The 72,089-nt window shown below is 39.7% G+C and overlaps 3 protein-coding genes across 4 annotated transcripts; 2 read left to right on the forward strand and 1 right to left on the reverse strand.

Moving 5' to 3' along the window:
* Positions 1-12,019: 12,019 nt before the first annotated feature.
* LOC115265285 (cuticle protein 10.6) lies at positions 12,020-24,160 on the forward strand. The gene is made up of 3 exons (XM_029869771.2): positions 12,020-12,172; positions 12,277-12,531; positions 23,551-24,160. Exons 1-3 carry the CDS (start codon positions 12,161-12,163, stop codon positions 23,704-23,706), a joined length of 423 nt encoding a protein of 140 aa, XP_029725631.1. The 5' UTR covers positions 12,020-12,160; the 3' UTR covers positions 23,707-24,160.
* A 2,124-nt stretch (positions 24,161-26,284) lies between these two features.
* On the reverse strand, positions 26,285-38,710 carry LOC134288515 (ATP-dependent DNA helicase PIF1-like). Of its 2 annotated transcripts, none has more exons than XM_062853583.1 (2): positions 38,346-38,710; positions 26,285-29,395 (listed from the first exon to the last, which is right to left on the reverse strand). In XM_062853583.1, exon 2 carries the CDS (start codon positions 28,134-28,136, stop codon positions 27,063-27,065), a length of 1,074 nt encoding a protein of 357 aa, XP_062709567.1. In that variant the 5' UTR covers positions 28,137-29,395; positions 38,346-38,710; the 3' UTR covers positions 26,285-27,062. The 2 variants fall into 2 exon arrangements, with proteins under 2 accessions (XP_062709567.1, XP_062709568.1); XM_062853584.1 differs by having other exon boundaries at positions 38,346-38,703.
* A 2,915-nt stretch (positions 38,711-41,625) lies between these two features.
* LOC115258260 (tripeptidyl-peptidase 2) lies at positions 41,626-43,089 on the forward strand. The gene is made up of 2 exons (XM_062849086.1): positions 41,626-41,787; positions 42,309-43,089. Exon 2 carries the CDS (start codon positions 42,524-42,526, stop codon positions 43,070-43,072), a length of 549 nt encoding a protein of 182 aa, XP_062705070.1. The 5' UTR covers positions 41,626-41,787; positions 42,309-42,523; the 3' UTR covers positions 43,073-43,089.
* Positions 43,090-72,089: the final 29,000 nt, after the last annotated feature.

A 72,089-nucleotide genomic window follows, 5' to 3' on the forward strand; every position in this document is an offset into this window, starting at 1 on the left:
CTATGGTATAAAATTGAATTAATATAATAATTGATATAGAATCCATAGAAAGAGAATAACAAGGAACAAACTCACCGGATAATCGCCTGCCATCAATCGAACTAAAAATGCGAAAGAAAAAAAAATCGGAGTACCGAAGGCAACGCGCGTGCGAATCCTGTCTCCAGCTGCCGAGCCGTCACTACACACACTGACTGAAGCCGGGTCTTCTTCCTCTGCCATCAACTGAACCAAAAAGCGCAAAAAGCTAATGGAAAAAAATTAATCGAAACACCAGGCAAGGCAACGCGCACGCAATTCCGGTCTTCAGCTGCCGAGCCGTCACTACACACTCAGCACGCCGACGCCGACAACCACCACGAAAAACCGACCGCACTTTCCGAGCATCTCCAACGCACTAGCACACTCCCGATCCTACTGCCGTTTTCCCTGAACTGCCCCGTACGAAGATGAACATTGTGAAATAGACGACGACGCGCTCGCGGCCGAACCAAATGAAAAAGCGGCATTTCGATTTTGCCTCCAAAAACACACTGAACTGCCTCGTACGAAGATGAGCACTGTGAAATAGACGACGACGACGACGACGCGCTCGCGGCCGAACCAAGTGAAAAAGCGGCATTTCGATTTTGCCTCCAAAAACACACTGAACTGCCTCGTACGAAGATGAGCACTGTGAAATAGACGACGACGACGACGACGCGCTCGGGGCCGAACCAAATGAAAAAAGCGGCATTTCGATTTTGCCTCCAAAAACACACCCTCTATGCGAAAAGCTTGAATTAGACAAATGTCATTGTGTCATACGATAATAATTTGACGCTTTCTTATGTCAATTGAACTTGGATCCACCGCTCGTGCTGTGTGTAAGAGGTAACGGTAGCGCACGAATGTAACAAAGCAAGCTGACACCCGACTGCAGCAACGAAATTAAGGCTCAATTGAGAATGAAAAATATTCCAGATCTAAAAAAGCACTTTTTCTCAAAATGATCAACAAATCAAAGAAAATAAGAATGTCCGATTGTTTATTTCGTCAATTATGACAATCGGACACGCTGGTTTTGCTCGCTTTTTCGTCATTCTGGAGAAAAGTGCTTTTTCAGTTTTGGACAATTTGTGATTCTCATTTGAGCCTTAAGGTGGTGAAAAGTGTCGAATGTTTACAAGACTGGGCCAGACATACATAAAAACATTTGAAAGGAAATGAATCTATGAATCTTTAGGGTAACCCACACTTATGTGAAAAACAAAACTTTCGAGAAATGCCAAGTCTTACCTCCTAAATCAGTTGTTTTGGACTCCCAGAAGCTACCTTCAAAATTTGAGCAAAATCGGTTGAGCCTAAGGCGCTCAAAACGCTTGAACTTTGTATGGGAAAACGTGGCCAAATGTATGCAGAAATTTTAAGTTTTCGAATTTTGCCGCTAGGTGGCGCTGTAAGCGTTCAATACTCAAACCCTTTGACACTATTGTAGGTGACTATATGCCAAACAACATTGTCGAAGATCGCAAAGTGATCCAACGTCTGTGAAAAAAGTTATACCCTAGGTAAAGTGACGATAAACTTTATTGTTGTTTTTCCGATACATGTAAGGGAATAATATCAATATTGAAATCTCAATACTTTGCCTCACTTTGCCTAGGGTATAACTTTTTTCACAGCCGTCGAATCACTTCGCGGTCTTCGACAAAGTTCTTTGGCATATAGTCACCTACAATGATACCAAAGGGTTTGATTATTGAATGGTTACAGCGCCACCTAGCGGCAGAATCCGAAAACTTTAAATTTCTGCATAGATTTGGCGAAGTTTTCCCATACAAACTTCAAGCGTTTTGAGCGCCCCCTTAGGCTCAACCGATTTTGCTCAAATTTTGAACGTAGCTTCTGGGAGTCCAAAACAACTGACTTGATGATTTTGTGGCTATATCGGTCTCTTTCTACTCATAAGTATAAGGGAGTAGAGATCAAAGTGGATAATGAAATGATAGATATGATAGAATTCGCTAGGTAGCGAACAAGTGTGAAAATTTTATAAGATCGAAAAAGCTAATAGGAAGAACACGCCGCGATATAGACATACCTCTATGAACGGAGTGCGAATTCCGAAAAAGCTACCGATCGATAGAATTTGTGATGAAAACAGAACAATACATTAGGCAGTCGGGTGCCTGAAACTTTTTGCCAGTCTTGGTAAGGTGGTATGAACTACCAACCAAGCCGATCTGTTTAAAAGCACAGGTCGCACGGCAGAAGTTTCACGCATTCGATGTATTCGTTCAATACATGGCCTACTTGCCTAATTTCACCTTCTATAAAATTTTCACACTTGTTCGCTACCTAGCGAATTCTATCATATCTATCATTTCATTATCCACTTTGATCTCTACTCCCTTATACTTATGAGCAGGCTTCCCAAAAGTACCGCATCATGATAGCATTTTGATGGCTGTTGTGAGAATCTTTCTCTGTAATGATTATTCAACAACTGTATTCATTATTTGTATACACTTTATTACCGATACTTCAATATTACATACAATGATTCACACTCCAGACAACAATAACAATATCTCCGCATATGACAGATACTCAATGTAAACATACACGCTAAACGTAATAGAGTAATACAATAATTTATTATGTGCATACCACAAGGTACCACATCTCGTTTTTTCTCCAGATCCGCAGCAAGGTCACTCCACGTTGTTTCGCTTATAGTCTCCTCAGTTTATGAACGTCTCGCTTCAGTCTCACATCAGAATTAGAAGTACAGTCATCCATTTGGTCATCCATCTCTGCTCGACATTTTGGTAAATTACTTGGCCGTTACTTGTGGTTGTACCTAAAAAGAAATATTATTTTGACCCAAATATTTTCCCAAATCCCAAAACATTTTTAATACTGAGTGTCAAGCTAAATATTACCTTTGCTGATGAATTAATTGAATTGCTTTCCTCTTCTCAAATGTTTTCAATGACAGCTAGCATGCAAACATTGTATACTGCCCACTGATTTTTTTTTAACATGTCCTTTCATAGAAGAATCTCATACATAAGGTATGTATATTCAGATTATTATTCAGACATTTTTTTAACTAATATGTCGGAACACTGCACGAATGTTACAGTGGAAAGATTATCAATATCCATTAACTCGTTTTCGATCCAAAGTGTCCAAGTGTTATACAAACACTATTTCATTTCATGTTTTTTTTAGCGAACTTTGCTGGAACTCGTTTCTTGTTCAGAATATATTCAGAAGTTTGGCTTTACAGATTTTGTTTTCAAAATATCGAAGGGATTGATACTTTTTTTTAAATCAAATCACGATTTCGAAAAACGTCACTTGTCCAAAGCAATATTTGTAATACTAGTTTTAGCTGAATAGTAATTTGAAAACTTGAAAACATCCAGTTTTTGAATTATATTTAATATATATTGTTCACAAAACTCGCACCCGCACTAGCTGTTTGAAAGTATAGTAGAATATTAATATTCATTCTTCTTTTTCATGTTGTGATCCTATAATTATCTCAAATTCTTAATACATACATCATCGACGCAGTACCAAATCGAAGTCACGCAAAGCACATGCAAAGTTGCATGTAAATTTGAACCGGTTGCTGGTATTGCGCATCATTAAGCTACTTAAGAGCTGACATTAGCACTAATCTAAATCGAGTTGCTATGTTTATAAGAAGGTTAAACATCAATTTTCGCACCGCCAGTCACTTCGGTTTGGTCGTTGAATAGGTCAAGGAATAGGTTTACATTCTACGATGCATATTCCCCCGCATTAACTGGTGATTCGTGCTCAATCAAACCTATTTTAACATTACAAAACCAAAAATTTGTTCCTTTGATGTCGCTCTTTCGGGTTCTGAACTGCAGGACTTATTTTAATGGTGTACCTCCAAAATATTGCAAAAGCCCCTCAACATGTTATGTTCTCACTCTAGATACCTAATGAAGCTATTTCAACAAGCTTTTTCCAAATTATTCGCATTCAATGTACCGTCAAAGTTTAGAACTTTTTATCTTTAAGTAACTCTGATTTTCTACATATGCTCATCATATTGATAATGTTCGCGCCTAGCGCTTCCCAAAGAATTCATCGCAGTTACCAATGGAACAACGACAACCCGGATCAACAACGGCGTTAGCAACCGCTACGCGACAGATGGGCTCCTTGGCATATAAAAGGGGACAACCAAGCCAGAGATCGTCATTACCAACTTGGACATGAAGCGATCAAGACAGAAGCCACTAAACAGTACACCATTAGAATAAATAGTCAATAGTAGCAGTAGAAGTGTTTTGTTCCTTCCCTTTCCTGGAACTGGTCCCAGTACCAATTCTCCCAGTCCATCGTTCCGCTTATAAATCGTTGGGTTCACGGCCGAGCCCAAACAGATAATATTCTCAGTTCGTTGGATCGAACTAGAATATTCTGCATTATTGCAAAGCCCAATCATCTGTCTATCATATCACTTATTTCACATTTTTCCGATGAAATACATCCTCATTTTTTTTTGTTAACGACTACAAGTCTGACGTAGTGCACACTGACCATGATTGTCTGTGTCATGATGGCCCTTACGCTTGCCTCTACGATTCATTTCTTTGTACTGAAACAATTTAAAGCACGTTTTTATTCAAATTTTCAATGAACTTATTAACACAAATATCACTTATACATGTACACGCATTTTTATTGGTAAAAATCCATGAGTTTGATATATAAATTTTATTTGTACACACATACTCGTTTTCCACGCTGGATCACACATAAAATCGGAGGACCTTATATAAACTATGTGTATCTACACATGAAAAGGGTTATCTATGACAAATTGCAAAAATTTATGTGAGCGACACATGCATACAATATTTGCAGTTCATTAGCAAAAATGGCACTATATCCATAGTGTTAGACAATCATAAGTCAAAATGCCCCTCCTGACCACACCCGATACATTTTATATTCAAAGACTTCAGAAGTGATTACTCAAGAACTCACTGTATTTGAATCGCATAAACATTTAGTGGCATTCAATAGGTTATAAAGCGCCTTTTACTCGAATTCTTGAGACTTCCAGTTAAGCCGAAAGTTTCATTTTTTTATTGTTCGATTTTTTAAAATATCCAATTCAACTAGCCATTTGACTAGCATGATACTTAACAGGATCGTGGTTAGCAACTGCTCTGAATATGTCATCTAGCTTCAACGAATGCTTTAACTGTCATTTTGACTTCCTATCTTGCAAACTACCAAGACAGTTCAATTATTCTCACACATTGATGTTAATTTTCTTGAAGTCTTGTAAGAGAGGACAAAGCATTAGTTAAATCATGTCTTCATGTTAATTTGGTTTCAAGAGCCAACCCTTTTTACGTCTCCGTAGACTTATTATACTTTACTGAGCAATGATAACTTCAATATATATCACCTGAGGTGGGTCCACAACAACCTCAGTATCTGCTCAGTTATATTCGCATTTGAAACATATTCAAATACTATTCGTTACTGTTTTTCTAGTCACGCTCAGCTTAAAGTTTAGTTTTGTCTTTCGCCTTCTCAGCTGCCACTTAATTGGTGTGAAATTTCATTTTTAATGGTTCAATTTAACTAAAAAGCCCAGATTGGAGTTCAAGAGAAATCGCTCAAGAAACTTCTAGAACGATTCCTGGCTGAAACTTTCTATGGTGACATTTGAACTGTCATTTCTTTGCAACTGCGTACTGCGATCGAAGAAAAAACGGTTTCTTGAGTGATTCAGCCAAAGAATTTCCCATGCCTCAAGATAGGCCGAGAAATTCCCTCTGATCTGCAAACAGCCCATAAATCTGCGTTGGCTGGTAATCTGTTTCTTACGAAATTTACGACACTGTTGCGTTTTTAGTACTTTAATTTTTAATAACACAATTCGCCTTATACGGCTCTACAAAGAATCGACTATATCTGCCTTGCAGGTCTTACCGCCTTCAACGGCATTTCCACCTTCAACGGCTTTTTCCGCCTTCAACAGCTTTTCTATCTGTAATCCTTTCCGCCTTTTACGGCTATTTCAAGAATGTCGCTTTCATTAGCTTTTATCGCCTTCATTGGCTTTTATCGCCTTCACTGGCTTTTAACAGCAACGGCAAAATTTGATTTCAAAATATTGTTTCACCTCTACGCCTTCCACGGCCATCCGTTTAACAAATCAATACTTCATTCATCATTCAGCATTTAAGTCTAGATTTAGGACAACAACCCTATTCAACGAGTATCAATATCACAATCAACAAAACTTAGATTTTCTTCACAGTTCTTTATTTCTTTATCTGACAATAGTGATTGTCATCGGTTTGAACTAAACAATACCGATCACCATCAAAATCTCTCACAGGTTGATCATTGTCATTAGTCGAAGGTACAAATAGATTGTTTGATTCATATTGAACAGTTAGTACACAATATTTACCTTTTTGATTTCAATGTTGAAATTCATTCACAAGTCATCACCTGGAGGTCATCACCACTCTGCATGCACCACACACACACACACACACACCACTCATCTCATTCTTTTTCCAAAGACAACACTTCCCGAGCCGAAATTAAACTAATTTCACATGCACTGTTCACCGTTCTCGTCGCCAATGTGAGAATCTTTCTCTGTAATGATTATTCAACAACTGTATTCATTATTTGTATACACTTTATTACCGATACTTCAATATTACATACAATGATTCACACTCCAGACAACAATAACAATATCTCCGCATATGACAGATACTCAATGTAAACATACACGCTAAACGTAATAGAGTAATACAATAATTTATTATGTGCATACCACAAGGTACCACAGCTGTCACACTCTTATTCCTATGACAGCCTTGTGAATGCATGGTTCGTGACAGCCCACAGAATAAAACTCATGAGACGTACAACATCACTGTCGGGAACTGCTCACATCGTCTGCTTTCGCTGTGCACTCAGAAATAAAAGTATACACGGAATTACTATTATTTATGCATTTTGTATCCGCATCTCTCTCACTCTCTTTCTGTTTTCATGCTATCTGGTGCTTCGCCTGGGTTGACGAAACACTTCTCTTCAACCCAGGCTAAACGGCAGATAGCATGAAAACAGAAAGAGAGTGAGAGAGATGCGGATACAAAATGCATAAATAATAGTAATTCCGTGTATACTTTTATTTCTGAGTGTGCGTTCGTTCACCGATGACAACCTCGGCTCTCACCCAAACCGTCTCTCGTTGGCTGTACACGAAGTGACGAAAATCTCTCGCTCGGCCCGAGCATTTTACTTCTGTTGAACGTGTCGAGTATCGTGGTATATCCCACGCTCAAAATTTTCGACGCATTTAATGTATTATGTATTTTTTCAAATAGAGAATATGTACTTGTAAGTCTTGTTCTAGTAGAGTATTTTGCATAGCATTATTTTTTATTGGCATGTGAAATGCACTGCCATGTTTTCAATATAAAAGAGAGTTTAATCTCACATCAGTGGTATATTTTAGCCAGATTAAAATTTTGAAAAACGCATGCACAAACTTCTTTCCGCCCCTGGGGGCATCTTGTGAAAGGCATATCATGTTTGTAAAAAAAATATTTACTAAGCACATATTTTGTGAATAACTTTTAGCGTTAAGCCATGTGCTCCCGTGATAGCCTATGACATCCTTTATGCGACAGCCGGCTTGGTTAGCCGAAGATTGTCATCGCCATGCGGCCAACAATACTGACGACGTTTCCCACTCGGCTCGATACGACTCGAGTATGCAACTGTCAGGCAAGCAGCCGAAGCAGCGGCTGTTTCAATAAATCTTTCGCTCATGCGTGTGCGTGCTGTTGGCGATACATTTCTCACTGATGGTGTTGCACACGGTAATGAGAGATGGTCTGCACACATAAGAGAGTGTCGATTCAGCCTTGCGCGGGCTGTTGCGAGAAGGCTGTACATTTGGAAAGCCTGCTTATGAGTAGAAAGAGACCGATATAGCCACAAAATCATCAAGTTAATTATAGAATACGGTCGATAAATCAGTACATGATATGAAAAGTTTGGCTCAAAAAGAAAAAGTGTTCTATCCTATAAGATCGAAAAAGCTAATAGGAAGAACACGCCGCGATATAGACATACCTCTATGAACGGAGTGCGAATTCCGAAAAAGCTACCGATCGATAGAATTTGTGATGAAAACAGAACAATACATTAGGCAGTCGGGTGCCTGAAACTTTTTGCCAGTCTTGGTAAGGTGGTATGAACTACCAACCAAGCCGATCTGTTTAAAAGCACAGGTCGCACGGCAGAAGTTTCACGCATTCGATGTATTCGTTCAATACATGGCCTACTTGCCTAATTTCACCTTCTATAAAATTTTCACACTTGTTCGCTACCTAGCGAATTCTATCATATCTATCATTTCATTATCCACTTTGATCTCTACTCCCTTATACTTATGAGTAGAAAGAGACCGATATAGCCACAAAATCATCAAGTTAATTATAGAATACGGTCGATAAATCAGTACATGATAACAAAACAACTGATTTAGGAGGTCAGACTTGGCATTTTTCGAAATTTTTGTTTTTCATATGAGTGTGGGCCACCTTAATCTATCATCTATCTATCTATCTATCTATCTATCTATCTATCTATCTATCTATCTATCTATCTATCTATCTATCTATATATAAAAATGAGTTTGAAGTCCCTTTGAGGCAACTAAACTCAAGAACGGCTGAACCGATCATGATGACTCTTGCACGGTTCAGTTTGTATTCGTGGTGGCTGTGTTTATATGTACACAAAGTTACAAAAATCATCTAGAAAAGTAACAAAATTGAAAAATTTTGATTTTTCATGAGCTGGGAAGGGAATTAACACGATCGAAATGAAATCAATCTAGAGTGCGTTGCTGCGATGACCTCATCAACAGTTGTCAAACCACCACAGCTTGGCAAGACAAAGTTTGCCGGGACAGCTAGTCTATATATATAAAAATAAGTTTGAAGTTCCTTTGAGGCAACAAAACTCACGAATAGATAAACCGATCAGAATGACCTTTGCATAGTTCGATTCGTATTCGTGGCGGCTGTGTTTATAAGTAGTAAAAGTTGTGAAAATCATCTAAAAAATGTAAGAAAATTGATGAAAAACATATTTTTTTATGAACTGGGAAGAAAATCAACACGATCGCAATAAAACCGATCTAGAGTGCCGTGCTGCAATAAACCCAACAGTTGTCAAACTACCACAGCTTGGCAAGACAAAGTGCGCCGGGACAGCTAGTGTATTATATTAACAGACTTTTGCGGTGGTTGAACTGGTTTGTGTTCTTTACCAAAAATTCATCATTTATTCATCAGCAGCTACTTAGTGCTCTAACAAGGTACAAATTCAATAGGGGGGTTCACTTAACAGCGTAAACTGATTAAACGTCGCGATCACAAAGGCAATCTTTGATTAATTCATTCGCAAAATCAAGAAACATTTAAAATAAGCAGAAAATCATGGCTTACGCAGCAATTTAATCAGATTAGTGAGTACCCCTAATATTACCAAATTCTTTGAAAGCTAGTCTTTGCCCCTGATAGTATAGATGACTGCTCCATATATTTACTGTAAGCTTTTCTCAAAATTGGACCTCTGTGTGAATAAGTTTTAAATTCGAAAGTAAGCCTTGAACGAATGAAAATGAGATGCTTTGATGCTTCTGTAATCCGTTAGTTTGAGAATATTTATCCTATTTTCGGTTCTTGATGTTGAGTTGGAGTAATCAAAACGGCCATCGTTGTCTGATCGGTTCGGGTAAGGTTTAATAAGTGAATAAGTGATGGACTCGCCTACTCCGACCACTCATTTCGCGCAAAAGTGGAAGCAGTTGTTTATAGGGCACTGCACTGTTTTGATTTTGTATGGGATTTTGACGTTTCGTGGCCTTGTTGTTTACAACATTTCTGTAGGAGTGAAAGAGAAGAAGATAATTTCATGCACTGCCCTATAACATTCTGACCGCTTGACACGTGACCGTTACTGGAGTTCTAGGGTATTTATATTGTACGAGACGTCCCCATTCTATGACTTCAATGTTTAGGTCGGACTCGATTATCTGGAGTCAGGGTTTGAAGCTTCCCAAAAATATATCAGAGGAACGGCACGCTCTCCAGAGCTGAAATTTTGACTGATTACTTATCAAAGGACTGGCTTGATTAAATGTCCAAATTTCAGCTTAACACAACATTACGTTATCTAATATATGTTTGGAAAGCCTCAGAACCAGACTCCGGATAATCGAGTCCGACCTGTAGAACCTGTAGAATTTGATAATCACATCAACTTTCAATAACGCTACACAGTACGCATGGCTTCTTTAATGCTTGTATTACATATCTGATATACTGCAAGTATTAATATTAACAAGAAAAATGTTAGAGGCAACAAGTTCTATTATTTTGAATTTTCTTTTAATGAATGGCTGTTTATGGCATTATAGCACTGTATGCAAACATGGTCAAAAGATACGATAATGCACATAAGGGAACAAAACTGCATTTGTCAAGTCATCCTTCGATGAGTGTTTTATGAACACAATTATGCATGAAAGTTGAACCCATTACAAGCCCTTAAGGACGGACGGGACGGTCGGGTAAATATCCGCCATTGCTCTGTTGCTACTAAGATGGTAATCTCAGATTCTACTTCATATTTTGCAACAAAAACCTATCATTGTGTATGCTCACTTGCACTGCACATGCTGATTGTTTTTCATCATCTTCAGTGCAATAGAACTCGAGATTACCATCATCAAAATCGCGAGGCAAATTGTTAGAAAGAGAGGCAAGATAGGAAAAATAACACGGCGTCCCGTTTCACCTTAAACTAGCTCAACACTCAAAATGTAGCCAGTAGAGCTGATATTCGTATACTTTGTCAAGAATACTTATTTTCAACGTCTCGTCTCGTCTGGTCGAGTCTATTATGAAAATCATAAAGAAAAAAAAAACAGTACCGTCAAGGCGCCATTCACCGTGTGCCTTCGAATATTTTTTCAATATTTCCATATTATGATTGAATGATATGACAATTTCCCTTCAATTTCACCAATACAACATTGTATTGGTGAAATTGAAGGGAAATTGTCATATCATTCAATCATAATATGGAAATAATGAAAAAATATTCGAAGGCACACGGTGAATGGTGCCCCCATGGTGAATGGCGCCTTGACGGTACTTACTTTACTTATGACTCTGTTTACAGATTTAGTTATTATTACCTTTGAATTGACACAAATTAGTAGCTCATTTACCCCAGCAACACTGCCATCCGCGTGGAAGCCCCAAGCTGTTATTTTCCCATGTCGGACAGTCTCCTCCTTGCTGTTCTCTTCTTTCTGTTACTCCGCACGACCACCAACAACCCGCCTCGGCCAGCCAGCCAGCCGGTGGTAAATCGTCGTCACGCGGTAGCTTCGATCGCTTGCCGATTCAGAACAAAATACCCACCAACCAACCCTCCTGGTGGTACCGCACGCGACAGCAACGACGACGGTTAGCCGATGGAAAACGAAAATAATAATAATGCCCCATTCGAAAGATCTTCGGTGGGGAGGTGAAGGGACAAAGGCGGAGCCACTAGGAGATTGTACTAAGAGCGATCAGCTGAATTGATTCTGCGCCACGCCGCCGTCGATCGGTCGGCGCTTTGGGTCGACGCAGAGGTAAGGCTTACTATTCGTTCTTATTCGCGCTACCCTACGGCTATGCCCGCCGCCGCTCTCTCTGGTAGGGGGTGGTGGAGGTTCGTTCTCTCGTAGCTCCACACGCGGCGGCGGTGATATGCGGCGTGTTCTTAATCTGGTATTTGCACTAGTCGTGCGGCGTCCGCGTCTTTTGTTTGGGTGTGTGTGCGCGCGCGCGAGTGCACTAGCATGTGTCACCTTCCCTCGGCCAGAACTTCGCGGTGCAGAGTTCAGAAGGGTACCCCAACAACCGTCGAGATTTTCCAACTACCTATAAATAGTCAGGATCAAAGCTCCGAAAAGCATTCCAGTTCAGTGTCTCCAAGTGTAACAAAGCCTCAGCAGCTTTCGTGAATTTTTCTTCTCACAAAAACAGAAAACCAAAACCACATCAAAATGTACAAGTTCGTGAGTTGAAGTTCCAAGTGTCCTGAAGAGTGATCTCAGAACGCGTCACAGTGACGAGAATAGTGAAGTGATCTAAAATCGAAATTCCCGTTTTCCCGTTCCAGTTGGCTCTCCCTCTGTTCTTCGCCGCCGTCTCGGCTGGATACCTCGGAGCTCCTCTGGCCTACAGCGCCCCAGCCTACGCCCCAGCTGCCTATGCCCCAGCTGCCTACGCCCACGCTCCTCTGGCCGCTGCCTACCATGCCCCTCTGGCCTACCACGCTCCAGTCGTGAAGAGCATCGCCGCCCCAGTTGCCTACCATGCCCCAGTCGTTAAGGCCGTCGCTCCATTGGCCACCTCGTACGCCAACACCTACAAGGTAAGTGCCGTCGTCGCCACTGCTGTCGGCCGAAGGATCTACTAGGCACTAGTGTTTCTCCGGTGGGATGTTGTGGATTGTGTGCCATGAAGTTGACAGGGTAATTACCCTTTGTCGCATACTGGATCGAGGGAGCTTTGTGCTGTTGTAACCCACCCGATTGAAAAGGGCACTTCAGTACCGCAGATGCTGTGTAGTATTCTAATGGTTCTATTAAGCCTTGTGTTTGCTAGAGTCACGATTTAATTGTGCTAGCTGTGGGAACTACTGTGCTGGGGGCATAGGTTTTCCTAGAGATGTGGGAAAGGTCAAGTAGTGCACCTGGGCGAGGGAAAATCACTCATGTGAATATTCAACGTTGGATGCATTTACCCTATGAATGTATGAAAAATCATACAGAATAAATTGTTTTCGAATGTTATATTCACTTCTAGAGAAAGTGAGTATGGAAATATTTCAATTTTTGTCTTCAAGAAATAATGACTCGAAAACGGTTTGTTGGATTGACATGATGTTTGCTAGAAGTAATTCATTTTCAATTTTCCAAACATCTTTCTCATCGATTATTTTTATATAGATAAATGACTACCAGCCTTTAATTTTGTCAAGTAGCCCAGGATAGTTAAATGCTGCTTGCTTATTTTTTCAATGTTTTTACATCGATTTCTAAAACAGGCAAATAAAAACAATTTTTGAGATTTGTGATATCAAAGATGAACTCTTCATACAATTTACAATGAAAAACTATACATTTTTATTTCGTATACCCAGCCATATTTATGTTACAGCAAATTTGAAAAAAAAAAAAAAATAGAGTTTGACAAATGCTATTCCAGACGGTCTGAAAATCTACATATCTGAGAAATAATTGATCCTTTCTTATAAAAACAGTAGAAGAGTAAAAAAACACAATTACACAGTTCCATATATTTTTCACATTTTTTTTACTTTTTTGAATTCGCTGTTCTTTAAGTATAATTGGGTAAAGCAAAAAAAAAAATACATTCTTTTTTATTGGAACTTGTTTGAAGAACCCATTTTATACAAAAAAAAAACACTAAAATTGTTGTTTTCAGAATTTAAAATAATAATTCAAGGAAATAGCAAGAAGCATGTTATTATCCTGAACTACTTGGGTAATGTTGAGGGGTGAAGTCAGCTTTCTACAAAAAAAAATTAAAAAATCCAAGGATAAAGGTTTTTGAAGATTGTAATTATATGACATTTAACATTCCAGTCCATTCAATTCCATACCAATTGAATTGCTTGAAACATAGGGTTTGAGCCCAAAACATGACTACTTCGTAAGGACATTGGCTTTTACTTTAAACTGATTTCATACACTGTGTTTTTTTTTTCTGTGAACCGTAACACATCAGGAAAATAATAAATCCAAACGAAGTTTACTAGAACTTTTATAAATGACAGGGGGTGTATTGAAAAAGCATTTATTCATACTTATTTCTCAGACAAAAACGTACCACTTGAATCAAATTTCGATTTGATTGAACCGTCCCGTTCAATAATCGTCCAATGCTTATCACGTTGTGTTTTTCAAACCGCTATGTAGGAGGCATAAGCAGCAGATTGTGAACTACAGATCATTTGAACTAATCGTATAGAAGAAGAACTCTGAGATATGTGTGAAGCGTGAAGTCAATTTGCCTGTGCTTGTTCCACAGATTTCTCCACGAATGATTTCCACAATCGAAATCAAATTTTCAAAATTAAATCGCTCCTTGATTTTTTTTAAAGAAAGTTCTTATTTTTATTCTCAAATTTTCAGAAAAAAATGTTAAGAAATTATATAAAAATTAATAGGATAGTAAAAATTATTAAAGGTTATTGGTGGTGATAATCTCCACTGGGCATCCAATTATTTTTCTTTACCAATGTATCCTTTCATATGTAATTTATTGTTCAAATTACATAATAACTCAGCACATCTTCATCGTTCCGTAAGAGATTCTGTTTTGTTTGTTTCATGATGCCATTTGCAGAGCTGAGGCAGTTGAGTTTATTACCTGGAGTCTCAGGAATGAGGCTTTTAATAATAGAAATACACTAGAACTCCCATGGCGCTGTAGTCACTTTTCTCTATTAAATATTTTAATAATTTTAATTGCAATAATTTACTATTTTTAAGTGTCCTTCGTGTAGAGAACCTTTTGTTTTGGTAAACAAAATTAACTTGACACTTCTAGTACCGCTGCTGACACTGTGAGTGTGTGGCAAACTAGATATTAATCACACCAACAGTCGCGACATTTAACTTCTGTGGCTAGTTATTCTACTCTTTCAATATGGGGAAAAGAGTCCGGTAAAAAAAATAAAAAAAAAAGATAATTTCTTCTGAAGTTTCTGTGTTACCAATAAGGCCGGAACAAATCTAATTTTCTTCTTTTGTCACAGTGCTCGTTGACTCTTAAAGGGGGAGGATGATAAATAATAAATGTATTTGATGGAAAAATATCCAAACAATTAGACAAAATCGGTAAACTCATCGGATTTATTAGGAAATTTTCTGGTGAACTCTAATTACACCTTATTTTTTTTTAAATTTCTAGAACATTTTATTTGTGTCCCCCCTCAAAATGTTGGATTCCGACCAAAATTTTCCGAGGGGGCGGTGACATAAGAGAAAATCGAAATTTGTGTCAGCCTAAGGCTGACACAAATTTCATTTTGACTTTTTGTCTCCCCACCTACAAAAGTTTTTGGCTGGACTTTGAATTTTGAGGAGCAGATAAAAAAAATCAAAATATCTCATCATGCTAAAAACTTGCTAACAAAGCCGATCAATTTTTATTTTCAAATTTAATTTGTTTTTATTTTTATCAAAGTGAAAAAAGTGGAATAAATCTTTGTAACGGCCTCATTCACATTTGCTTTTGTACCAAATTTCAACATTTTGATGCATTATAAACTGAGCAAGAGATAAAAAAAAAACTCTTGGTATTGGTCTCTCATGAAGTCAGACTATATTTTCCAGAAATAACGGCAGTATTTTAAAAACTTTTCTTTAACTACTTCCATTTAAACTTCGTCCCAAACTCTTGAAAATGAAGTGCTAGAGAAGCATTATTAGAAAATTAGGATCATTTGAAAATTCATTGGAGTCCTCTGAATTTCAGAAGAAATTACTATTGAACAAAATTATGTTCTCATGCACTATACATGTATGTTTAGATGAAGTTAACCCTCTTTTAGATTTCGATCTAAACATCATTTTTCGTCATCTCAAATCTTTTTAAACAAGTTTTGGAAGGTGATTCTTATAATTTCTCGATTTTGTGAGATATTGTTGAAGTTTTTACTATTTTTGAACATTCTTACTTCTTTACATTTTTCCTGGAATCCTTCGAAAACATTTAGAATTTTTTTTTATTTATTTTTATAACATATTTATTTTATTGATTTTTTTTTTATTTTGTGGAAAATGTTTTATTCGACTCCACTAAACTGTGTTATTATGATAGAATGTTTAAGGCAAAATTTAAGATTACAAGCTACGGCTCTAGTGAATAGATCACTGAAAGCCGTGATGTCTAAAATAGCTTTAAAAATCCCTTTTCTTTTTTTTTGTTCCATCGGATTTACTATGATTTCCTCAAAAAATGAACTTGAGATCGATTTTAAATTTAAACTCAAAGCTTTCTCTGGTAATTTGAAAATGTTTAAGTTTAATTATGATACATTTTAAGCCCAAACCTGCAATGATTGAGACACGCAAACATGTCAGTAATTTGCACAGGAAACATTGAAATTTCAAGAACTTGGGAGTCATGGGAGTCTGGTTTATTTGTAGTACTGAAACAGTAAATCGTGTGCAAATTGATTTTGTACAACACCTATTCTGGCCTGTGTTTACACTATAAATTTTGAAATTGACAAATTAAATCGATGAAATTCTGAATTCAAATGTATGTTGGTAGCAACAAAAGTAAAAAAAATCGATAGGGTGAAAACACTTGCCTTCAACCCCTTCTCCCATAAATTTCTGCTCCAGTCTCCGTGGCGAAAAAAAATGGAATTGGTATGGAGGGGGCAAAGACTAAAGCAGTGGCGAAGTCAAGTGCTTTTACCCTACATCTTAACCAATTTTATATGTAGTCGATAACATCAGGTTGATCAAAATTTTAGCCCTTCATTTAAAAAAATGAACAAAAATCATGTGCACATTTTTCAAGCATAATTACGTGCTGAATCCGAAACGCGATTTATAAATTATTAAGTAAAACAGTTTTGGAGTTGATGCCGAAAAACGAATATATTGAATTTACTCAAATTTAAATATCTTGCGTTGTAGATAAGCAAGTTTAAATCTTTTGACATCAAAATAAAAAAAAATATACAATTCATTCTCAGTGTAAATTTGCAAAATAATGATACACAATATGTGTGATACACAGTTCAGATTTCAGCTTCATCAGAGTATGAAATACGGCCAATAAAACAAAAGTCGATTCTAAAGCGTGAAAGTGTCGAAAAAAATCACTTTGCTGTATTTTTTTCCTTTCCATTTTCAAACTCAGCATATAATACTAATACAAAAATGACCATTAGCCCACCGCATGCTGTAAACTATACTCTCAGCCAGCAATTTGGTTGCTATATTGAAATTGCAACTGAAATAGTCACACATATATAGCACCAAAGAAATCGTATTCAATGCACAAAACAGGCATATACATACTAAAGTGGAGGCTATATCGAAACATATATACAAGTACTGCGATTATATCCAACATGATTTACGATTTCTCGAAAAAAAAATACGATTTCGCCGATTTTCTCCGTATAAATATACAATTATGCATGATCTAATCACGATTCCCAAGTAACAATCCTAATTCTATTTGGTTTTATTTGTTTTTATGATAGTTTTATCGGAACATTGCATATTCTAGTTGATCTTATCGGAGTTTCAGCTGAGCATAACTATTCTTCATCAATATGTGGTTTTAAAAACACCTCCAAGAATACTTGAGGTTCAGTTCGTAAAACCATAATCACAACAAGAACTGTTGAACTTATTTTCAGTTTTATAAGGTTCTTGTAGTTATCTTCAATCATCCGTTCTTGATCAAGAGCAACTGTTCTCGCAAGAGAACAGTTTGGTACATGAAAAATACAAGAAAAAACTCAAGCATCAGATTTTGATTCTCACCGTTCCGTTATTGCTGCCAATCAAGAACACTTACCCGGAAACCCAACCGCGACGCGGTGCAGTGCCAAGTTCCTCCGGTTGCAGCATCCGAAATGAGGTTGATTTGGTCATCCAGGACGTCGATTCCCTTGTAATCGGGAGTCAAATAATCGACCTGCAAAATCACTTACCTGTTGGAAATGCTGACCGGAGGAATAAGGCGCTGCACCACATCAAGGGCGGTTCCCGAAAAAAGGTCTGCCTGGTTGGCAACGGTACCGGGGATGATTAAATTTATCGCACGAAGTTCACAAAATCCACCGCGGTGCGATAATTTATTGTTTGTTTACAATTTGGCGCACATGATTTATGACGTTCTCGGCGGAGTTTGCATAAACCTACATCAAGAACGTTATAAACCTGAGTACTCTTGAATAATACTTCTTACCCTTGCATAAGATGAAATAAATTTAAGACGTTCTTGATGAAGAACAACCAGGCTGCACTGAGAACATTATAAATCCTAGTATTCTTGTGTTATGCTTTTAGCTCTGGCATGAGTTGAAAGAAATTTAAGACGATCTTATGGTGATGATGATTCAAACCATCGATGATGGACTGACCACCGGCCTAGATTTCAATGGAAGCCATGTTGAGAAAACTCATGAGCAATGTTCGCATGACAAGGAATAATATTTTTAAATATTTTATTAGTGCGTTATAATGGAAGCGCGTTACAATTTTTGGAAGTATCTTGCAACATATATACGATGAATTTTGCTTGGCATTTGGCATCCTTGCTACATCCCGGAAATATTTCTAATTTGTGTGATAAATTAATCCCGATTACAATAATGTGTCATTTTCATTGTGTTTTAATTTCAATTTAATTCACCAAACTTTTCTGTCGACACAAAAGCTGCATCAACAACAACACTGACAAATTTATTATCGTTTTATCGTGCACTTGAAGAATTCTACAAGGAGAGAGCAATTCGCCTTGAGGACAACTTGGGAAGTACAACAAGTTTTAAGAGAAATTTAAAAACAACTCTCCAAGAGCATCTTAGGATGGGCCTCTTTGATCTTATGGCGGGTTTATGGTTGAGTTGATGTCGTGTTGTAGAGCAATTTGGTTTATGCATGGTTTTAAAGAACAGGTGTTGAAGAATACTTCAAAAGCATTATAAAATTAATTTTGTTACTTGGGTTGAGTGTACCGATATACATCTCAAGATTTTCAAATAAAAAAAATCAATAACACAGCGTAACAAAAATTAACTTTTTGTCTGTCTCAAGAGCAAACTTATGTGTCTCCGAAGGATTTTGGGCCGCTGAATCCGAATCCGGGCTCAGATTTGTTCTAACACGTCACAATTTTTAGCTATACCTCAATTTATAGGGCAAAATGTGCGATTTTTTGCTTTTTTGACTGCAAGCCATTAAGCAAGGAAATATTTTTTTTTAAGCAATCAAAAGGTTAATTGGTCAATTAACATCTAAATCAACGACTCATGCAAAATATTTCGTTTTACCAAATCGAATTTGATAGTTTTAAGTGATTTACGTTAGGTACGATAAATCCCATACAAGTCACCCTCCAAAAGTTGCATGCAAGCTTTCATACTAACATAAAATGCTTAAATCTATAAAATTTGATTAAGTAAAACGAAATATATTGCATGAGTCGTTAATTTAGATGTTGATTGACCAATTAACCTTTTGATTGCTTAAAAAAAATATTTCCAAGTTTAATGGCTTGCAGTCAAAAAAGCCCAAAATCGCATATTTTGCCCTATAAATTGAGGTATAGGTCAAAATTGTGACGTCTTGGAGCAAATCTGAGCCCGGATTCGGATTCAGCGGCCCAAAATCCTCCGGAGACACATAAGTTTGCTCTTGAGACAAAAAAATGTTGCGCTGTGTAAGTGTTAAGTGGGAACCGAACTCAGATCCTTTGATTAAGAACTCTGAGTTATCTCTATTTGCTATATTGGCAAGTTGGGAGTAGAAAGTTCAAAGTGAATGGGATGAAACGAATAAAAATTAGCATGCGAGACTTATGGTGAGAGTGTTGTTATTGTGCATTGAGTGGCATCAAAAGTGGTGCCGTGCAAGAGGCTCGGAATTCACATCGTTGTTGGAATCTATACACCACTTATTATGAGTTATTTGCTGTATTTATATAAATAGTATGAAAACCGACATATTTGGTTGAAATTATTACTACCATAGTTGGCATATGTCAACAAAACAAAACCAATTTGCGATAAATACATTTTTTTTTTTCATTTCTCCATCATACAAATATGTAAACAAAACCATTTACGATTTCAGAGATTCAGATTCAACAATTATATGTGCAGTATCAATCACATGGGACTGAAAAAATGAATACACGATTTCTACGGGTTCGTTCACTTCGCAAACGAAGCTAATATGACGCAATCGATCAATACACAATATAGTTATAGTTGTATACGATTGCATTGATTTTGATCATATTTCTAGGAAGGCAGCTCGATTTAGCAGATACATATACGATGTAAAGCGCTGACTTTCACGATTCAAAAAAATCACATATACGATGCTAGTGAACTTCAAGCTTGACACTCAGAACGTATGATTTTTCACGATTCTATCCGATTCTGTGCAATCCTACCGGTAATATGTAGCACCTTTTATGATCGGAGATGACTATATAAAACCAAATCGCAATTGAAATTTCATTTGGCATAAAATGCGATTTTACGCAACCATTGTCAACAAATATGCATATTATTACAGAATTCTGATTCAATATATAATATAATAGTTTCCACACAATTATTTACGTTGGCTTGGAACATCCTACTAGGGTTAATAAACAAAGAAATAGTTTAAGAAATTTATCTTCTGGGAATTTTCCCACAAGTCTCCTGTTTCTCCAATAATATATGTGGGGGTTTTTCTAGTAGCCTAACTGTTGAAGGAGTTTGTTCAGGCATTTCTCCAGCGATTCTCCTTCAGTATTTTTCTAGGTATCGTCCCTGGAGGATTCATATCGAAAGATTCTTTTGAGAATGTTCTTACTTAGATTTTCCTGGCATTTCTCAATAATTCCTTATGTTATCTTCTTAGAATTCCTCCACAGTATCTAACTCAAGAACTTGCTCATTATTGCAAGAATTGTCTAAAAAAATTGTATCACATGCTTCTTTCAAAAAATGATCAGAAATTTTCCCGGTTGCATTCAAGTTATTCTAATATTTTTTTTCAGAGATACCTCTATAGATTTTTCAGTTCTCTTTAAAATTTCGTCAGGGGATGCTGGGTCATTAGACTCAAGTTCATTAGGTCGAAGGTCATAAGGCCGAAATGGTCATCAGTACAAATTGCAATTCAGCAGTTATGGAGCTGGGAGCAGAAAGGTTTTAAAATCTGTTAGACATGCCAATAAGTAGCTGCTACTGAAACACGACAATTATTTAATGATTTTGCCGTTCTAAACAATTAGTAATACAGTAAGACTTGAAAGAATGACTCATGATTGAATGAAGGAAAAAAACATTATTTGAATATTAGAAGTTTAAGTGCCTAAAATTATTTCAACAATGAAACTAGAAAGAAAATCATTTGTTTAGAAAAGAAAAAAAATCATGAGGGTCTTAGTATGAAAAAACTTTACAAGCAGATTTGAAATACCAATTTATAAATATTGAGGAAAAGAACTCAAAACAAACCCCAAACAAAAACAAACGAATGTGCAAAGCAGACTGGGTGTAATTCTAAAATTTTTGGCATTTTTATTTGACATTTTTTAAGGAACGCAGACGATCGCTGGAGCGGACCTGGTGCGATGGTTAAATACCATGGCTATCACATTGAGGTCCGGCGATCGATTCCCACTCCGAATATGTTAAAATGTGAGTTCCTCCTTCGAAAGGGTAGTGAAGCCATGGGTCTCAAAAAGAACTTGCTTCGGAGTAAAAATCTCGTTGAAAAGACAAAAAAAACGACGATCGCTATCAATTTCATTATAATCGTCTTAAGGGAACACGACAAAGAGATGTAAAGATACCTAAGAAAACGATTGACCGAGCTAGAACAGATCATGAATCGCACTTAGGATTTTGCAAGCTCTGGATTGCATTTTTGGAATCAATTACTATGCCCTTTAGTGTAAAATGACAAAAAAAAACTATGCCCCTATTTGTTCGAATTGAGCAAAGGATTGCTAATCCACTTGCTGCTTTATTGTGTACACATTTCCATCCACAATTGGACACACTGGATCTGAGCCTTGCAGCATTCAAATATAAATGATATAAATTGAGCTTGCATTAATGCATTTGCAATGATCCAAAAATGTCAACCTGTTGTGACCTACTTTGCCAATTAAAATGCATCGGGCCAACTCAACCAAACATACAAAGCTCCCTGCAATGCACCGATCACGATTCACCGGATTATGTCACGAAATTAATAAGGTACCCCGGGGCAAGTGAGAATCCGGGGCAAGTGAGACCTACAGCTACATTTTTTTTTATTTTTTATTTTTAAGGCAAACATTCTTCATGGAAAACATAGGTATCACACCTACGGATACTTTGAATTCAAAAATTGTTATTGTTCTCACCATAAAGAGACCATATGTGTTATTGTTATTCATATGTAATTTTTAATTGACTATGTGAGATTAACACACCCTACTACATTCGTCGTTTTAAAATAGAATAAAAAATAAAGCAAAACTTTTTCGGTTCCAGGATAATATTTAGAGTGCTTGCAAATTATTTTGAGCGAAAAAATTGTAATTTATTTTCATTTATTACCTTGACTTAACTGCTCTCACTTCCCCTAGTGCATTTCAGCATCTGGGGTAAGTGAGACCTATGAGAGGAAACAAACACAATTTCATACTTTGATCTCGCTTTCTTTAGCCTAAATCGAAATTTATACAAATGTGAAGCAAAAATCGGCGTCTTAAGTAATAAATCGTTAATTACTTCTATTCTGATGATGAAGCTATTGTTTAAAATGGTTAAGTCTGGAGTAGAACATATTTTTTTTCGAAACCATCTATTTTTTATATTTTCGCTAAGCAAATTCTATTATTTTTTTCGTTTTTCGCTGCATAATGAGTTTTTCTGAATGTTAAGGAACCGGCCATAAAGTATGAAAAAAAATGTAGAACGACTTGTTCAAAGTTCACGATTTAAAAATATTTATTTAATGATCGTAAAATTATGTAAGGGTAAACATAATCTATAATCTATAAATCTTGAAAAATATTTTGGTGCGATTCATCAACTACCTTATATAAAAAGCAAGATTGGAAATCTTTTGGCATTTAACTTTATGGCGCTTTTTGTGTAAAAAAAAGACAATTGGTGTTGTACGGGCTGCTAGCGTTAAATCATTTTTTTCTCAGTGCTTCGTTATTATATGTGTTACGTAATTTATGCCTGATACCACAAAACTCTTCCAATATAAATCGCTAAACATAGTTATTTGTATAAGATATTTATAATTTATGCTAGCTTACATATATGCAGCAACTATATTAAGCCACTTGTATAAACATTCCGAATAGGTCCCACTTGCCCCGTGATACGGAGTAAATGAAGATCTGCTCCACTTTTCATTATATGCATAATATACAGAAGGTAAAAACTTTGAAACAGTTTTAATGCCCGTTAATAAGTAGAAATATACCAACAATGTCTTTTAGAACCATTGGAATTTTAAAATTATTTATGTTTAGATTTTTTTGGCTTGACAAAACCAAATTAGCATTTTTTTAGGTCCCACTTGCCCCGGGGTACCTTACCCATTCTAGCACCCTAAGCCAATTGACTTATTCAAACAATGCCCCCTTCTCGTTCCAGGTCTCCGTCAAGGCTCCAGTTGCTTATGCCGCTCCAGCTTACGCTGCCCCAGCCTACCATGCCCCAGCCGTCGTTGCCCATGCTCCAGTTGTGGCTGCCCCAGCTTACGCTCACGCCTACGCCGCCCCAGCCTACGCTCACGGATACCTGCACTAAGTTAGCTTAACGGCACACCGCCCACAACCTCCCCATCGAAAAAGCCTCAGACACACAACAAACCTGCCCCATATACTCGTTCCCTCTCTCAGTGCGAGGTGGGAATCTTCGCCAGCGCAAAGCTCCCCTTTTCATCACAACCAACTTTCATGTCAACCAAACGGCAGCAGCAATAGCAATTCCTGTACGGCCGGCACCACCTCCTCTGTTAAGTCATCATCCGAATAGCAGCCGCGTGTGTGTGCGCGTGCGTTCGTCCGTCCGGCCATGCGTGCGTGTGTGCGTATGTACGTGCGTGCGCAGAACAAAATGAGTCTAATTGTGTACATATGATGTATAGTTTTTTTCTGTATTTATTTGTGAAGAAAAGAAACAAAAACAATGCTGAAAATTATACGAAAATCGATTTGATTTTTAACGAGATTAAAAATCAAATTGATTTCGCAGTTAAAAACACCTTGCAATTTATTACCTACTTCAATATCCGAAACATCCTTTGTTGTTTCTCGCGTACAATATCATAGATTTCTTTTCGCTAACCTTTTCTTTGGAATAAGTACTATGGAAAAAAGTTGTTTTCAGATATTGTTCAATATTAAATTCAATGGAGAATGATGATAAATTATATCTGGAACACCAGAATCATACACTTTTTTAATTCTAAACTTCAGAAGTTAGAAAAAAATACCATAAAACACGATGGTCATAACTTGCTGAAAATTTTACATCTTGTTTAATTTGGTTAATTGCATTGAAATCTCACAGATCGTCGAATTTCAACCCAGTACAGCTGAACAAAACAACATCACTTTATTCTTGAACTTGGCGGTAAATTTTCCCACCGCAACTCGAAGGTTCTGTTGTATTGTGCAGTTTTACTGGCACATGTCCCATTAGGGCAGTTCAGACTTCAAACATGTTTAAAACTCAAAGCTCCCATATGCTCATTACAATCCTTGGTGCAAAACTAGAGTCCAGTCAAATTTTCAGCCATTTCGGTGGTGATTTAATGGTGGCCCAAGAGCAAAATAGGTTTGTATGGGAATTACTACACCGGTCTTCGGCAACATTCATCATTGAGATTTGAAGAATTCAATTTGGCTTTGACCCTATGACTTTATCAATGTGTGGATGCTCTACGACGTGGAGAACTTTTTTTGAAAATTCTCCATAGTAATTCCCATGTAAACCTATTTTGCTCTTGGGCCACCATTAAATCATCACCGAAATAGCTGAAAATTTGACAGGACTCTAGTTTTGCACCAAGGAATGTAATGAACATATGGGAGTTTTGAATTTCCAACATGTTTGAAATCTGAACTGCCCTAATGTCCCATTCAGCAACGCTGATCATATGCGAACGTAAGGGGACCTTTTATAGAGCCAGCAAGTAAATTATGCAATAGCTAACACATTTTCTCATAAAGCAAAAAAAAAAAACAAACAACACCAAACGTGGTTGTAGTACCCAGCTTCCACTTTAGCTGGTCGATTCTAAGAACCCCAGAGGAATTCAATTTAACGCCTTCCGATCATATCACAGATCGAAGTCGGTAGGGGAACTGCGGGCATAACGCCCCCCGGGGGAAAAACGCCTTCACGTGATTTCATCATATTGTGGAGGTTTTTGTTAGATACAAGCAAACTAGAACTAAAACAGAGTAGGTTAAGCCCAAGAACGGCTGCTATTTTCGAAAGAAAAGCGTGAAAACGACAATTTTCCACATTTGGAAAGATTCCCTAATTTTCAGCGCACAAAAATTAAGACATTGTGCGCTGATTATATGGAATCAATCCATTACACTACCACGCGCCTCCTACTGCTTCATTTGCTGCTGGGAAGAGTTCGATTGAACCTCTTGGTATTTCACAACAAGACAAAGCGGGAAATGAATGGGAAATTTTGTGGGTACGTGGGTCAAAAGATGAAGTCTATTAGGTAAAGGAGTAAACTACTCTTCAAGGTAGACCTGAAATAAGTGTCATTTGAGGTTTATGACCACATATGCTTAACCGGGGCGTTATGCCCCTCTTTCCCCTACTTGGTGCGGTGGAGTCAGCATATGTGCGGCTGCATCAAAAGCAGACTAGTTCTGAGCGCCGACACATACTACTGGGACAGGACTGAAAATATATGTAAAAACCCAGATTAATCCACCTAGTGGTGATAGTGCCTTTCTCGTCGAATATGTTATGTTGATATTTTTTAAAGCCAGCATATTGAAATGTTTAGCAAAACATGCTGGAAACCATGTATATATTTTAAGCGCTTAGAAATGGCTCTGGGTCCCCCCCATAAAAATATAGGTATTATCTGACCAAAGTCAGGGGTGTCATAGCTGCCAAAACTACTCATTGTTGCCCAGTTTTTTTAAGTCATTAGTATTTCTAGAACTATTACTGAAACGTGCATTCAGCTTCTTATCTCAGAACCATATTCAGCCTCTACTGTGTCTTATTCAGGAGATTGAGCTAATACGATAAATCGTATTCAGCCTCGCCTGGTGTTGCATCATATTCAGCCTCTTCTGAATCGTTTTAGCTGACACGGTAAACCGTATTCAGTTCCTCCCATCTCATTTTCAGAAGACTTTAGCTAATATGATTTTCAGCAGTTTCAGAAGATTTTAGCTAATATGGTTTATTTCTAATCGACGATTTGTTTCAGCAGGTTACACCAACGTCCTTTAACTCATCACTATATGATTCAAGTTATACACATCGTAGCATGTAAAGTCGTATGGTGTGTTTACATCAGATGGAAGGAGAACATTATAATGTGCGTCTGCTTGACCTGGTCTTGTCAAATGCAGTAATATTGGTAAATCAGTATTACTGTAACTTGGTGGTTCAACTTTAACAAACCGTTGTTCTCCGTTTTCGTGATGCAGCATGATAAATATAATTCGTTCAAGAGCCATACTGAGAGCAAACAGGGTGTCAAGGTTACCGAATAATCTTTCTGAACAACATATCTGAAGAAGGTTAAATAATGTGTCTGATTCCAAACCAATGGTGTTTTTGATTTTCTCGAAAAGATGTATGTTTTCTATTACGGCTTGGAATGCAATTGCTCTGAGATCAAAAGAAAAACTTTCATTTCCTACGAATGCATACGAAATCGCATTAAATTGGCAACCGCCATCTCCAGTTATAGGAACCTCCAAGAATCCATTCAATGTTTGAACTGACAATGGTCTATCTCTGCTACATTTAAAAATGTTAGTAGGTAATGTCCGTAAGTAGTTTGCAATGTGGTCAATATCACTTTTGTAACGCATTACATTGCCATCTGTAGAAGCTATCAGCAATTCTTCTGAATTAGTAAATGTATATGGATCGTTATAAAATACCTGTTAAACATTTTTGAGCAATTTTTCATTACCATTATCATATGCATCATTTGTTGTATCTACTGAGTTAATCCACTCTTTAATGCTGTTATCTAGATTTAAATGCTCAGAATCTGATTCAAAATCACTGTACTGAAAGGATAAACTAACAATATTCCTATTGCTCGATCGGATGCTACTACATTCGGATGATAAGTCCACACAAGATGCTATTGATATACTATCTACGGATACTAGGTCGGAAGACTTTCCAAACAGTTGAATATTATCATTGTCAATTTTTTTCACATCATCAAAACATGGTTGCTTACTATAAATAATACAATATATTGGTTTATGATCAGAAAAGTAGCATTCGTAAACTCCAGCAGTAATATATTCAAAATTGGCGTATACTACATCTAGTCGTGAACCCAAAATAGTTGTTGCTTCTGTTGGCGGTAGTTTCGAAACATATGAAAGGCCGATCATAAAGGAACTGAACTCATGGATTTGTGCATTTCTTGTATCATTAAGATTGAAATTGAAATCACCTATGACAATTGTTGGACAAGATTCCTCTAACTGAAATCGAAGCATTGTATCTTTGAAATCGCAAACACTTACTTTTGGTGATTTGTATCCACTTATTATCAGAATTCCATTGACGACTAATTTTACCAAATCTATGTGACTATGATAATGTCCCTTTTGATCCGCCTTGAATTCGGTACAATAGTCGACAACGTTTGCTTTTAAACTGCTTCTTACAAAACAAATAATTCCTTTGGCAATGTTCTTTTTAACATAATCCGGATAATTAAAAGTATCTGAACGATAGACCAAATTGAATCCAGGAAATGCAATCTTTTCATTAGCGTACAAGCAAGTTTCTGAGAAAATTAATATATCACAGCGGAAATACCATGGGTCCACGTCTACATGCTTTTTATTCGCTCGTAATGATCGAATATTCAAATAAACTACTTTGAGCCCTGATACGTTAACTAAATTATTGTAAACAAGTGACAATGGCCGTTCTTTTCTTAGTCTATCCATTTCGTTCAAACAAGCATCAATTGTATTATTACTTTTCATATTTCCAGGAAAATTACCTAGAATATAAAGTCCTGAAAGACTCGTCACGCGGCTGAGCTCTACATAAACTAACTGACGGGTAAGGTTACCAGACTTCCTAAAATCAATACAAACATGTCTGTATGTTTGACCTGACTTTTATGAATAGTTAGAGCTTCGCAGGGTACTATTGGAAACTGATCCCGAATCATCTGGTAATCCTTCTGAAAATGCGTTGTCAGGTTGTATACTTTCCTAGGGATGGGCGTCCAACTGAGGTTGATCCTGTTGTTTTCCATGAAGTTCCTGTATTGGTTTCGTATCTTTTTGCCTACATTAATAGAATCGAATTTAAGAAATACAATAGAGGGTTTTTCAGTACCAGGATTGCAGAAAACATATTTTAAAACTCCAGTAGCTCCATTAACTAATCCATCTGCCACGTCAAGATTAGCTGTCAGCATGTATTTGATTCCTTCTTTGAACCGGATCGTATATGGATATCCTCCACAATCCTTAGTTGGTCGTTCACGCCACATTTTAATTTTTGTAGCTCTTTGATTCGGTTTCAGTTTTCCTGTTATCGTGTCAACAGCATTGCACTCAATTTCAGATGCGAGTGATTCCGATATCTTCTTGTCATTATATTTATTAACATTTGCGTTCGTATAGTAAAGTCTGATGGCTTCATCAGGTACTTGATCTTCCTCTATTTCTCTGGATTTTATGATTTTGATGTCTTCGTCGGTCATTTCTCCACGAGCAAAACTATTAAGAGCTTTAACAAAGCTCAAATCGTCTTTCTGTCGCATAACCTCTGTCAGCTCATAAAGGTTAAATTCGCCCCATAATGGTGAGATGTTTGTTTTGATTAGACTGTGCCTTGGAGTCAAGAAGATGGCCGAGTCTTTTACAGGTGGTAATTGAAGAAAATCGCCAACTGTAATTACCGATAATCCACCAAAGCTTTCGTTTCGTCCAGTGATTTGCCGCAACCTTGTATCGATCCGACTGAAAATGGTGCTTCCAACCATCGATATCTCATCAACTATGACCAATTTGCAGTCCTTCAATTGTTGTCTTAAATTGTTGGCAACATCCATGGGTAAATCTGACATTTTCGCGTTTTCTTGTAGTGGTAGAGCAAATGCAGAGTGTAATGTGTTTCCTCCGATGAGAAAGGCGGCTTTTCCAGAAAATGCACACAGCAAAACTTTAATGGAATCAGTATTTTGGTCTCTCAGAACTGTTGTTGAATATTCCAAATGATGTGTGATGAGCTGGAAAATTGTTTAAATAACCATACTTTTACCCACTCCAGCAGATCCCGAAATGAAAATTCGAAGAGGTAACTTTCCAGTGCTGAATGACTTGTAGATGTGCATTATGATTTCCCTCTGTCGCTCGTTTAACTTACATAGCATATCAAAGAGATTGTTTTCGTGTACTTTCGGAGGGGCAGTGTAAATAAAAGGAACATTATTTTTTGGGCGATCTATACCCACTTGCACAAAGATGTCGATCTCTTGCTCCTTTGGAATTTGATTTTTCTCAAAATCTTCAATTTCCTCTGCATCGGCTATTTGTCTGTGCTGCTCAGCTGCTAGCATAGCGTCATCCAATCGATCGCTAGACAACTTGAACAGGTTATCGCGATTTCTTTCGATCAACTCTTTGTTTTCATAAAACTTGACGCTCCAGTTAATTGATTCAATTTCCTTCTCTTCGTTTCTCCATGGAAGGAATAACAGCAGTTGTTCGCGATAGAAGTTGTCCGGATCTTTTTCATACGTATATCGCACGTGTCGTACGATTCGGGCCTTCCTGCGGCGTTTATTCTCAGAGTCATCTTTCTCCGTGTCTGTTTCGTTACCTTCATTGTCCGAATCCAAATTCTTGTCTCGTTTTGTTTTCTTCGCTGTTTGGAAATAATATGCGGCATATTCAGCCAAGCAAACATCATCCAAAGCTTTCCGTTCAGAATAATGCGTGAGAATATCTTTTCCTACGATGTCAGTTGAATCAGGATCCATTGCTTGCAATTGCTTGGTTGATCTTAAGAACGCTACTCTATCATCACTGCGTCCAGTGTTTATGAATATAGCAGATCGACTGAACTCTGTTATAGGTGTCCCCAAGCAATGGTATACTGCTTCTGATGTTGATATCACGTGCCCGTTCAGGAATTTGTTCATGATGCACCGCAATCGATCCTGTAAATTTCGATCTCCTTTGTCTAGCTCTACTTGAAGGTCTTTCAATCCTTTTGATAGTCCCGCTTCTCCTTTCGCTACGTAATCCACGATGTAATGTGCTACAGCATATTCGTCGACTACAAGTTGTAAATCAACATTTGATTCCATCAAATTCAGAATCGTAGTATTGTAAGTATTTATATCAACTTCACAACTTCTGCGCTTATAAAAGATTGTCAGCTTATTAATGGAGCTTTTTAAAGCTGTTAAATATTCGTGTTCCAACATTTGTAGATCATCTAGAACTTCATCAAAAGTTTTTGTAATCCTTTCTTTACTCGAGAAGAATTGTTCCATCATTTGTTTTATTTTAGCCAGATCAGATTTCACTTTGGCAGTTCTTTCTATTTTGGGTAGCGGTTCAAGGATCATTGTTTTTGGAACTACGAACTTGGGAAAATTAAATCTACAAACATTCTTATATTTCTTTCCTTTGCTGCATGTGGGTGTATGTTTGTGGCGCAGGTACTTACAAAATGGGTTTTTCTCGTCGTATTCACATGTAACATGCTTGTCCGCAAACTGTATTACCGAGTCGAAGGTACTGCTGTCATCGGGATCTAGTTTGGGTGCATTATCAACCCATAACAAAATGTGATCATGTGGTGAACCCCGTTGTTGAAATTCTCGTCGGCGAAAAAAGTCAGTGACCACGTGTGTTTCGAAAACTCCTCCTTCTGGTTTGGTTATGATTTTCATCAAGTTCTTAATTTTGTTGTCATAATACATTGCTGTGAACACTGGATTCTCTTTCACTAGCTTGGCTCTTTCTTCGTACGTTAAATTTAATGCATCGTACAGACTAACTTTTGCACCTGTAGTATATTCAATCAAAGCTTGAATCAACTCCGGCCAGTTAGTTTCAACTGCAGATACCGTAAGAAAAAATACAGGGGTGCCAATTTGCCGTATTTGTGCACATAAAACCTTCTTCTTCTGTTGCATATACGCCGGTGCACATCTCATTTGATCCATGAACCTTAATCCGTTGTCGAACGAAAGTAAACCTCCAATGAAACTAGGCTGCAGGGCTTGCTGAGCTGTTACATTTTTTGCGTTTTTCTTCTTTCGAATGGCAACTTTAATAGAATTGTATGATTCGTTCAGCAACTTTTTCTTTGATAGGTGAAGAATGCGCCTTGGTTCAGTCCTGTTTTTGTAGTGCCGAATTTCCCATTTGATGATATCGTTGTCCGTTATGTTTTTATCAGTGAGTATCCGTGGTTTTCCTGCAAAAATTTTTGGAAAGCAGAGGTATTCTACGTCTGGGTTGCTGTATGGTGATACCGGCTTTTGGTTTTGCCCAGGAGCCATTACAACAACTGTATTGGTGGCAGCTATTTCATTCAAATCAATTAACAAGCAATCGTCATCTCCTTCATTCAGTAGATCATTAACTTCTTCACCCTCGTCAATATCCGTCTCTGGTTCAAGAATATCGTTTAGGTTGCAATCTGTCTCTTCATCACTCAAATCCAGAATATCGTCGACATTTTCGGAGAACTTGATTCCATACTTCTTGTATAGTTCTGTTTCCTGTAAATATTGTCCAGCTGCTTCAAGCTTCTCCTTACGAACTAACCCCTTCAGGTAACTGGATGCATGTCCCATATGTCTCTTGAACTCCACAGGAATGGCAATTATGTTAGTGTTGTTAATCTTCCTTGGGAGAGACTGCTCCATTTCGTTGACATCAGTAGGAACGTAGATCACACTGCCTTTTGCGCCAATTTGGGGATTTGAAGCACGATGATTAAGCATTAAAATTTTGATAAAAGGAACAAATGGTGAGACAATACGTTCCTCTATTGGGTTCAGTTCTTCCAAACATTCCGGAACTTGTGGCAATTTCAATCCATTACTGCTTGAAAGTTTAGGTACTTTTCCAGCGCAGACGTACTTATAGCATGTGTGGCATAGATAGTTTTGTCCATGCTGCTCGTAGTTATTCAAAACATGAGAATCTACCCAACAAGTAATACTTGAGTTTTCTGTGTCAATTTTTGCAGCCATTAGGGAAATCACTTTATCGCGAGTGATTGTTTTTAGTCCTTTTTCGAAAAACATTCGCTCACAACAAGAACAGAAAAACAATGGCACTTCTTTCCTGCAATTGATAAACATCAAAACTTCGGTTGCACTTGGCTCCATTTCACGTCGCTTCAAGCAATTGTATATAGCGTCACGGTGTCGGATAATTTCACTGCTCCTTTTTTCACGCCTGCTTTGTCGATCTCTTTCTCTTTCGATGATTCGCATAATTTCATCTTCTCTTGAAATTTTCATACGCTCAATGTTGCGTACATTTTCCGTTCGAGCATACTGAGAGTTTGACCGAATACTCTCTATGCGCTTTCTATTCTGTTCTTTTTCTTGCTGAGAGAACCCTTCAACTGTATTACGAAGATGTGTTATCCTCTGCAAATTTTTCTGTTTCTCCTGCTGCATGTATTCTTCGTCTTTCCTCATTTTCACCATCCTCTGAAAATTTTGCTCTTTTTCATGCTGTTTGTATTCCTCTGCTTTCCTTTTTTCCATCATCCTTAGTGCATTCTTTGTTTTCTCTACTTCCTTATACTCCTGATTCGCTCTAATAAGAATCATTCGATTCTTATTTTTTTCATTTTCCAGTGTACAGAAATCTTCATTAGTATTGCGAATATCCGTTATCCTCTGCAGATTTTTAACATTTTCTAGATTTTTGTAACCTTCATGTTTCCTTGTTTCTGCTATCCTCTGGACATTTTTCTGTTTTTCCTGTTGCTGGTACTTTTCATCTTCTCGCATTTCCAACATCCTTTGCGAATTTTTCAGTCTTTCCTGTTGCTTATACTCTTGATCTTTTCTAATTTCCAACATCCTCTGTGAATTTTTGACTTTTTCTTGTTGCTTATACTCTTCCCTCGACCTGAGTTTTTCCATCCTCTGCGAGTTTCCGATTCTCTCATACTGTTTGTACGTAGTATTCATTCTCATATCCTTAATTCTCTGCTTATTTTTATCCTTTTCCTGCTCGTAGTACACTGCATTTTTCGCTCTTTTATTCTTCATATTCTGTCGATTATTTTCCTTCCGCATGTTTTCGTTATCCTTTTCTATAATCCATATCTCCGTCTTTGTTTCTCCACCGTTTTCCTTTTGAATTTTTCCTTCACACTGAGAATTTTTCTCAAGCACTTTCCTATCTCTGTCGTAAACTTTCTTCACTTTCACTTTTTGAAGGTGCGACTTCTTCTTAATCTTTGGCATGTTGAAGTGTCGACTGGAAGGCACAGATAAACCAAAATGTACACTATTAAACTTATGTCACTTAAGATTTCCAACGTTTTTCAGAGTTTGTGTTAAAAATGAACGACGAAAAAAAAAGTTGTATTACGGCCTGTGAGCTCTCCAAATTTAATAATCACTCAATCAAGAACAGCATGAGTATGTAAAGGACACGCTTTTTAGAAACCAATGATGTCCGTCTTACAATTCGTTAAAAAAATCAAGAGTGCAAATGGGCACCAACATTTCAAACGGGCCTCCTTCAAGTTATATTTAATGCTTCCCACGGATTCTGCAACTAGTAAGGTGGGGTGGAGCAAGATGGGATGATCATAAGTTTGTAAGTACAAATCGGATTTGATTGTTTGGTCCTCTACTATTGAATACATTTGTTGACTAAGCTAAAAGTCGATAAAAAAGTTCACCAAACATGCTTTTGAACAAACAGCTTCTCTACGATGCGGAATTCGATATGAAAAAAGTGAAAAAAAGTGCACTTTGCCTTTGCCTGCGCTATGACACATTTTTGCTGAGTCACTCTTTTCATAGGGTTCTCATTCCTGCCACCAGATGCGGAGCGATCTTAAGCTTCCGTCAAATTCACCTATAGGTAAATCCAACGGAAGCTAACGATTCCTCCGCATCTGGTGGCAGGAATGAGAACCCTATGAAAAACGTGACTCCTCCAAAATTTCACATGGCGCAGCATAGGCAAAGTGCACTTTTTTCACTTTTTCATATCGAATTGCGTATCGCAGAGAAACAAACGAGCACTTTTTGAAAAGAAAATTTAATTCTCTTTCAGATGCGCTTAGATCCGGTTGGTACTTACGAACAATTTATGTGATTAATTTGAGGAGCTCTTGCTATGCCTACGGCGGGCAATCTTCCGGATTTTTTGTTAGCTGGCCAATCCTGTGTCTGTCGCCGTGGGCATCGAGATTGATGATATTAGAAGCCATTGCAAATGGAAAATAGCAACTTCTAGAGCAAAAAATTAGTAAAATTTGTCGACAAAAAATTGACTTCTTTATGTAAACAAACGATTTTCTCCTTATCTCACCAAGCGCCTCTACAATTGGATTAGCCTATAGACTAACTTCCCCGCATAACTTTATAAAACCGTGAAACTAGTATTCACAAATTTCGGAACTATCAAAGTATGGTTGCATTATAACAATAAAATGCAAGGGAAGGTTCATTTATTACATCCATCGTTCCCCTCTCTGTCCGCTATTTCCCTATACCTTGTACTGTCACACTTTTCTAGACCCCCCCTCCCTCCCCCAAATGTTGGACGTAATTTATGAACGTTCCCCAAGTCATTTTAAATGCTTATGGATCATTCTTCGACATCTGGCGGCAGGTATGAGAACTATGAGAAAAAAGTGAAAAGCTTGGAAAAAAATGTCCATAAATTATATCACACCAAATGTGAACATTTTCAAACCCCGTCTGACGTCTGAGACGGGCCGTCCCCTGTCATACTTTTTGAATGAGCCCTCTGAAATATTTGCAAGGCTCGTCACGCAACCCGCTCTTAAAGCGTGATCCACAATGAAGAAAATTAACTGTACAGAACCGAGTGAGCTATTATCAGATAGAGATGCGAGCCGAAAGGTAATAACCTTCTTTTGTTTGCTTCCGGTAGACAATCCTCGGGATTTTTTGTCAGCTATCCAATCCGGTGATTGTCAGTGTGGACATTAAGAACGGTGATGTAAAGCAATCTCCAATATAAGATAGAAACTTCAAGAGAAAAATAGGAATTATTTTAGAAGACAAGTAAATGATTCAATAGGCAATTTAACGCAAAGCTAAAAAGCCCAGGTGGCTCTTTTCTATAACAGCTATTACGCACCCAGGACTAATTACTTATTATACAAATGAAAAACAAGCACAAATATTGCAAAATCTGGTGACTATTATATAATAGACTCATCCACGGTCCTATTTTTTTCTTCTGCGAATGCGGGCAGTTTACATAAAATCTAGTTCATAAGCTGTTAGTACACAGGGTCAAATATTTGTCCAAAAAGAAACCAATGCTCAAACATCTTGTTTGACTCGATCAAATTTTCAAATATTAGTACAGGGATACCATCCGTCCTGATTTAGTAGGACATGTCCCGATTTTGGATTCATTTTGTCAAAAAATTATCAACAAATCCAATTACTCAATTTTGAGAAAATACATGAAATGTCCACCCTCAGCCAAGGGCTGAAAGTCTTCATAATAAAGACAAATCAATCAATGAAATATCCTGATTTTTTATGCTGGTGGCAGGCCTAAATCCCAGGCCATAGTCCTGTTCAATGAAGTAGATTGAACATGCTCTAAGTTGCTGCTTCCTGCTCTTACCCATTTGTTGACAAATGCAGCAACTTCGACCATGTTCAACCTACTTCATTAACCCTCGAGCAATCACGCTGTTGTATTTTGTACAACACGTTGAAAAAATCTCGCTTTTTGTATTCAGCATTAGCGTGATGCTGGCGGTGCTGGGCGGTGGCCAACCGCGCGAGCTACGGGAGGTTAAACAGGACTTTATTTTTGCTTCCAAAGTTGGAAATTTTTCGTAATCTAACCTCACTTCAATCGACCAATTTAACAAAACAAGGCGATTAGTATTATACGGGCGTATCTGCCATGATCGATTTCTTTTCTTCGATTTACTCTTTGGTCAATAACTTGGCCGGCAAGTCATTTCCAGTTATTTTTATTGTTCTAAGTGCTAGTTCTAGTCGTCCAGCACTGAAAAACATCAAGAGATCATCAGAACCCTGATTGTACTCTCAATTTAGTTGAAAATCGAAGTTTTCGACTAGCGAAGTTGGATTTTTTTTTCAAATCCATGCGTCGGCCCTAACTTCGGAAGTGGTGCGCTGTATAGTAAACCTGGTCCACTATACTGCCCATAATCGCATAGTTGACGTGACCACCATTCACAATGTCAGCACTCACAAGCTCATATTTATCAAATTTGCATACTTGTGACCAGTTTTATTCAATAGAGCACAAGATCTTATCACTAGCTAGGGGTAGGCGGGGCATAATGAGCAGCTCAAGCATTTTGCCACCAAATCCAGTAAATTAAGCGCAATCAATGTGTAATTTTTACGTATAATCCTCATTTGAACCTCAACTGACAAAAACTTATCGTTGAAATTTTGAATAAAGCTGTAAATGTTGCAAAATGTAATGTTTTTAAAAACGTATAAAATAGTGGAATGCGTTTTGGGGGTGGGGCATAATGAGCACCCTAGGGCAGGATGATCAATCCCTGTTCTGTACACAATCAATTGCTGATTGACTGTTCTTGTCAATGATAAAGCATACCGACAACAACCAATGAGAATTTGAGGGGATTATGGGGTTCAATTTGTAGGGAACTGCGGGGTTTAATGGAGTTTACTATTAAGGCATTTTTAAACGGTGAGAATATACAGATACTGATTTTTTTTTCAAGCTAATACATTGAAAATTAATTATAAAACCATACTATATGCATCGTAACGGAGGAAACCAAAAGTGAAATTCGTTTGTTTAAGATGTTAATCATTTTTATCGTTTTTTCATTAGTTGTTCATTTTGCCCCACCCTACTATCAACTTTTTAAAGTATATTTTTTAACAAAATAATCATACAAATATTTTGAAAGTGTAACAAATACATATCATTGACCCAGGAAATATCAAGAAATTTGACAGATACCCGTCACGTTCTTATTTCGATTCCAAAACCTTATTTGAGGTCAGCTGATTCTTATAATATTTCCCCAGTACATGACAACTTCACGCATTAAGACTATTTTTTCAAAACAAACGGCTTTTTTGACAAATGTTTCATCATGAATTCATTGCATTTGAGATAGTTAAGCCACCGACGAACCGACGTGACAGTGGCGATCCAAAACTGTCCCCCCCTAATTTAACGGTCGACCAGCGAAGCGAGCGATCGCTTCTGTCAAATCAGCGCAGACGCGAACCGTTTCCTATATAAACACACGGGGGTTTGGTGTCGAGCTATCAAATCATCGCGAGCCGTTATAGAGGTGGCGATAGTGTTCTACTATTTTTTATCATGGCGTCGCGGACAACAAATTTGAATTTATTTGTTCTAGCTGTCACGTCGGTTCGTCGGTGGTTAAGCTACAATCAAGCAATTTGTTTTGAAAATTTGGAAATATACAGTGAAAATACAAGGTGCTCATTATGCCCCACCTGCTCATTATGCCCCGCCTACCCCTAGATATCAACGTGAAAAAAATCATAAACTTTTCATCAATCATTGTTAAAATTTCAAAAGTGTGTTGAAAACTACAGTGGCGCTTACGTCAACTATGCGATTATGAGCAGTATACAGCTCACCACTTCCGAAGTTAGGTCCGACGCACGGGTTTTGAGAAAAAACCAACTTTGCTAGTCGAAAATGTCCGGTTTCAACTGCACGGAGAAAATTAAATACACACACAGATTTTCCCGGAAAAATCAAATGAGAAAACCGATCATTGTAGATACGCCTGTATGATACTGAAAAGATTTCGTGAACATCGGGGACATCAGCCATCAAGCCCCTCTACAGGCGAGATGGACCGTGAACGGTCTTAGCCGTCCAAAGAGACAACGCAAAGTAAAAATAAAGCGCAATGCAGTTGCTGCATTCGAATTTACTTAATTTACAGCAATGAATTAGGTTTTTACTTACCTTAAAGTCTCACCTACCACTTGCCAAAGTTTAATTTAAGTATGTAAATCAAAATAATTTACTTTGTAGTAATACTTTCAATTAATTTCAAAGAATATTCTTCGCACCAAAAAAACTTGTCAGCCGTCAGAAAACTTTTCCAACGGCTCTGAGTACACCCAACAAAATCCCCATTCTTTAATCGACTGATTTGTCCAACATGAATTGGGGACTACGAAGGTGATGATTTTGTTTGCGGTTTTCTGTGAGAAAGTAAAGGAGGGAAGATTTTTTGCTTTTTTTTCACTCATACTCCCATAAGAAACCCCGTAGGAAGAAAGAGTGTTTCCCGGCTCATCAACCTTCGTAGTCCCCAATTTAAATTCAGATTCTCATTTATACTGGCCTGCTTACTCTCACACGAAATTTGACGTTTGAGAGGTGTCGGCACCGCTCAAACGTCAAATTTTTTGTGAGAGTAATCAGGCCAGCATATATTCGTGCAGTGGACCATCGTGTTTGCAAATGATGATAACCATGATAACTAAATGGTGCACTGTGTATACCAGGGGTTCATTCACAAATGTCATAACGCTGAAATTGGTCGTTTTCAACACCCACCCACCCCTTCGTAATACTGTTTATATGGGGAAAATTTTATTTTGTTCGAGCTGTAACACCATGAAGGACACCCACCCACCCCCTCCAGCGTTATGACATTTGTGAACAAGCCCCAGGTCTGCTACAAAACGCACGATATGAATTTGGAGAAAAATCTATACATATATTTTTGCTACACGAAAACTTCGATTTTCAAATTGATTGATTATGGTTTTTTTATAAATAGTATTCTAGAAAACATATTTATCAAATTTTAGGCGGGGGTTTTCGGTCAGTGTAGTTTGGCATTAATTTGAGATCGTCATCGATGATGTAAACGGCACAGGGCTCAGATGTCAAAACTGCTTCTTATTTTTTCTTTATGCATCGATCAATGCTGTAAGCTCATGCTGTCAGTTTCACACTAATTTGAAATGACCAACACGCTCGTAAAAATATACTCGAAAGTATAATCCGACTCCGGAATTGTGTACACGGAAAAATATTTTGTGCAATTCAGTATCATAACTCTGGAGCAATATTTGAAAAGGGCCCAAGAGGCCTTGTGCCTATTTTTTGAAAACGCTTCGTAGGGCCTAACGGCAGCCCGCCCACGTAAATGAACACCGTTATCCGAAAGATGCGATGTTAGCAATTTCGGTACCAAGCATTGTAAAATTTCTTTGGCATATTGTATCTGACCGGCCTGGAATCATAAAACGTGTTGACTTTGAAACTGTGAATTCGGATCACGCTTCCCGTGGGGCCATGGTTGACTATAAACACTTTAAGCACAGACAAACAGACGTAACACCTTGAACTATTTCCATGGAAATCCATCGCCCAGTTCACACTACCATCACCTGGTGAAAAAGTTGCACGAATCACTGTGTTGTGCAATATCGTCAACAGAAGGCGCTAGTGTGAAACGTCAATCGCATAGAAAAACGATGCGCGCGCCTCTGGTTGTGAAAGCCATAACTATGAAAATTGAAAATGATCGTTAAAAGCGTGGTCGATGGAAATTTCGCAAGTGTTACGTCTGTTTGTCTGTGCTTTAAGGTATCCTGGACTTAACAATGTGGGTTTTAATATGGTATAAGGACATGCTCCCAAAAATATGGATTTTCCGAAAACCACGGTGATTAGATCGGTCTAACCGAATATTTTGCCGATAGAAATGAAAGCTAAAAATTTCCAAAATCGATGAAAAATTGACGGAGATATGATCATTTCAATTTCTTGGGTACCCGGCGAGGTACCCGGGTACCTTGCCGGCATTCCACGTAATAAAAAAATGCAGGAGCCCCTCTCCCTGTCCCTCCTCACTTTCAAATTCGGTCAACCCCATTAATGGATATATATTCACGAGTTCTAAGATCTAACAGAGTTTCAACATCCTAGTCTCAATAACCATTAAAATATTGTCGTCGTGGTTGAAACCCGATGATTCCTCACGCACGACAATTGATTTTTCTCCAAATCCATACGTGAAACCTAACGTCGGACATAGTGCGCTGGACAGCGGATCTGGCCCTCTATCCAGCGCACTATGCCCGACGAGGGGCGAATCACTAGTGCATTTTCGATTCAGCCTTTCGTATTGACATTTCGCATTGGTGCATTTTGTTGCGTATTGGTGTATTAGAGTTTAAAAATACGTGAGTGTTTTATGCATTTTTCAACGCATTGAATTTTTTGGTGCATTTTCCATGCATTTTTCAACGCATTAGGCCAAATATCAAATTTTCTAACACATTTCCAATTCAGTTGTTTTGGTAGTGATCCGCCCCTCGATGCCCGACGTACGTCCGACACACGGTTTACGAGAAAAATCGATTCCGATTTTCAACTGCACGGATAATATCGAGATTTGAAATTGAAAAAGGTACCCGGGTACCCTGCTGGCCACATAAGTGTTAAACCGGAATTTGAGTTATTCCACGGAACCCCGGGATTGCGTCAAAAGAACCTAAATTTGAGTAGATTTTTAGTTCCGTGTACACGGAAAAATACGTCTACCCAAAAAGTAAGGTTTAAAAACCCAACATTACCTAAACAGCTTATAGTTTTTACTCAAAGTTGAATAGTTTGCTCGCTCTAACCATCTCATTGTTGTCAAACACAAGGGAAGAAGCATCGACCCATCCAGTTCCTTCCGTGGAAGAAACCAAATTTGACTTATTTGAAGTTTACACAAATTTGAGTTATCTGAGGCCTCCGTTGGGTAAAAATAACTTATCGTTGGGTGAAATTTTTTTTGCCGCTACTAAAGGGGAACTACCCACTCGCCACTATAGCTGTTTTTCGTACTTTAAACCCGAATTTGAGTTATTCCACGGAACCCCGTGATTGCGTCAAAAGAACCTAAATTTGGGTAGATTTTTAGATCCGTGTACACGGAACCGCCAAACTACCCAAAATTGAGTTCTTTTGACGCAATCCCATAGTTCCGCCCAATAAGCCAAATTTGAGTAAATCGATTAAACTCACACTAGGTAAAATGCCTTCACCTCCAGCAAAAATATATACTTAAGAGTAGGTAAATTCAACCCAAGACCCGGGGGGGGGCCTCATTCAACCCAAATTTGAGTATACCTACATTTACTCAAAATTGGCTTATTGGGCTCAAAGAACCCCATTGGGTAGATGCATCTCTGTTTGTTTTTGACAACATCGGTGGGGAAAGAGGGAAAACAACCTAATTTTGGGTATCTAGTTTATTCGATATACTCAGCTTTGAGTAAAATCGACCCAAAAATTAGGTAGTTTGATTTCTCCGTGTAGGATTCCCAATGCTGTCAGTTTTGACGTCTAGTTCGTCATCTACAAACGTAAACAAAGGAAAGACTCCATCGAAAGAGTACACGGAAAAATATTATAACCCAAAGAATAAGTTTTAAAAACTCAAATTTGGCTAAACTGCTTAAAGTTTTAACTCAAAGTTGGGTTGTTTTCTCCCTCGCCCCACCGCAATGTTGTCGAAAACAAAGAGAGAAGCACCGACGCATCCGCTGCTCTTCCGTGGAAGAAGCCAAATTTGGGTTTTCTTGAATTAACCCAAATTTGCGTCATTTGAGGCCTCCGTTGGGTGAAAATAACTTACCACTGGGTTAATTTTTTTGCCGCTCTCAAACGAGAACTACTCACTCACCACTTTCGCTGTTTAACGCAAATTTGAGTTATTCCACGGAAGACAGGGATTGCGTCAAAACAACTTAAATTTGGGTTGATTTGTAGTTCAGTGTAAGCTTTTTTCGACGCTGTTAAATGGATTTTAGGCGAGATGGACCGTTATCGGTCTTAGCCGTGTCTGACAACAGACCCCACAAAGAAAATGGATTTTAGTGATATTAAATATTTATTTCGATATAATTTTCGCAGGTATGGAACTGCATGGATGGCAGAACTTCCAACGTTCGCTTCGTACTGCACTGCTGCTGGTTCGTCGGATCATTTTTGCTGATCCCGTAATAATCTGCAAACCTAAATATCGTTCCCTGGGTTATTGTGTGTTTTGTCCGCTCCGCGTCTAGCCAGTATTCCAAAGTAGTACCACGGTGGGACCAGCAGCCGAGACCATCACCAAGCTGAGAAAGATGGAATGCGCCGTCGTCGAGGTGAAGTTTCCAGCCAGTTCTCTGGTGCCGAAAAACGAAAACGGAGCGCTCAACTTTGTGCGAAAGTATCCCGAGTACAACGGGAAGGACGTGACGATTGCGATTCTGGATTCCGGAGTGGATCCACGGGCGAAAGGGCTTGAGATTGTTCCCGGAGGAGACGTCAAGGTAGGCGAGCGGTTCGATTGCTCCGGTTGTGGGGATGGAACGATTTTGGACCTGTCTGGTCGGGTACTGCGCCTATCCAACGCCATGAAGGCGAAATGCCCCTCGGGCCAGTATCGCGTTGGGTTGAAGAGTATGCACGATCTGTATTCGCCGCGCATCCGGGAGAAAATTGTGGCCGACACCAAGCTGAAACCGTGGGACGAAGCGCACAAGAAAGCCCTGGCTGAAGTCAGTCCGGACGTGGCGGATTTCGACGCAAAGAATCCCAATGCACATAATTTGTCGCTGAAGGAAAAACTGACCAAGGAGAATCTGCACGGGACGGTGGAGTTCTTGAATGCGTGCGAGAAGAAGTTCTGAAGAAGATCTGAAAACCAATTATGTTTTCAACGGATGATGGATGGATGGTAGTTGTGGTATTGTACTTTGATTAATAAGGGTGTGAACCATTTCGCTTATTCGTTTAACTTTTAGTTAAAATTTGACACTTCGATAGTTATATTGCATCCGTTTAAAAATAACCCTACTCCCGACCAGGGTTAGTTTTGACAGTTCGATAGTTATTTTTTGTTCGCAATGATTTGGCTGTGTACTGTATTTTGTTTCAAATAACTACTCGTCTGTCACATTTCAAATGGGCCACCCTCGTAGTTATTTTTTAACCATCCGATGAAAAATAACCACCAAAGTGTCAAATTTTAATTAAAAGTTAAACGAATATGCGAAATGGTTCACACTTTAAGTATGATCGGAATCACCACAGTAGTTATCGATACGATCGGGAATGGCGATTTGGAGGATGCGGTGCACGTGGACGAGTACAGCAATACACATGAGATGGTCAACTTGGACGAGTTTCTGTCTATTTCGGTGAATGTCCATGACCGAGGAGATGTTCTGGAATTCGTGGGAATGTGCTCAAGCCACGGTACCCACGTTGCATCGTTTGCTTGTGGCTTCCATCCGGACAACCCAGAGCTGGACGGTGTTGCCCCTGCTGTATTACTGTATCACTGACGATCGGCGATGGTCGGTTGGGATCAATGAAGACTGGCACTGCTCTTGTTAGGGCAATCATCAAAGTTATGGAACTGTGTGAATCAGGTCGCAAGATTGACGTGATCAACATGAGCTGCGGCGAACACGGCCACTAGTCGAATTCGTGATGAAGAATAAAGTTTCGTTTTAACTGGTCCGATTTACCGAAAAGTTATGGGGTTATTCTAGAGGTTCAAGAAGGGTTTATCTGTTGAGGTTCACCAAGTCCTCTCAAATTGCATGGTGATGAAGAATAAAGTTTTGTTTCTGGCCAAAGTCTACGGTTCATGCAAATTTCGACAATTTTATATGGGCGAATGTCTACTGTGGGGGAGGGGGGATTCTGAGATGATCAAAATTGAGTAGTTTATGGACAGCGCCTTTTGTCTGTCTTACTGAATTAATCTTTTATCAATTAGATCTTTTGTACTTTCGAGCTTCGACCTTATGACATTTAATCTTTGGACATTGACATTGACAAGGACATTCATATTTTTTTTTTATTTCGGTTCGCTATTTTGGATTTTCTTATAATTTATGAACTCTGGATTTCTTCCCCATACCAACTGTACTCGTATTGCATCTTTTTAGAGCCTAAAATATTATAAAACGGTAACCAACTTGGTTATGGTCCGCCATTTTAGATTTTCTGAACTGTTGTTAGGCTTTTGAAAAGGCTACGATTTGATGTGTCGCATGCATGAGTTTGGTTCACTTCTATATTTGGCCACTTCCGGCGGGACACCCGGAACCGGTTCCGGAATACTATCGGTTCAGATATGGTCTGATACTATTTTCCTGCTTATCATTTATCAGGTTATAGAAAAAGCGGCAATTTGATGTGTCGCATGCATGGGATTGGTTCACTTTTATATTTGACCACTTCCGGCGGGACACTTGGAACTGGTTCCGGAACACTACCAGTTAAGATATAGTCTGCGATTATTTTCCTGCTTACCGTTCATCAGATAATCGAAAATACGGTGGTTTGATGGGTCGCATGCATAGGTTTGTTGCATTTTCATATGTGGCCCCTTCCAGGGGTACCGGTCCGGAACACCTAAATGGCCATAACTCCGGAACGGCTGAACCGATCTGAACCATTTTCAATAGGAAACAATGGGACAATATACCCCGTCGAATGAACCATCGGTCGTTGAAATCGGTTCATATTTACTATCTAAAAATGAGGTGACCTTTTTGTACACATACACACACACACACATACATACACACACACACACATACATACACACAGACATCATCTCAACTCGTCGAGCTGAGTCGATTGGTATATAAGACTTAATATCTCCGGGGGCTCTATCAAATTCTTGTTTTTGGAGTGAACATATAGCCTTTCGGTACACCTTGGTGTACGAGAAAGGCAAAACCCTCTGGCTCGTTGAGTTAGATATTTGGTGTCCTAACAAAAAATATGTCTATAACAAGGTTGATCGTCTGAACGGAAGTAACATTGTCGCATAAAATACCTGAAAGTCATTTTGGCCAAATTGTGTTTTTTTTTGCGAGGTGGTGTCTTCGGAAAAGTTGTTCGGATATGAATTCTAAATTCTGAATAGGTTTGAAAAAGACGTCAAATTTTCTAAAATTTATGAGATTTTGGCCGACTTTTAAAATACATACAATACCGATCAAAAGTTTGGGGTGATTTGTAATTTTTTGAGCTCCATATCTCCACCAATTTGTATCCGATTTCAAAACCCTAGATCTCATTCAGAAGATAATAAGTCAAAGTAATTTTAAACATGACTTAGGTGAAACTTTTACAAAATTATTTGTTTGTAAACATAACCAAAAGTTGTCAAATTTTCTAAAAAAAAAATGAATATAAACTTACGGCAGTGTCGCTGGAAATTGGGTCGACCAAATTTTAAGATGTGAGCGGTAAAACAACCTATTTTCTTTTAGCTTTCATGGCAACATTTTTGAAAAAGTTTAAGGGTTACATCATTTTCAAAGTTTCTTTAACTTATTATCTTTTGAATGAGATCTGGGGTTTTGAAATCAGACGCAAATTGGCGGAGATATGGGCCTAAAAGAATGACATGTTTTTGAGGGGGTGACACCAAACTTTTGATCGGGAGTGTACCCAATATCGTAAATTTTCATAAATAAAAACCAGGTTTTTAACCTGTCGAGCAAAGCAATTGAGAAAAACGAGATATTTATCGATTTTTTGTGGACAATTTACGACAATCACGACAAATGTATATAAGACGGAAATCTCTTAAAGCTTTCATATTTTTTTTATTCGCAGATATGATTTTTGATGATTTTTAAATGAAGTTTAGACTGTACATTTTTCTGTAAATTAGTGAAAAGGATATATGACTACATTGTAAGATGGTTAAGTTAACCACAAAAGTATGGCTCTGTTTGAAATCTAGGCACACGTTTTGTAACTTCTAAGCCTTAATTAATTGATAAATGCAACAATGGTACGAAACGCCAACAAATAGAAGCCTACAAAAACGCCTTTCTACTAAAAATCTATGAATATTTTGCTTCTCTGCAGATTTCCTGCTGTGGATTTCTGATTTTAGAATGGAAATTTTAGAAATATGGAAAACTTCTAAATACAAAAAAAACGCCCTGATATATATAAATAAATAAAAAATGATCTTCCGAGTTTTCCATTTTTTAACGTGCACAAGAATCTATTGGAATCAATTTCAGTTATTGCTTCAGCAATCCCTTCATTTTGAAAAATATTCAGAAATTTGTGCTTGGAATCTTCAGAAACCCTGGACTGCAAAATGGTGAGTTGATAAGAAGAGTGTCCAACATACAGGGGATACTCAAAATAACTGGGACAGGTAAAATTTTCACTTTTCAAAAAATGTTCAACTCGCTGTAGCTTTTCGAAAACGGCATCAAATATTCTCAAATTTTTACTGTAAGTTCATCAACTAGTTGTGTATCAGTGGTTCAAATTCGGAAAAGATCAGGCCATTCTAGAAAAAGGTTTAATTATACGATAACCAACTTTGAGCTGTTATATCTCCGGATTCAATGAAACGAATGCAATGAAATTTTGATCATTTATGACTTATATAATGAAGTTTGAAAAACAGTTGACTTAATTTGAAATTATAAATAAGAAAAAAAGTTATAGCGATTTCATTTATTCTATGATTTTTTAGTAAATTCATCTATTTTTCATATGCATCCCATTACTTTTTCAATTTAATGCCGGCTATTTGGTAGTTTTCCTTTGAAACATAAATCTATTCAAGTCAATTAAAGGGAATTTAAATGAACTATAATTACTATCTCGAATTTTGAAACTATGATGAAGTTTTGGATACATTGGTGTTATATTAGAAAAATAATCTAATCGTTTTAATTTTCTATCGTGTAAAGAATTTTAAGTTAAGTCAAAAGTTTTTAATAGCTTATTATATAAGTCATAAATGATCAAAATTTCATTGCATTCGTTTCATTGAATCCGAAGATATAACAGCTCAAAGTTGGTTATCGTATAATTATACCTTTTTCTAGAACCTTTATAACTTCGTGTAGAATAGCCCGATCTTTTCCAAGTTTTGACCACTGATACACAACTAGCTGATGAACTTACAGTAAAAACTTGAGAATATTTGATGCCCTTTTCGAAAAGTTACAGCGAGTTGAACATTTTTTGAAAAGTGAAAATTTTACCTGTCCCAGTTATTTTGAGTAACCCCTGTAGCTCTGGTCCTCACATGTTCCTACCTCATGCTTCCACGGGTCAAACGATGACAAAGACCGCCAGCTAAGAGTTGTGCTCTTAGCTGCTAGTGCAGCCTGAGCACTGTTGTCCTTCTGACTTTAGCTAGATAGGGGAGGTACGACCCGAGCGTCTGTTCACCAAGGAGGTGCGGCTCAAACAGCGGCTGTTCTGGCATCCAGTGGCTGACTAAGAAACGCTGCACCACGCCCAGCTAGTACCATCAGTGTAGTCGTCAGGTCACTAGGTTTCGCAGGATGTGACAGGGTAATCTACGACGAACTACATCCCCGCAACTTCGACATCGTGGCGTTGCAGGAACTTTGTTGGACTGGACAGAAAGTGTGGAAAAGCGGGCATCGAGCGGCTACCTTCTACCAAAGCTGTGGCACCACCAATGAACTTGGAACAGGATTTATAGCGTTGGGCAAGATGCTACAACGTGTGATCGGGTAACAGCTGATCAACGCAAGGATGTGCATGTTGAGAGTTAAGGGCCGTTTCTTCAACTACAGCATCATCAACGTCCACTGCCCACACGAAGGGAGACCGGATGACGAGAAAAAAGCGTTCTTCGCGCAGTTAGAGCAAACATACGATGGTTGCTCGCCGCGTGACGTGAAAATCGTTGTCGGCGACATGAACGCGCAGGTAGGAAGGGAGGAAATGTACAAACCGGTTATCGGGCGAAACAGCCTGCACGCCATATCGAATGATAACGGCCAGCGATGCGTAAACTTTGCAGCCTCCCGTGGTATGGTAGTCCGAAGCACATTCTTCCCCTGCAAAGATAGCATAGCATAGTATGAATACTTGCATGCACATTCTTCCCCCGCAAAGATATCCACAAAGCCACCTGGAGATCACCCGACCATCAAACAGAAAACCAAATCGACCACGTTCTAACCGACGCTAAGTTCTTCTCGGATATAACCAATGTCCGCACATACCGCAGTGCGAATATAGATTCGGATCACTACTTAGTCGCTGTATGCATGCGCTCAAAACTTTCGACAGTTATCACCACGCGTCGAAGTCGAACGCCGCGGCTCAACATTGAGCAGCTGCGTAACGTAGAAGTGGCTCGAGACTACGCGCAGCAGTTGGCAGTGGCCCTACCAACGGAAGAGCAGCTTGGCGCAGCTACACTTGAAGATGGCTGGAGGGACATCCGATCTGCCATAGGTAGTACCTCGGCTACAGCACTAGGCTTCGCGGCTCCGAATCACAGAAACGACTGGTTCGACGGCGAGTGTGAACAGCTGAAAAACGAGAAGAATGAAGCATGGGCGAGAATGCTACAACACCGTACGAGAGCGAATGAGGCACGTTAAAGACAGGCGCGGAACAGGCAGAACCCAGTTCTCCGGATGAAGAAGCGCCAGCAGGAAGAACGAGATCGCGAAGCGATGGAAGAACTGTACCGCGCTAAGGACACACGAAAGTTCTACGAGAAGCTGAACCGCTCGCGCAGAGGCTTTGTGCCACAAGCCGACATATGCCGAGATAATCACGCGAAAATTCTCACGAGCGAGCGTGAGGTGGTCGAGAGGTGGCGGCAGCATTACGATGAGCACCTCAATAACGACGTTGCAAGCACCGAAGGTGGCGCGGTGACAGATCTAAGCGTACGTGCGCAGGACGAAAGATTTCCAGGCCCTAACCTCCAAGAGATTGAGGAGGAGGTTGGCCGGATGAAAAACAACAAAGCCACTGGAGCAGATCAACTACCAAAGACAGGAATGCCACATAAGTGGTAATGTGTCTTTAATAAATATTAATAATAATAATAAGATCAACTACCTAGCGAGTTACTAAAACACGGTGGAGAAGCACTGGTTAGAGCACTACACTGGGTCAATACCAAGATTTGGGAGGAGTAAGTATTATCAAAGGAGTGTTGCAGAAATGCCGCGAATACAACGTGCCCACACATCACATGTTCATCGATTTCAAATCGGCGTATGATACAATTGATCGAGAACAGCTATGGCAGATTATGTACGAATACGGATTCCCGGATAAACTGAAACGATTGATCAAGGCGACGATGGATCGATTTATGTGCGTAGTTCGAGTATCAGGGACACTCTCGAGTCCCTTCGAATCTCGCAGAGGGTTACGGCAAGGTGATGGCCTTTCGTGCATTGCATTAGAGGGTGTAATTAGGAGAGCGGGTATAAACACGAGTGGAACGATTTTCAGTCCGTTCAGCTGCTTGGTTTCGCTGATGATATTGATATTATAGCTCGTAAATTAGAGACGATGGTGGAAACGTACATCCGACTAAAGAGTGAAGCCAGGTGAATCGGATTAGTCATTAATGTGTCCATGGCAAAATACATGATGGCAAAGGGCTCCAGGAAGGAATCACCGCGCCCGCCATCCCCAATTTATATCGACGGTGATGAAATCGAGGCGGTTGAAGAATTCGTGTACTTGGGCTCACTGGTGACCGCCGACAGCGACACCAGCAGAGAAATTCAGAGGCGCATTGTGGCAGGAAATCGTTCTTACTTTGGACTCCGCAGAACTCTACGATCGAATAAAGTTCGCCGTAACACGAAGTTAACCATCTACAAAACGCTGATTAGACCGGTCGTCCTCTATGGGCGCGAAACATGGACCCTACGTGCAGAGGACCAACGCGCCCTTGGAGTTTTCGAACGGAAAGTGTTGCGTACCATCTACGGCGGAGTGCAGATGGAAGACGGGACTTGGAGAAGGCGAATGAACCACGAGCTGCATCAGCTGCTGAGAGAACCAACCATCGTCCGTACCGCGAAAATCGGGAGGCTACGGTGGGCGGGTCACGTCATCACCCAGTCAACCACTGATCGTATAAGATGTTGAATAAGATGTTAAAGTGGAGGCGATATGCGTACATTTTACATGCGCTTAAATGCAGGCATGCACGCATATGGCCTCCACTTTAGCATCCTATGCAACATCTTATACGATTACTGGTTGTCTGGGCAGGATGTCGGATAGCAACCCGACTAATATGGTTCCCGAGAGTCATCCGACTGGTACAAGAAGACGTGGAGCGCAGCGAGCTAGGTGGGTCGACCAAGTGGAGGACGATCTGCGGACCCTACGCAGAGTGCGGAACTGGAGACAAACAGTCATGGACCGAGTGGAATGGAGACGGCTACTATGTACAGCAGAGACCACCCCGGCCTGAGCCTGATCGGTAAGGTAAGTTCTAACCCCCTTAAATACAAAAGTAAAAATAGTAACTTGGTAGGTTTTCGGCTTTCAGTCACAGAAAAAGCGTTGATTATTCTAAATCATTGCCTACGTTTCGATCCTATGGTTGGGATCTTCATCTGTTACCCGCTAGCTCACCGAGGCTAGGAAAAGGTGACAATTACAGGGTCGTTTACCTTAGATCTCAACACTACACGCTCGCAGAGGTACTCACCTGTAGTAGGAGCTACACATGCACGTGTGTTGCGCGACACGTGCCCACCAATGAGACAAGGTGGAATGAATTGCCAAACAGTGCCGTACCTAGGGGGGGCTCAAAAGCTGGCGGAAGAAAAGATGTTTTACCGAAACACAGTAGGCGAGGCCTGATGACTCCCTTTTGAGTCCGATTTGGCGAAACAAAGGGAAAAAGTGGTGGAGAAATCTAATGGACAGTTGAATCTTGAACGGAATGTGCTACCTACAAATCAATTTAGTTTACATGCTATTTATTGGCCAATTATGGCATTTTGAGTGACGTCACAACGTATGAATGGGGTACTTGCCGGTTCTGGAATGGCGGTGAATGGCGGAGGTAGCGGTGGTGGTGGGTTTCTGATGGTCGCTGGCGTGTCCACCGACAGCGGGGCGTAGATGGAAGCTCTTGGTGGCCGCCGTTGGTGCGGGATGAAAGTCGAGGCTGCAGATCACTTCTGGAAACCGCCGCTTGGGGGGCGAGCTCTCGGTGGCCGCCGTCGGGGCAGTTAACACTAGAGGCACTTCTGGAAACCGCCGTCGGGCGGATGACGGTGACTGACAGTTGGCTGGTGTTTCTTTGGAGGCTGAATCCGCGAGTTCCAGCGTGAATCCAATGGTCCCAATCGGATCACAGGATATTCGTAGGAGAACTGCTTGGTTGGTGTGGTTTCTCGATCGACCGGACAATGGTCGATGATAATGGCGGGGCGTAGTTGGCGGGGAGCGAGGCAACTTGGCAGGATATGCGAATGGTCGACAAGATGGTGGTGATTCGGCTCTCCACAGTGGCCGAACAATGGAATACACGGCCGGCGAGCCACGTGTCGGGCGCTTTCCCCAATTCTGTCCTAAAACTGGCGTGTCGGGTCACTTTTCGGTGCGCTCTTTCGGGAAAATGGCCGAGGGGATCCTGTCGAAGAAAACGGCGCTCTGGCTCCGCCAAGAAGTAATAGAAAAGAAAAAGGCCCACCAGAAGGACCTACCCCATCATTAATCTCTAGTGACGTCACTTTCACGTTTTTACCAAAAGGCTCAATGTAACCGCTTAATTACCTTTTTCTTCACAATTTTCTTCACACGAAATCTGCTTCTCACAAATTAACAAAAAGTTTAACAATACCTATTCAAGTACAATAGAAACAATAACCCTTTTAATAATTCTTCTTCACACCTAATTTCCATTTTCTTCTTCTCACTAACCTTATACGATAATTTTTTCACCACTAACTTCTTCTAACCTTGCATGCCGTATTTTTTTATACTTAACTATGCATGCGGTTCTGAAAAGATTAAACTAAAATTAGAAATCTTCACCACTAACAATTTTTCACAACTTACAAAAAATTTAACTATTACTTTTCCGACGCGCACTGCTATTCCGACTAGTGTTTCGGACAGAATAATCTCTTCGCGCCGATAGCTGAGGTTTTTTAATAATCTAAATGGTCCGACCGAGCACGAAAAAAACCGAACATAGTAATGCTCTTCCAGTTTGGCAACACTTCCACCATGATTCATCCATGGGCACATGATGAACGTCTGGCGAGCTTTTATTTTTTTGCTCGCGCTCACACTACTGCAAATAAAGTGCGACTCTGTAGCGTATTGGTGTTGAGACCCAATCGGTACTCACTCTTTATGCCGACAAGAGGAAAACACCCGCCCGCATAGGTGAGTGGTAGACACGGTGGGCTTGCGGGAGGAGAAAAATACCTTGCGGTGGAGCTGCAAGTAGCAATTGGAACCGCCGGTTACACATCAGGGCTCGATATGAATCAACTTGTGAAGATCGTGTTGATCACACGGTGGAATGTCGTTTGCATTGGGTTCGGGCACCGCACTTGTAACATTCGACCAACCAGCACCCTGGTTGAGATGGTGGGTGGGTGGTACGTTTAACCCCAATCTGGCGAACAAGAACAGAAGTGTTCCCAAAGTGCCAAGTGTTGCGACTCGAACGGTTAAACGTACCACCCACCCACCATCTCAACCAGGGTGCTGGTTGGTCGAATGTTACAAGTGCGGTGCCCGAACCCAATGCAAACGACATTCCACCGTGTGATCAACACGATCTTCACAAGTTGATTCATATCGAGCCCTGATGAAGATCCCAACCATAGGATCGAAACGTAGGCAATGATTTAGAATAATCAACGCTTTTTCTGTGACTGAATGCCGAAAACCTACCAAGTTTCCATAGATCCAGTCAGTCCCCGTAAAAATAGTAGTTCTGTAGAAATTCCCAACATCCATTGAAAATAGCACCGACTCCCCGACATCTTGGCTTAGCTTAGCTTTGGCTGACTGCACATATCTATGGTTGTTACTACGTGACAGTTGCACAATGAATTGAATTTCTATGAATGTCAATGAATAATTGACTGGGAGTGTTCAACATTCTCACTGCGAACGGTACAATAATGGCGTCGGCCACGTCCTTTCAGTCAGATTGGGAGAATGAAAGAATGTTAGTAGTAACCTTTGTTGTGAAAGACCGCGTTTACCGCTGCGACTCCACCAAAGGCTGCAGGATGGAATGCTTGTTAGTCGAGCAGATATCGTTGGATTCACTTTGATAAGTAATATGACCTTTTGAAGTTAAATCATGCCATACAGACTGCTGCGCTATTGTTCGCTTCAAGTGGAGAGCAAGCTATAGTCCACCCGCGATAGGTAGTCGCTCAGTATTTACTACAAACTACGGCCATCCAGCAACTGACGAAAACTTCAACGAGCCGCTATCAGCATGATTGACTCTGCGAGAGAGTTCAACCACCACGCAAACCACTCTCCATCTCCTCCTTGACATCTAAAATCCCTAAAACTCAGAGTAAATAATTTCCACCAGTATCTTTTAAAATTTCCAAAGTTTCTTTAGAAATTCTCATTATTCCTTGGAACAAACCTCAAATATCTCCGAGAAGCCTCTGAAGCCCCCTTTGACCCCTGTAACGCACCTGAGACCTTTCTAAGAACCCGACAACCAGACATGGGCAAAACACCAAACCGTGCCGCACCGGTGGCGTGTTTGTCCGTAAACACACCACCGTGTGTGTTCATATCACCACCTTCGTTCAGCTTCTACTGATGAACACGAAGTGCGACTGGCGAAACACTCGTGTCGGTGTTATAACTCGAGCCTCAGTTTCGGCTCCGTGTTTCAGTTTTGGTTGGGCACGGAGGCCGAGTGTTTCCGATTGTATGAAACACCAAAGCAGTGAGCTCGGCCACAGTGCGTGGTAGCTTGACTGCATCAGAGCCACTGAGTCAGAAGGGAGAGAAAGACACAAAAGGAGCCGCCAAGTACTTCACTCTCGTCGTCGACCAACAGCATTTGCAACTGGTGCTGGACAATGAACGGCACTGAGCGCTTAAATTCGCACGAGTGTTTTGCATAATCGGAAACAGTCGGGCTGCGTGTTACCCGAGGCGTCAAACACCGTGCCCAGTGCCTGAGCACCGCCACCGACACCGGTGTTGAGCCAGACACGGTGCGTGTTCGTTCTGAAACACGGAGAGCTAGGTGGTGGCTTGGCACCCACGGTGGTGTGTTGGAGCATCGACTCCTCGTGCAGTGCAGTGTTTAGACATGTCTGCCGACAACGCCATGGTAACTCTTTCGGGATCGACTGAAAATCATCTGAACTTTCTGAAGTGCCACCGAAAACTTCATGATGTAACGAGCCTCCAAAATATCCGAAAACGCCTCTTTAAGCCCCCTCTTTCACCTCTGACCACTCTCCCCTGTTTGAAGCTCCACTATAAGACCTCTGAAATCCCGCATAAATCCTCTAGCCACTAGATATCTCTACAGGTATCTAAAGACACTGTATACTAAAGACACGAAATCTGATGATTGTTGCTGTTGATGATGATTGTCGCGGCATGACGATGATGCTGTCGAACAATGCTTTTAAAGCGCGTTTGACAGATCTCCAGCTCGATTGGAATGACATTGACAGCAAATTTGGAATTCCAATAGGAACATTTCGTGTCTTTGCATATAGTGTCTTCAACTGTATATTACATTTAGATATAAATTATATATAGGCTTTTCCGACTAATCACTTAATCGAAGTTTCCAGTGTACATGTACAAATCTGGGTGTACACCATGCACGCACAATATTTACATTTTCCGCATTCTACTATGGACAATGCAAATGTTGCTTCTATTGAAGTGCGCACACAGGAAAACTGTCGGCTCACAAGTCTAGCTCCGACCCACACGATTGCCGATCAGGGCAATTTAATTGATCTAGTACCTTTCCGTCGGAATATCCGACAAGGGGCTGTCCATAAACCACGTGGTCATGAGGGGGGGGGGGGGGGGTTTCGGCCAATGACTATTTTGTATGGACTAATAAAAAAATTTGTATGGACTAATGACCACGCGGGGGGGGGGGGGGGTTGAAAAGTCCCAAAAAAATGACCACGTGGTTTATGGATAGCTCCTAAGAGACCCCCAGTAGTGGCACCTGGTGCGACCCAACGCGGCAGTGGTGGTGATTGCTTCATCGAAATGTATTGATCTCCGCGAGGATCACCGTGCTTGTGCGCTGGTTGCCGCTCTCATTGACAACTTGTTCATTCTGCACCACGGCGGGCTCGAGTAATTACCATCTGTGTCGCGATGAATCTGTTCTGTTAAAGGTACTCCATCATCGGTTCGATTAGAATTCCAAGAAGACGGCGATATGATGGTTTTTCCAACCGCAGCATGTATGATGCTTGTAGGGAGACTTGTTGTTTTTGATGTCGCGTCGCTGTTGTTGTTCACTTCTAAACATGATCGCGAACGCCATAAGCGACGAACCCACTACCCTAGTGGCACTAATCGTGAGAAAAAATCGTCTGCACTGGGCTGCACATTCGCAGGCTATCGCGTGTCCACTAATCATGATGCAGCGATATCTCAACATAGCAGCATGTTTTTATTTTATCGCTGCCTGGTTGGTAGTGATTCATTGCTTCGTGAATGGTCATCTGAATGCTACATTGGGCAACCACTTCTTTCGATGCGAGGAGTATACTGATCTTGAGATGGTTCGGATTCTTGGTCACGAGTTGTTATGGCTTTCTGGTCGGTATCTACTCGACTGACCAGTATAGGGAACGGTCCAGTTCAGGTCAGTAATGCTGGCTTCCTTGACTTGCGTTAGATTGACTGTAATTGGATGAGAGCAATTAGAGCTTGTGATTGGGGTGTTGATTGAACGGTGTACAAAAAGGTGATAGATTATTTTTTTTATGAATCGTGCCATAAATCCTCATCGAAGTATATATTACCTAGTTAAAATTTAGAACAATAAATATTGTGTGAAAATTTTACAAAAATCAAAGTCAGAACTAAGGCAAAGACTGTCGCGCTCTTGTCACTTTTGATTTATTAACCACTCATGTTGATGGACTTCGATAAAGTCTGCAACTGACATAACCAGACAAAACGACACCCAACAGACATTGTAGATCAAAGTTGTAACTATTATCGCAGTCCAAGCAGTGGTTAATGTTATCGGTAATGGGATCGGTAATCACCTCACATGCCGAGCTTAAAACATTTCTCGGTGCGAAATGCACAATGTCACGATCCGGATTGCCATAAATCACGGCTGCAATCCCCGAACGCAATCAGAGAGCACCTTCGCAGGCAATTAATCGCAGACCGTGTTGTTGGAACGGATCTAGAACCATGCAGCAACCACAACCCTTCACCAAGATCGAGACCGATTATATGATTAGCTAGAATGTCGAAAATATAAAACCGCACGCATTGGACGTATTCTAGGCTCAATAAGCGATTGTCATCGCCCTTTAATCACTTCGGTATGGTTGGTCAGCATACAAGTTGATGGTGGGACGAATGGCAAACGGTAATTATTTTGTGATCAATAATAATCGACAAATCTGTTCGATAATTGCTTAAGTTATACATTGGAGCTTTAACCACTACGTCAATAAGGTGTGTAGATTGATATAGTTATTCTGACAACCGACTGGAAAAAAATACAAGTGACAGCGTCAACTTCTTTGTGGGTCCATCTATCTACTGGAGTTGGCCAATTATTCAAGCATTGTAGCTCAACTGTAACGATGAGACCTTGATATACTTACCAGCTCCACGTGACATCACTTCTCTAGGTTTGCCGATGCGTTTCTTTCAGTGAAAATCCAGGTGATACATTTTAGTCTTCCAACAAATTGTCATGACTTCGCAAGAGTCACGCATCAATGGTTTCCTACGTGAGTGGACTGACAACAGTCTGGGAGTGCAGTTTGCAACACGATGAAATAAATAAAGTATACTCACCTTAGTCTTCCTCCTTTCGGTGTTGCCAGGTGAAATAGATGCAACAACCGTTCAGTGATGAAATAGGTACTATCGATGGCTTTCGATTTCATTATGACTGCGGGCAGTCCCTTTCTAGTCTTGATTACATCAGATTAGGTTGTCACAAATGTATTGACCTAGTTTAATTCATAGCATTGATCAGCCGTCATCTGATTGTAAAATTTACTGGACATCTTAACAAGGCAGTGCTTCATTAGCATATCAAAAGCAATGTTGTATTTCACATTGTGTTTATTCTACCGAAGGAACCGTGCGTTATCTGACGGTGAACGGGGCTTGGTAAATTTGAGGATTAATAGGCGGCACCGTACTAAATTGTGAAGTTTTTATTGTGATGTCGCCTATGCTTTTTCCTACCCAAGAAACTGATGAAAGATTGTTGGGTTAGATTCGCCTACACAAACAAAGAAATTAGAAAAAATGTGCAATAAATAACCTGTCCAAACAATATTTCTTAAATTCGAAAAATTAGCTTCACCTATTTTGAGTATCTTATCTATCTTCTCCTGTAGGGTAAATAGGTATAATGCGCCCTAACGGGACAAAACGTCCCCTTCAATATCCATGCAACTTGATATGGTTGACGTGTAACAACGCTTAATGAGGCTTTTAATACACTCTGACTTTAATTTATGTCTTTTATGGGGGGGGGGTGGTAGTTTAATCAAATTAGACCTATGATATTCAGAGCACCAATTTCCATTGCAATACTGTTACAAGTTTGATTTTTGTGTTACGTGTTCTTTTTTAACCTGTTAAACTTTCGCCAAGTAAAATGCACATTTATAGTTCACTGGAGTAATAGAGCATCTTGAGATATCATCTGCCTCTTATTGATGGCCTACATTTAGGTCATTTCGGGCACTGTTATTAGCTAGAAGACTTCCCTAACAGAGACATCAAAGTGTAGAAGTCTCAAATTAAAATTTGATTCAGGATGCCCCCTTAGGAATAGAAAATCCTGACCTAAACTCAAGCTATGAAAGTAACTAATGCTGCGAACCAAAGGCAACCCGCCAGAGAAAATACGATTACAGGATTGACTGATGGACCAACAACCTGAATGAAACCTCGTCATCCTGTCATCTCAAATTGTCATCGATTAGGGTAACAGGGCAAAAAGTATGTTATGTGTTGTATATGTCGGTATGTGATGTCCTAATTTATTACCCATTTGTAGTGTTGCACTACAATATTCCTTCATCACCTGGAAGTACTCGTTGTCCTGAACAACATTGCCAAAGATCGTACCTTCCAACCTGGCTCCAGTCTCGTGATATATCTCACCAAAGTCGCACCGGAAGTCACTATTTCTACTAGAGCCATGTGGTGATGAAATTCGGAACTGTGCTCATCATCACATGGAAGCACTCATAGTCCTGAACATACATACATGATTGTTTACAAAATACTTACCTTACCGATCCAGCTAAGGCCGGGGTGGCATCTGCTGTACATAGCAGCCGTCTCCATTTCATTCGGTCCATAGCTGTTTGTCTCCAGTTCCGCACTCTGCGTAGGGTCCACAGATCGTCCTCCACTTGGTCGACCCACCGAGCTCGCTGCGCACCACGTCTTCTTGTACGGGTCGGATGACTCTCGAGAACCATTTTAGTCGGGTTGCTATCCGACATCCTGATGACGTGACCCGTCAACCGTAGCCTCCAGATTTTCGCGGTACGGACGATGGTTGGTTCTCTCAGCAGCTGATGCAGCTCGTGGCTCATTCGCCATCTCCAAGTCCCGTCTTCCATCTGCACTCCGCCGTAGATGGTACGCAACACCTTCCGTTCGAAAACTCCAAGGGCGCGTTGGTCCTCTGCACGTATGTAGGGTTCATGTTTTGTGCCCATAGAGAACTACCGGTCTAATCAGCTTTTTGTAGATAGTAACTACGTGTTACGGCGAACTTTATTCGCTCGTAGAGTTCTGCGGAGTCCAAAGTAAGCACGATTTCCTGCCACAATGCGCCTCTGAATTTCTCTGCTGGTGTCGTTGTCGGTGATCCCAAGTACACGAATTCTTCAACCGCCTCGATTTCATCACCATCGATATAAATTCGGGGTGGCGGGCGCGGTGATTCCTCCCTGGAGCCCTTTGCCATCATGTACTTTGTCTTCGACACAATAATGACTAATCCGATTCGCCTGGCTTCACTCTTTAGTCGGATGTACGTTTCCGCCATCGTCTCAAATTTACGTGCAATAATATCAATATCATCAGCGAAACCAATCAGCTGAACGGACTTCGTGAAAATCATTCCACTCGTGTTTATCCCCGCTCTCCTTATTACACTTTCTAACTCAATGTTGAACAGCAAGCACGAAAGAACATCACCTTGCCGTAACCCTCTACGAGATTCGAAGGGACTCGAGATTGTCCCAGATACTCGAACTACGCACATCACTCGATTCATCGTCGCCTTGATCAATCGTATCAGTTTATCCGGGAATTCGTATTCGTGCATAATCTGCCATAGCGGGTCACGATCGATTGTATCATACGCCGACTTGAAATCGATGAACAAGTGATGTGTGGGCACGTTGTATTCACGGCATTTCTGCAACACCTGGCGGATGGCGAACATCTGGTCCGTTGTAGCGCTTTCACTCATGAATCCAGCCTGATATTGCCCCACGAACTCTCTTGCAATCGGTGATAGACGGTGGCATACAATTTGAAAAAGTCCCTTGTAGGCAGCGCTCAGTAGTGTGATCGCGCGATAGTTCCCGCAATCCAACTTGTCGCCCTTTTTGTAGATGGGATACACGATATCTCCTATCCATTCCTCCGGTAATACTTCCTCCTTCCCAATCTTGGTAATGACCCAGTGTAGTGCTCTCACCAGTGCTTCTCCACCGTATTTTAGTAACTCGCTTGGTAGTTGATCTGCTCCAGCGGCTTTGTTGTTTTTCAACCGGCCAACCTCCTCCTCAATCTCTTGGAGGTCAGGGGCCGGAAGTCTTTCGTCCTGTGCACATATTCCTAAATCTGTTACCACGCCACCTTCGGTACTTGCAACGTCGCCATTGAGGTGCTCATCGTAATGCTGCCACCACCTCACGCTCGCTCGTGACTAACTCGGCACATGTCGGCTTGTGACACAAAGTCTCTGCGCGAGCGGTTCAGCTTCTCGTGGAACTTTCGTGTATCCATAGCGTAGCGCTTCGCGATCTCGTTCTTCCTGCTGGCGCTTCATTATCCGGAAGACTGAGTTCTGCCTGTTCCGCGCCTGTCTGTAACGTGCCTCATTCGCTCTTGTACGGTGTTGTAGCATTCTCGCCCATGCTGCATTTTTCTGGTTTTTCAACTGTTCACATTCGCCGTCGTACCAGTCGTTTCTGTGATTCGGAGTCGCGAAGCCTAGTGCTGTAGCCGAGGTACTACCTATGGCGAATCGGATGTCCCTCCAGCCATCTTTAAGTGTAGCTGCGCCAAGCTGCTCTTCCGTTGGTAGGGCCACTGCTAACTGCTAAATGCTGCGCGTAGTCTTGTCTTGAGTCACTTCTACGTTACGCAGCTGCTCGATGTTGAGTCGCGGCGTTGGACTTCGACGCGTGGTGATAACTGTCGAAAGTTTTGAGCGCATGCATACAGCGACTAAGTAGTGATCCAAATCTATATTCGCACTGCGGTATGTGCGGACATTGGTTATATCCGAGAAGAATTCACTTTCGAAAAGAACGTGTTCGATTTGGTTTTCTGTTTGATGGTCGGGTGATCTCCAGGTGGCTTTGTGGATATCTTTGCGGGGGAAGAAGGTGCTTCGGACTACCATACCACAGGAGGCTGCAAAGTTTACGCATCGCTGGCCGTTATCATTCGATACGGCGTGCAGGCTGTTTCGCCCGATTACCGGTATGCACATTTCCTCCCTTCCTACCTGCGCGTTCATGTCGCCGACAACGATTTTCACGTCACGCGGCGAGCAACCATCGTATGTTTGCTCTAACTGCGCGTAGAACGCTTCTTTCTCGTCATCGGGTATCCCTTCGTGTGGGCAGTGAACGTTGATGATGCTGTAGTTGAAGAAACGGCCCTTAACTCTCAACATGCACATCCTTGCGTTGATCGGCTGCCACCCAATCACACGTGGTCGCATCCTGCCCAACACTATAAATCCTGTTCCCAGTTCATTGGTGGTGCCACAGCTTTGGTAGAAGGTAGCCGCTCGATGCCCGCTTTTCCACACTTTCTGTCCAGTCCAACAAAGTTCCTGCAACGCCACGATGTCGAAGTTGCGGGGATGTAGTTCGTCGTAAATTATCCTGTCACATCCTGCGAAACCTAGTGACTTGCAATTCCATGTTCCGAGTTTCCAATCGTAGTCCTTATTTCGTCGCGTGGGTCTTTGCCGATTGTATCGAGTCGTATTTTCTCCTATGTTATTCGCAATGGGGATTTTTACGGGTTTATTGGGCCTACGCCAACACTCCTGTCTCGCCGGAGGGCCATCGTGTCAGTTCTGTTTAACGTCCCAACCAACACTGGACCCAGCTGGGACGACCACGCTGATGGGGCTACCACCTTGGATCTAGCTGGGCGTGGTGCAGCGTTTCTTACTCAGCCGCTGGATGCCAGAACAGACGCTGTTTGAGCCGCACCTCCTTGGTGAACAGACGCTCGAATCGTACCTCCTCAATCTAGCTGAAGTCAGAAGGACAACAGTGCCCAGGCTTCACTACCAGCTAAGCACACAACTCTTAGCTGGCGGTATTTGTCATCGCTTGACCCGTGGAAGCAGGAGGTAGGAATGTTGGACGCTCTCCTTATCGACTCACAGTTTTGTAGCCCTGATAAGGTGTGCAATAGATTGGTGATTTACCCGATATGATTTGCCTTTCTAGCAAACTAAAGTTCACTCAAAAAAAAGAATTTTCAATTGAAGTCTCGTAGGGTCGAGTCACACAAACGTCAACTCAATTTGACGAGTTTGGACGATGTCTGTATGTGTGTGTTGTGTATGTATGTGTACAAAAAAGATCACTCACTTTTAAGATACAAACCATTAACCGATTTCACGGATTTTAGCTCAAATCGAGCCTGAATTTTACCGCATCGTTTGCAATTAAAAATTGTCCGGATCGACCAAGGCGTTCCGGAGCTATGGTCATTTTAGCGATCCGGACCAGCAGCGGCGAACTGGTCATATGGTAACTTATGTATTTTCGGCAGTTTTGTTCTCTTTGTCATAGGGAGTTTTTCGAAACCTGTTGAACTCAGAGTTGGCTTTAAATCCTTCCCAACCAAGCTGAACTGTATGACCTAGTTTCAGACAATTTTGCCTACAAAAACCCTCATGACGAAGAGGGCGAACCTGTCAATAATACCTACACAAATCATCAATGGAAACCAAAAATCCACGATTTCTGGCAAAAATCAAGAAAGCGGCTCACAATAAGAAGAGGAGGCTGTTTTAAGGAGTTTAAGGCTCTAAAACCATGCAATGTGGATTTATTTGGTATGGATAAGATGGATCTTGGGTTGATCAAATGAAGGACGATCTGCGGAGGGTGCGGAACAAACAGTCATGGACCGAGAAGAATGGAGGCAACCCCTATGCAGAACAGAGGACACTCAGGCCTCAGTCTGATCGGTAAGGCGAGTAAGATGTTCGGAGTCTAAAAATGGGTAGCAGAGTATCCAAGATGGCGTCAAAATTATGCAAAATGGTGGCCCAAAATAATAAATAGCGACAGTTTTAAGGCGATTAGACTCTAAAACCATGCAATATGGGTATATTTATAATAGGGAAGATGTCCGGAGTCTAAAACTAGAATATCCAGAATGAAAGCCAAAATTCAAGATGGCGAATGGTTTTGACTCTGAATCCATACAATAGGAGTAAACAGTAATTTTCCGATTTTAAGGACGAACACGATCGAGGGTCTCCAGTTAGCCTAATGGTTAAGGCCAAGGATCGCCAATTCGGAGACGGGGGGTTCGATTCCCGTTCCAGTCAGGAAAATTTTCTCGACTCCCTGGGCATAGTCTATCATTGTACTTGCCTCACAATATACAAATTCATGCAATGGCAGGCAAAGAAAAGCCCTTCAATTAATAACTGTGGAAGTGCTCTAAGAACACTAAGTTGAAGAAAGGCAGGCCAAGTTCCAATGCGAAGGTCGAGCCATAAAGAAGAAGAAGAAGGGACGGTCGAAAAAATATCCGCCATTGCTCTGTTGTTACTAAGATGGTAATCTCAGATTCTACTTCATATTATGGAATAAAAACTTCTCTCTCTCTCTTCTTGGCGTAACGTCCTCATTGGGACAAAGCCTGCTTCTCAGCTTAGTGTTCTATGAGCACTTCCACAGTTATTAACTGAGAGCTTCCTCTGCCAATGACCATTTTGCATGCGTATATCGTGTGGCAGGCACGAAGATACTCTATGCCCAAGGAAGTCAATGAAATTTCCTTTACGAAAAGATCCTGGACCGACCGGGAATCGAACCCGTCACCCTCAGCATGGTCATGCTGAATACCCGTGCGTTTACCGCCTCGGCTATATGGGCTCTCAAAAACTTATCACTAGATATTCTCACATGCAGTACATATGCTGATTGATTTTCAGCCTTTTCTGTGCGATAGAAATCAAAATTACCATCGTCAAAATCGCGAGGCAAATAGTTGGAAAGAGAGAGAAGATAGGAAAAATAACATGGCGTCCCGTTTCACCTTAACATTGTTTTTGTGCTACAGATCTTAATGTTTAAATATTTTTATATTTGAAGATATATCTCCCTTCTGTTCTTCAAGATGAATGTGCGATTTTCAGCGCTAAAAGTATTGAAAATGAGCGAAGATTTCCAAAGAATATGTTTGATCAACGATTAGGCACTAGATATGCAAGAACAAACTTACCAAATTATAAGAATTCCAGTACCCTCAATACGAAACAGTTGACTTCTATTTGTGTTTCTCACACATACAACAGTTCACCCAAAATTACACGAAAATCACGCGAAAATGAAGTCGTATTCCAGAGTTTCGATGAAAATAAGACAGTCTGTCACAACAATCGCGAATCATCCTACTCAACACTACGTGATCCACCAAGTCGTTAGCTAAGAGAAATATGTTGAACACCGATAGTCAATTTAAAATGCGTGAGTGTTTTGATAACGCAGCCACTCGCGCGCACATTCGACTAAGACCCTCATCAGAATTTTAATCATATTTTTGCCTTTCCCGTACACCAAACTGTACTGAAAGGCTATATGTTCACTCAAAAACGAATTTTCGATAGAAGTCTCGGAGGGTCAAGTCACAAATAAAAAGACACGGACACGTTCAATGCTTCCAGTGAGCTATTTGCTCTTTGAAGGAAGCACGACACTAGACAACGGACTAGCATGCAACGCCCAGTGGCACAGCCGAAAACTTTTCCTGACAGCTGCGGCGGGAATCGAACCCGCGCTCCTTAGCACGATGCGACTAAAGGCTTGGTGACCTTAGCCGCACGACCACGAAGCCGAAGCCACACGTTAAATACCAATCAACTCAGCTAGACGAATTGAGATGATGTCTGTTTGTGTGTATGTATGTATGTCTGTGCGCAAATTAAGTTCACTCACTTTTAAGGCACTTTCCATTGGACGATTATATAATAATTATTACGATTACTATAAAAATGGTCAGGATCGATCGAGGCGTTCCGAAGTTATGACCATTTCAGTGACCCGGATCAGCACCGATAGAACTGGCCGTATATTAAACTGAACCAAACCCTATCATGCGACGCCTCAAACTGTGATCTTTGTAGCCTTTAGTATGGTTGACAAATTTTGTGCGAAAATTAACACTGAAGACCATAAATTCCAAGATATCGGCCCAAAATTCAAAATGGCAGCCTAATGTTTGAAATAGCGGCTCCAAATTCAAGATGGCGGTTGTATAATAGAGTTTTAGGCTCTAAAACCATGCAATATGGGGTATATTTGGTATGGGGAAGATGTCTGGAGTCCAAAACTGGCGACCAGAATATCCAAGATGGCAGCCTAAAATTCAAGATGGCGGCTGTTCAATTGTCTTTTAGGCTCTAAAACCATGCAATATGGGTTAATTTGGTATAGGAAAGATGTCTGGAGTCCAACAATGGCGAATATCCAAATATCCAAGAAGGCGGCTTAAGATTTAAAATGGTGGCTGTTTAATGAAATTTTAGGCCCTGAAAGCATGCAATATGAGTATACATATTTGGTATGGGGAAGATGTCTGGAGTCCAAAAACGACGACTAAAATATCCATGAGGGCGGCTGAAAATTCAAAATGGTGGCTGTTAAATGCCGTGTTAGGCCCTAAAACCATGCAATATGCAAGATGGTAGTCCAAAAATACCAACCAATATATCCAAGATGGCGGTCTAAAATCCAAAATACCCGCTCAAAATTCAAAATGGTGGCTATTTAATGGTGCTTCAGGCTCTAAAACCGTGCCATATTGGTATATTTTGTATGGGCAAGATATCTGGAGTCCAAAAATGACGAACAAAACATCCAAAATCGCGAACTTAAATCCAAAATAGCGGCAATAAATTCAAGACTGCGTTTTTTTTAGAGTTCAAGGCGCAAACAAAAGTCAGATAAACGATATGATTTATGGTGTCATGAAATGGATATCATTAAACGTATGAAAGTGCGATATTCATCAACATGTTGCTTGAGTTTTGCCTAAATAGGTTTTCGAAGGCACGAAGAAGGCGCCACCACTGCCAGGTGGATAAATTAGGGTTTTTTAACAAATTTCTCCAATAATCCCAATAGAGGTTTTAAAAAAAAAACAAATCATGGACTCAGAAACCCTTTAGTGTTTCCTTCAGAATTTTTTTTTTTTGAGAGATTCCTAAAGAAATGAATCGAAGGATTCTTTTGAAAGACCATTCATGGATATCTTTAGAAATTCCTCCTGCGATTCTTTCAGAATATCTGCCACAGATTTTTTTTTTAATAAATTCAGCCAGGCATTTTTTCGGAATACTCCTTGGATTTTTCTGAAATTGCTTCAAAGATTCCTCTAGAAAATCCTCGAGCAATTCTTAACAAATGGTCTTCCACGGATTCCTTTTAAAAATTCTTTTAAAGCATCTTCCATGGAAATTGTTCTAGAGATAATTTCAGAAACTCGTACACGATTTTTTCCAGGGAATAATTCACGGACTCCTTTAGAAATGCAATCTAGAGCAACTCTGAGAAACGCTCAAGCTAAGATTTCACTATTGGATCAATGCCAAATTTTTAATCACTTTTGATAGTTAAATTTTGGGCAAACAAAAGTATTTGTTACACTCGAAAAATGAACAGGGACAAGTAGAGCCAAACAATAAGCCAAAACGTATCTGTCAAAAGTGTGGTCAAATAGTTTTCGTTCTGGAAAGTAGTAACATTTTCGATCGAAACCCATTCAGAAACGTAAGCAAGGAAAGGCAAAAAACAGGCAAAACTGCTTAATTTTCCCAGGAATCGAACTGCACTTCCGGAAAACCGGAATGATCTAAATCTATCCAGAAGAATGCTGAACAACACTTGCATGAGAGATATACTGGCCTTTCCCTAGCATTCAACAATATCTTCAGAAAATCTTAAATTTTGAATTATTGCAGAATTTTTCCAACATATTTATTTTTGTGACATCTTTTACACAATCCATCAGAAATTCTAAGTTTCCTTTAGAAATTCTTCCCAAGATTCCTATTGAAATTTCCCTGAAGATTCCTTCAGAAACTCTCCATGAGATTCCTCTACAAATTTGTCCAAGGATTCCACAAGACAGCTTCTATGGATTCCTTCAAAATTTACTCCAGAAATTCAGTCTTAAAATCTACCAAGATTCTTCTCTGAAACTATGGAAAAAAATATTCCTGAAATTGTACGATAAATATCTTGAGGGCTTGCTTCTAATCTTCTCTCAAGAAAAGCTTCAGGATTGATTTTTAGGAGATTTCTATTGATTTTTCGCCAGGAATAATTTTACAAAATTTTCTACGACCACCAAATCTGGTTGTTCATTTATCTTTTGGAAATGCTTCCAGAGATACCTTTAGATATTCTTTCAATTGTTTTTTTTTCAGAATTTATTTGATTTCTTTCTTTAAAAATATCATTTTAAAGAAATGTGCTTCGTGGCCGTGCGGTTTGCCGTCGTCTAGGCGTATCGTAAGCCTAGGAGTGTGGGTTCGATTCCCGCTCCAGTCGATAAAAACTTTTCGTCAAACGAAAAATGCATCACTGGGCCACTGGGTGTTCTGTGTGTTGTCCGTTGTCTAGTGTCTAGTAATGTGTTCAGTCTGTGCAGCCTCTAGCTGAAGACGGTGTGAATTATCTTTAAAATTCATACAAATCTTTCATCAAGAAGTCCACCAGGGATATGTTCAGCAACTGCTCTAATGACTCCATTGAATGAAAATTTAAGTAGCATTAGAAAATATCTTAAGAATCTCTTGAGAATTTCTAGAGGAATTTCCAAACCAATTCCTGAGAGATTCCCTGGATATACGGAGAAATTCCTTAAGGAATCGCTGGAGAAATCTCAACAACAATTTGTGAGAGACTTCCTGATTTTTTTTTTTGAATTTACAAAGGAAACCCCAAAAGGAATTTATGAAAGAATCTTTGCAAGAATCTGATATATACAGGGGATAGACAAAATGATCGGGACAGGCAAAATTTTCACTTTTCAAAAAGTGTTCAACTAGCTGTAACTTTTCGAAAAGTGCATCAAATATTCTCAAATTTTTACTGTAAGTTCATCAACTAGAGGTGTATCAGTGGTCCAAAATTAAAAAAGATCGGGCCATTCTCCACGAAGTTATAAAGATTTTCGAAAAAGGTGAAATTATCCGATAGCTAACTTTGAGCTGTAATATCTCCAGATTCAATGAACCGATTGAAATGAAATTTTGACCATTTATGATTTATATAATGAGCTATGAAAAACCATTGACTTAACTTAATATTTTTATAATAAAACACCAATTTTTCCAAAATATCAACATCGTTTCAAAATTCAAGATGCAAATTATAGTTCATTTAATTTCCCTCTTATATATAAATGTGTTTTGAAGGAAAGTAACTACATAGCCACCAATAAATAGAAAAAGTTATAGAATGCATATTAAAAATAAATCAATTTACTAAAAAATCGTGAAAAAATTAAAATTGTTATAATTTTGTCTCTTGCGAAAAATTTCAAATTAAGTCAAATGTTTTCCAGAGTTCATTATATAAGTCATAAATGGTCAAAATTTTATTTCAATCGGTTCATTGAATCCGGAGATATAACAGCTCAAAGTTAGCTATCGGATAATTTCACCTTTTTCAAAAATCTTTATAACTTCGTGGAGAATGGCCTGATCTTTTTCAAATTTGAACCAATGATGCACAACTAGTTGATGCACTCACAGTAAAAAATTTGAGAATATTTGATGCACTTTTCGAAAAGTTACAGCTAGTTGAACATTTTTTGAAAAGTGAAAATTTTGCTTGTCCCGATCATTTTGTCTATCCCCTGTATCTTCTGGAATTGCATCTTTTGGAGAAATCTTTGGAGGAACTCATGCCTTAGGAAATTTCTAGAAAAAAAAAAATAAAAAAAAGCTCCTGGAGCTCATTTAGAAATGTTCGAAGGAATTCATGAACAAATTTCTGTAGAAATCCTTGAGAGGATTTCTTCAATAATCCCACAAGGAATTTCTGAAGAAACCCGTGGACTACGATTAAATTACTGGAGGAATTTTAAAAAGCAACTTTGCATTAATCTTTCGAAATATTTTCTAAGAAATACATAGACAAAAATGCATTTTTTTCTAGTATTCACCTGGAGGAATCTATGGACTAATTCTTATGGAAATCATTCAAGGAAATCCTGCGAGAATCATCTTTATATAAAAAATCCGGTAATTTTAGATAGATCCTGAAAAATATCTGAAGGAATTTGTGGTGGTATTCCTGGAGATAATCGTGGAGAAAATTGAAAAGAATTGCATGGAAAGAAATTCATAACTACAGAATTCTCGAAGGAAATTTTTATAAGAATTCTTAATAAGGCCGATGCAAATATTTAATTTGTTTTATGTCACCCCCCCCCCCCCCTTCAAAAATCCGAAAATATTGAAGGGGCGAAAAAAAAACATGGCGGCCAATGACTCCATTTTCAATAGATAAATTGTTTTCAAGCAACAATTTTTCAATAGTCGAAAAATATTTTTTCAATAGTGTGTATAATTTTGAATTTTTCAATAGTTTTATTTTCGTTTGTTCCTTATTATTTTTTGTCCCCCCCCTCGTACCCAATGAGAGGTCTCGGACATAAAAGAAAAATAATATTTGCATCGGCCTAAACTCATATTTAAAAGTAATTTCTATAAGAATGGTCCATCCGCAATAATTACAAAAAAAATTATGGTATTCCATTTCGCAATTCTAATCCAAATTAGGCGCAATATTGAAGTAATTTCCATGACGCCGTAACAGTGTCCAGTATAGATGGCACTGAAATTTGGAAACCTTGAGAAACCAGCTCTGAATTTACCATCACAGAACAGGATGTGATTGAAAGATACAGGGGATACTCAAAATAACTGGGACAGGTAAAATTTTCACTTTAAAAAAAAATGTTCAACTCGCTGTAACTTTTCGAAAAGGACATCAAATATTCTCAAATTTTTACTGTAAGTTCATCAACTAGTTGTGTATCAGTGGTCAAAATTTGGAAAAGATCGAGCCATTCTACACGAAGTTATGAAGGTTTTAGAAAGAGGTATAATTATCCGATAGCCAACTTTGAGCTGTTATATCTCCGGATTCAATGAACCGAATGCAATGAGATTTTGATCATTTATGACTTACATAATGAACTATTAAAAACTTTTGACTAAACTTTAAATTTTTAACACGAAAGAAAATTATTACGATTGGATTATTTTTCTAATATAACACCAATTTATTCAAAACTGCATCATCGTTTCAAAATTTGAGATAGTAATTATAGCTTTGCGTAATTATTCGACTGGATGATTTCACAATTTTAACTGGCTTTCGCAGTCTAGGGGATCAAAACGGATAATTTTGTTCTGCCCGACGTTTCGGCACTTTGTATTTGGCCTTTTTCAAGGGTGGAACTGTCTACCGTTTTTCGTTTTTAGTTTTTGCCGTTTTGTGCATTTGGAGCTTCTTGTATGCAGTTTTAAACATTTATACAATTATTGGTAGAAATTGGGGCACTAACTATTTCTAACGACTTGCACTACACTGTTCTCAGAGATGTTGTTTAACACCCTTGAAAAAGGCCAAATACAAAGTGCCGAAACGTCGGGCAGAACAAAACTATCCGTTTTGATCCCCTAGACTGCGAAAGCCAGTTAAAATTGAGTAATTATAGCTCATTTAAATTCCCTCTAATTGACTTGAATATATTTATGTTTCAAAGGAAAGCAACCAAATGGCCGGCTGTTCGATAACGATATCATCATCTGATTCCAATTCCAATCAATCACGATCGTCATCTCGCATGAAGAACCGAACAAAGCAACAACGCAAACATTATCTACACTGGCTGTGTGATTCTCACTCGAGCAGCGCAACAATCCATTCAAACATTGTTCATCTGATCCGTCCCGATGCAGCACCAACAGCCAGTTGTTATTCTTCTCGTTGAAGTAGGCAGCATCAATCAAGCCATCGAGCGTACGGCTCTCTTGTTCTGCTTTGCGCCTTTCAAGCAGAGCAGTGCGCATGGTATCATACACACAAAGTCCATATCATCTCGTACTCTACCTACCTATAAAAGCGGGTTCGATGTAAATATAGATATAGTTGTATAGCAATAGTCAGCTCCCCAGCAGGCACGCTGCCTGTTTGGGGAGAAGCAAATAAATTCAAACCGTTTCACCGACCAATTCGTTGTGTCATTATCACCGTTGTCGTCGTCGTCGTCCACTGGAGCACACTCGAGTCCGCTGATCTCCCGAGTGATCGAACACCGGCATTAAATTGAAAAAGTAATAGGATGCATGTGAAAAATAGATAAATATACTAAAAAACATAGAATAAGTGAAATCGCCATATTTTTTTTTCTTATTAAATATTTCAAATTATTTAAACTGTTTTTCAAAGTTCATTATATTAGTCATAAATGATCAAATGATTATTATTATTATTGTATATTATTATTATTATTATATTAGTCATAAATGATCAAAATTTCATTGCATTTGACTCAGTGACGGGCTTGGTGGTCTAGCGGCTACCGCTTTTGATTCGTATGCAGAAGGTCATGGGTTCAATCCCTGGCCCGTCCTTTTCATCCTACTTTGTATCTTTCTATCTACTTTCTCTCGCTCTCTCTTCTCTACATATAAACTCATGTATATTCATATGTTCATAGCCATCGCTAGAACCAGAAACGAATTGAAAAAAAAAATCGTTTCCCTCCCTTCCAACTTCCACTCACAGCACAGTGTATATATAACGCCTATAAGTTATGCAACCAAAGCGTGCTGTGCCGCTTGACCTTATTCACCTTATTCACCACACAATTTATCACGAACACTATAAATAACCCCTATCCATGGATCGTATCACCGACCCAACGGTGACTCCCAGATCTCCCATCCTTTCCGTCTAACAAATACCCCAGTCCGTGCAGGTTGTGGGGACGCAGAGTGCTCTCGGTCTCTAGTAGCAACAACCAGTACACTCTAACATTCCTTTCCCTTCCCAGCTGACTATAAGGACTTGGCCGGCGCCGTTATTGATCAAATATGCATGAGCTGCTAAAATTGCACTTTGAGAATAAGTGGAATGTCCCAGCCCC

The sequence above is a fragment of the Aedes albopictus genome, chromosome 2, assembly GCF_035046485.1.
Source record: "Aedes albopictus strain Foshan chromosome 2, AalbF5, whole genome shotgun sequence".
NCBI lineage: Eukaryota > Metazoa > Arthropoda > Insecta > Diptera > Culicidae > Aedes > Aedes albopictus.

What these genes read in the sequence shown, in the direction of transcription:
- LOC115265285 (XM_029869771.2), top strand. An exon ending in CGTACGCCAACACCTACAAG is followed by an intron (nt 12,532 to 23,550) that starts GTAAGTGCCGTC and finishes TTCTCGTTCCAG; the next exon opens with GTCTCCGTCAAGGCTCCAGT.
- LOC134288515 (XM_062853583.1), bottom strand. Translation starts at nt 28,136, where the DNA reads ATGAAAAGTAATAATACAATTGATGCTTGTTTGAACGAAATGGATAGA.
- LOC115258260 (XM_062849086.1), top strand. Translation starts at nt 42,524, where the DNA reads ATGGAATGCGCCGTCGTCGAGGTGAAGTTTCCAGCCAGTTCTCTGGTG.